The following is a 72,089-nucleotide window of genomic DNA, read 5'->3' on the forward strand; positions in this document are numbered from 1 at the left end:
AAAGATTTTACTTACGTATAAGTATATGTTATATTAATTAAATATTTGTTCCAAGTATTAGTTTTAAAACTTTTTACTTTGTTATTTTATAAAAATTATTCGTTATTAATTATTTTTTAAAGAATAAGGTTCAGATATTTTTCTAATATTTTAAAACTGATTTATATTATTTAAATCATCTTTACCTTAAACATTTTTGTAAATGTTTTCGAATCTTACAAAATGATTTTAAAAGTTAGAGCGGATCCGAAAACCTTTCCAAATTTAAATCTTTCCTTTAGATGGGGATTAAATAGTAGCTCAAAATATAGGGGATCCGGCTCAAGAAAATGGGATATCTTTATCTTTGTAACGAAGTTGCTCGGTGGATAAAAAGGGTCCCGATTACTTACCCAACATTCGGGAAGTAATACATGGAACAAGTTAATCCATTAACAAGCATCGCTTGGGAAATACCAATGAGTTACTCATTTCCAACTAGATACAACTTTTTGGTGAGGTTGTATCAACAAGTTTTTAATTGGGAAAAGGGGAGACGAGCTTTACATTTTAGGGTAATGGATTTCATCTGAATTAGGAGTAGCGTAAGTGGCCTAGTGGCGCGGCCAACCTTATTTTATTATTTGGCCTAATGTGCCCGGAAGTTCCGTTGAGATGGTTCATTCCTTAGGATTCCAAGGTCGGTAGATGATGAATTTCGGCAGATCTCCTCAACATGTAGGTAATTGGTGGGTTGTATGACGGCGACTGATCATCGCAGGTCGACTTCCTGGTGCGGCATACTCCAGAAATGAGTTCATCGTCCAGTTTTGATATTTTTGCAACACTATCCAGAGCACCCTGATAGAAAGGCTACGGTTGGGTGACCGATGATTGTTGGCAGGGTCAAGCATTCAAAACGGTGTTTTGGAAATGAAGTATCTTGTAACTTCATCTCTTATTAATGACATGAGAATTGAGTTTCCTTGAAAGGATAAAAGCCCTCAACAGTCTTTGAGAAAATGTTTTATACAATTTTTACCTTGTAACTTCATCTTTATGTTGAACTTTTGAAAACTGATTATCCTTTAAACAATAGTAATCTCAAGTAGTATTCTGAAAAGATATATAAGTATATTGAAGTATCTCGTAACTTCATCTTTCAAAACATATATCAAAGCGTTGTACATTATGCATGGCATAGGATTTCAATGATTTATGAAAAGTATATATATTGAATATTTTGCGTCTTTGTCGCGTTAAGATATCAAACTTGGTTCATATTGGCTTGATCAAGACTTTCATAAATACTATAAAAATGTACATATACTGTAGAACAATTATATGCTATTTTGGTGGGTTGTGTTGCTCAATCTTGCTTATTTTATCTATCACAACAACAGCTAGACGAGATGGACATGAGCAAGCTCCCAATTCGCGAACGGATAGGAAAAGTTCCGCAGTTTCCTGTAGGCTTTGATGCCGCTGTGGCTAAGGTAGGAACTACCAATAGGCTAGGCTTTCAAGTTTTGAAGTATCAGACTTATGTATATCCATGAATTTATAATGGTAAGGAACATGTAAATTTATTCAAAAATTCTTTTCAGGTGTAATAACTTATATTTGTGGATCGTTTGACTTGTACTATTTTGGGTTCATCTCTGAGACTATAATGTGTGGTGTGTGTGTGTGTGTGTTGTGGGGTCAGTATGCAGTGGTAGTTGTTGATTCAAAGATTAAGTGTTGATTAGTGGAAACGGAACGCGTGACAACCCGGATCCCCGACCCCGGATTTGAGGGTGTTACACATACACAATTACCTTCCCGTGCTGTATGAGCACACACCCTAATCTCTTATGTGAAGCATCACTATAAATCACAAACTCTCCCTTTCCATCGGGGAGCGCGAGCACCGGTGCTGACACCAGCCTCGTCTTTATTTCTTGAAAGCTCTCTTCACGTTTTTCCTTCCACATAAATTTTTCTGTCTTATGGGTGAATTTAGTCAATGGGCCGACTATCTTGGCAAAATCTTACACAAAACTTCGGTAATATCCTGCTAAACCCACAAAACTCCTAATCTCAGTTGGGGTAGCCGGTCTTTCCCAATTGGACACTATCTCTATTTTGGCGGGGTTGATCAACACTCCTTCGCTACTTACCACATGTCCTAGGAACTGAACTTATTTTAACCAAAATTCACACTTTGAAAACTTAGCATATATCTTCTTATTCCTCAATATTTCTAAAACTATCCTCAAATGTTCTATGTGTTCTTGCTCTGTCTTTGAGTAGATTAGAATATCATCTATGAAAATTATGACACATATTTCTAAGTATTTCTTGAACACTCTGTTCATTAAATCCATGAATGTCGTGGGTGCATTGGTTAACCCAAAAGACATGACTAAGAACTCGTAATGACCGTACCTAGTGCGAAAGGCAGTCTTTCGTATATCTTTGGTTTGATTTTCAGCTGATGATACCCGATTCTCAGATCTATTTTGGAAAAGTGCACGTCACCTTTAAGTTGGTCGAATAGGACATCAATCCCAGGGAGAGGATATATATTATTAATGGTCAACTTGTTTATTTTTTTGATAGTCTATGCATAACTTCATGCTTCCATCCTTTCATAAAAACATCTTCAAATTCGTTAACTACGGGTATGTCGTGTAAGTCAGGAACCTCCTTTTTGGTATCCATCACATAAGCCAAATAGACCCCATTTCCTTTCCTGAACAATCCCTTAGTCTGGACCATGGTTAGAAATTTCTAAGTCTGTCTCTGACCCTTAAAGATAATATATTTCCCATCAAGCACTCTTATTCTTATTTTCTTCTTTTCACAATCTATCCGAGCTCCATTACTGGACAACCAATCCATACCTAGAATTACGTTAAATTCTTCTAGGTTAAGTAGAATTAAGTCTACCTTAAAATTTCTCCCTCCCAGACCTAGCTCATAAATTGGATGTACTTGATTAACATATCACACCTGGTTATGTACATCTTGGAGCAAGGTGTACTGTCTGGTTTCACTTAAAGCATCTTAAGGGAGCTCTTGCCTGGTTACACACTCCGAGATGTCTCTTCCCACATGTCTTGTAGTCGGGTATATGGGTGTGAGGCTGACTGTGAAATGTTTCCCTTGACTGCCCGTCGCCCAGGCTGACACTCTCATTTGTGGTCTTCCTAAATTCAGAGCCCCTTGCAGGTTAGGATGACACTCCCCTGACGAACCTGCTTGGAAGACTCATATTTCCAGATCCTCCTCCCTAACTTCCCAACTTTCCTTTCCGATTCTCCTTTTCCTTCAGACTCTGCTCACTGCCTGCTTCTATGATCGAAGCCTTCTGTACTAATACGGCATAATCTGTCAGTTCCAACATTGCCACTCAATTTTGAATCCATTATTTTAGGCCAAGATGAAATCTTCTTGCCTTCTTTTCTTCAGTATTGATAAACTCAGGCACAAATCGGGACAACTCAGTGAATTTGGCTTCATATCCCGCCACTGTCATCTTATCCTGTTTCAGCTCCAGGAATTTTATCTCCATTTGGGTTTTCATGAATCGGGGAAAATACTTATCCTGAAATAGTTGGGTGAATCTGTCCTAAGGGATAATCGCGTCATTATCAAGGTTACTCTTGGCTTCCCACCAGTAGTTGGCTTCTCATTTCAGCATATAAGAAGCGAAGACCATCTTTTGTCGTTCCTTGACACTAAGTATCTCAAATGAATTTTCTGTCTCTTTTAACCAGGCATGGGCTTCAACGGGGTCAGCCGATCCTTGAAACTCCGGGGGCTTAAGGGACTTAAACGCCTTGAAGGCATTAGCATCATTTTGTGGAGCAGCTTGTGGTTATGGTGGAAGAGGGCGTCGGTTCGAATTTTCTCTTAGAAGGTTCATAAACTAGTTCATAGAGGTTCCCTCTTGGTTTGTGTCCATGGCATCTTCTTCTATATACTCGTCCTCATCAAACTCATTATAATCCATGTCTTCATCACTCCCTTCATGTACAACATGGTCTGGGTCATTTTGTCTTTGGTTAACGGACTCTACTGGTTGAGCCTTAGCTCTTCTTCTACGAGATGGCATTGTTCTGGTAACGAAAGTTGTATCAATATAATTGTATATATATAACCTGATTAATTCATTTTGTATATACGCATGCATTCGAACATGTGATATGCTTTTATCGAAAGGGTGTAGTAAAAGAATCTAGAAAGATATATAGCAACTATTAGTTATGATATCGCAAAAGCCTCCCAGACAGGGTCTTGGGAGTTAAGTTATGATATTTGTACACAAATTTGAATAAAATACATAAATTCTAAAAATATACATACACCGATCAATATGTGGGGCTAAGAATGCTAACCACTACTAGCTACCAAAATGGTGACAATTCAACCAACCCTCACAAAGTCTATCAACAACAGCTGTCTCCTTTAGTCCTCGTCTTGATGAGTGAGATCCCTAATCCTACTCATGGCTCCAGCTAGTATCATCTCTGCATCACCCACTGGGTTATGTCCTCCGAGGGTAGCGGTCGTCATCTGCACTTGTGCGCCGACCCGATCGCATCTACCTCCCTTCGAGCTAGGACCGGGGTAGCAGTCTAGAAATCTCCTAGATATCCAATTCGGGTAGCTCTCTCGGCACTCAGTGCCTGTCGCAACTCAGTAATGCAGGTAGTCACCGTAGTCAACTTAATATTTAGTTGGGAAACTATCCACTCATGGACCGCCACATGTATGGTAGCTGGGGGTAGAATAGGTGAGTCAGGGTCACTAGAGGGTATGCCATCAGCATCATATGTCTCCTCATCCATCCCGAGGTCATCATCCTCATCATCGAATGGTAGGGGGCTCAACATTGCTGGGTGAGGTGTAGGAGGGAAAATCATCGGTATGGGATACATCTCAATGTGTCTCCAGCCCATGCCATCATCCTGAGGCTCATCAGGGTCATCTGCTAAGGGTGGAGGGGGTCAGCCTCGTCCTCTGGGGGATCCTCAATAGGGTCATCCTCCGAGTTGTTTATAGGGGAATCCTCTGGCTTAGGGGTAGGATCTCGCTCAATCGGCATAAGGTCATATGCAGGGTCGGCCTCTTCTACGGGCTCTACTGGTCCTGACATAATATGCAAGGTGTTTCTAACTTAGAATCGGGGTTCCCTCAAGGATGAAACTGATAAGACCACACCTAGTAGTCTGACAATGAACTCAATATGAGTTCTAATTAATCTTATTATCCTTATGTCTTTGTATTTTACTTCTTATCATTTCCAATAGTTGATAACATGAGGCTCTGATACCATTTATATGATGCCCCCAAATTCGGGTTCAGGGATTTAGGTAGTCACGTTGCCTTGAATCCTGTTTCAACTCTTATCTTGCATAACAGTATAATTAACTCACGCATTTATGACCCCACACTTACTATTATACATAAACACAGGTTATTCTCTTGGAAAAGAAATCAATACATTAATAGAGTTGTAAATCCAAAGATTGATAGTTATTACAATCCCAAAAGTAATTAAGTTATACCATGGTGTAACCTCTATTTAAGATTAGAACATCGACTAAATAGACATTATGAATACCATACATAAGTCATACCTATATATGACCTGGATCATAAACAACTGAAAACTGAACGAGCTTGTACGTTCTACCTAGGGTAACGCCGCAAACAATCTATGGAAGACGTGTCCGTTTCCCACATTTTTCCTTGCCTTTAGCTTGTGGATAGGCATCTTGGTTAACTTTTATGTTATGACATTTTTAAAGAAAACAAGTGCGAGCTATTTTTCCCAGCCAGAATAATCAACAGTATGAAAAGACTGTTAAAGAATTTATGTTATCTTGTATAATGATATATATTCAAAAGTGGTTTTCTTAGTGAGACACACCTCTTTTCAAAACAACATCGTTTATTGACTCAATTATTCTGTGAATACCTTTTTGGTAAACCCAGCACCTAGGGTTGGGTTATAATATTGCATATCAATTCCAAATGGAAAAAATTTAGGACATCCACCGGAGCCCCCGTTATACGATCATTAGTCGTATAACAGAAATATATATAGTCTGCTACTAGTAGAGGGACGACTTCCTTACTCCCGGTTGTCACCCTGGCCGCATTCGCGCTTTATATACTTCCTATTTCTCCAGGGTATAATTTGCATACTTCGCATGTACATCGGTATACATGATACCTTCTCATGTGAAAATAGTTAGTAGTCTCCCCGATGTGCGAAATACTAGGGTATACCCCTCCTTGTCCTTTAAGAATCCTATCATATATCTGGAACGTATATTTTTTCCCCAAGCATAATGCTTGTTGATAGGTACATACCAATATAAATACATACTTCTGAGAATTTTAAAGGAAGTATTATAATAATGTGAGTTGACCGTTATCAACGGATAAATAATTAAAGAAGAGTTACTTTTGACATTATCATCGAATTATTCAAAATAAGTTGAAATTTTAACCTTTGGAATAATTGAAGGTACTTGGGAAATTTTTCGAAAGTCGGAAATATTTTTTAAGTAGGGTTTATGAGTTTTCAAATCATATAAAATCACTAATCAATATTTAATAATTAAAAAATTATTTTTAAATAGTTCACCCTTGAATAATCCTCTATTAAATGAATATTTAAATAATATTCATTATCTGATTTAAAATAAAGTAAAATTAATTATCTATAATATATATTTAATAAATATTAACTAATAATCCTGGGATAATTATCCCGTTTTAAAATGAATATTTGGAATATTATAAATCGACTAAGTAATATTTAATAATACGTAAATACTATTTTCGAAAATCGTTTGATAAAAGATTTGTAGTATTTGATAAACTACCGAGGGACATCATGTCTTTTAGAATATTCTCTTTATCATTAAAAATAGATAAATAATATGTACAACTATCTTCAGAATAATTATGGGTTTTTAATAATTATAGTGACCGACTCCCGGTCAAAAATATGTATATCACGCTACTTGCAAGTATTAACATTTATAAATCCAATGCTTTATAATATCACAATCAATTATCAATCTCGACTTATAGTAATCGTAATGTAAATTCATGGTAATAATAGTATCATGCATATATACAGTAATTTATTTACATAACAGGACAGTAATCATGTATAGGGTTCGTAAATTTGCTTGGTAGTCTCGAGGTGGAGGGTGCACGAGAGTTGGTCCGAAAATCTATAAACAAGAACATTACGTTCCTTTAGACTCTAATCGCACTGACCGTTACTTAGTCAAATACGTAAAATTAATAATCATCCATGCAACTCATCTTACTCTCATCATTTTATTAGAGCGTTAATAGTTATCAACCTTGATTTAAACCTTAATCCTTTTCTTCCACTTTACTAACTCAATTTACAAGTCGGCTCCTCTCGCGACTTCTAAGGAATTTAACTTGTGCGAACTCGGCTCCAGTATTTTTGTAAAATCGAAAAAATTAACATTTTGACTTGAAATTTTTATTACAGTCCATTAACTCAATAAACCAGCCTCTAAATTTTCACAAGTTTTAAGTGATTTGAAGTCGACCATTCACACTCTCAAAGTTGGAAATCTGTAACAGTTTTTTATCACGTAAATCATGTTTACTAAGACGGACCTAACTTTTAAACCTTAAGTCTGAATCGAGCGACTCAGCGCCTAAACGAACCTCATGACAAGATCCATCACTTAAAAGTCTTATCTTTCAAGAATATATAGTTTAAATACTCGGTACTTCTATAGAAAGCTAAGTCATCTTAAATCGGACATTATAACTGCATATAGTCTACGATCCATGGTTTCGATTAACACCAAATCATCACTAATCACCAAATCTCTAATAATCAACCATCAAAAACTTAATTATCTCAAGAACTCAAGGTTTTGGTTCGTCAACATCATCTTTATCAATTTAATATATTCACAATAATCAAACAAACAACATAATCACTACAACTTAACCTACATCCAAGATCTATAATTTTCTTGAAAAGTTCTTACTAAAATAAAGTTGTAAGAAAGCTTTTCTACCTTTTTTGGGCTCTTGGAAGATTCTTCTTAAATGTTTGATGCTTGATAACTCCTTAGATAAGCTTAGAGATCCTTAATCAACCAAGAAATCACAAAAACAACTTATTTGTACTATTTGGTCACTATTCATCATCATCTTCAACAGTTTATCTACCTATGATAAACTCAATAAAATGGGTTGAAAGATTTAGTTTACCTTAATATAGTAATATTGAAGATTGGGAATTAATTTGGTGACTTCTCTATGATCAAAACTTAAGTTCTTGGATTCTTTTTCTTCTTTTCTTGATTGGGGCCGAATGGAAGAAGAAAAGAGGGGGGGGGGGGGTGTTCTTGGATTCTTCTTGCTCTTTTGCTTGCTGTTTGGTAGAGTGTGATGTTGTATTTTTATTGTATAACTCAACAAGCCAAGGTTTTCCAAGCCTAGTGATAAGTAGATTTTATATCTACTTGAAACGCTTCATTACAAGCTTAAGTTGGTGTTTTGGACTCAAGTTGTTGGTATTTTTGATATGTTTTTGTGTTATTGCATTTCAGGCATCAGTTAAATGAAGAAATGAGCTTTTCGAGGAAATATGCTGAAAATAGGTCAGAATTAAAATCCTAGGTCATTTTCAAGTTGTAGAGAATCTCGTTAGCTTCACGTGGGCAGTTGAATCGCCTAATTCTGACGAGCAGAACTCAAGATACGGTCAAAAGAAGAATCAGCAGAAAAATCTAGAAGTTAGGCGCGGCCGCCCCCAAAACCAGCGCGGCCGCCCCACCTTTCTGCCAAAAAAAGAGCGCGCCCGCGCTGATTTGAGCGCGGTCGCCCCGCTCTTTTTGCCCCAGAATCCTGATTTTAGTAGAATTTGATGATTTTGAGGGTCCATTTCCACTAAGGGCTTATATATAGTGATAAAAAGACGTTTTTGACAATAAGGAGACCATGGAGAGCGATAAGAAGACCTAGAGAGCACGAGATAGCTACGGAGAAGTAGACTTTTGTTTTCTTTAGTATAGTTGATACTTGGATGCTTATTTTCGATTTGTCTTTGAACCCTAGTACTCTTATATTGTTTATTATCATGCTTTTATTGGAACCCACGGTGACGATGAGTTCGATTATGAACTAATCGTTACCATGGGGTTCTAACGGATTTACTTATGGAATTCTATAGTTAATTTGTTTCAATATCTTGGTGTGTGGTGATTGATTAATATCCTAATATTGGTTGTGCTCATTCGTCTTATGTGCATAGCTAAATATAAGATAGCGTGTTAATCTCTATTGAAGTGAAAGTGAATATAGAGATTTAGAACTTGTCATGCTAGCATAGGTTCATATATTTATTATGCATGATCCGTAGGTAATTTTAACCATCTTACTTGCCCTATGTAATCACGATAGATAACTTGCGCATTAAAGTTTTATGTTGTCAAATTATATATACATATAGGGTCTCAACATAATTGGTGTCTATTCAGCTTCCATCTCTTTTGTGAATATCTGGTAGTAGGGTATTCGTACAACGAAAGTTGACGTTTACTAGTTTCGTGTTATCTGATTAGTTGTCATCACCATTGCATGCTAAGGTTAAGAACAATGACTTTGAATGAAGTTAGAATCCCATGTTAGTCTCATATAGCTTTTTTTGCTAAACTTTGTATATTAGAGAAAAAATAGGAAACAAAAAAGGGGAAGTTCTCTAGCTCTATAACAAGCCATAGATGGGACTATCTATGATCAATCTAAAGAAGATTGAAAATAGAAAGCAAAAGGAGGCGCCGCCCTCAAACAAGCCAACTGCTTATCGTATCTAAACAGTCATGTTTTACAAGCCACTAGAGTTAGTAATGCGAGCTTTAATATCTACAACAATGGCTGAGATAATCTTTGAACGGCCAAAAATTCCTTTGTTATGAGCTCTCGCATTCCGTTCTTGCCAAATGTGGTAAGCAAAGATTTGAGCTGTCAGCAAGGCTAAGTCTCGATAACTTGGATGATAAATGGTACCCCAGTGACTTAAGAAATCAAGCCAGGTTTCGCCTCAGATACAAGTGTGGATGATGACAGATAAAGCTTGAAGAACATAGTTACTGTAAGGGCACTGGAGAAAGAGATGATCCAAATGCTCGACCCCTCCAACACACAAGAAGCAATCAGTAGTGTTGGATAAACCAAACGCGGCAAGGCGGGTTAGAGTAGGAAGCCTGTTAAGGCAAACCAACCATTCATGGTGAGCATACCTAGTGACATGAAGCTTATGCCAGACCCACTTAAACCAGGTAATTCTTGGAAGTCTGAACCTGATGGAATCCCAGATGTGATGGGCCTTTATCTTGGTAACCATGAAGTCATTCCAGTAAATGGTGTTTGAGGTGTTTAAGTCAAAAAAGGGGTGATCGAAATTGTTTAACCAATAAGCAAAGGTAACACTAAGGTGATGAGTTCTCGTACTTGGTTGAGGTAGGAGCCAGTTACCATTAAGGATGATGGTAGAGACTTTAGCCGAAGAAGGGATACCTAATTGCATGATGATGGGATTTGTGTTGGTAGATGCAAGACATGAGTTGTGCCACCAAGGGTCATACCACGGGGAGAATGCCATACCATTTCCAACTTTAAATTTGAGAAACTACAAAGCTAGGGGTCTAAGTTCCATAATTCGTCTCCATATCCACAAACAATCAGTAGGGATATCCATAGTCTAGAAGTGACATCTTTTAAGAACTGTAGTGTTGATCCAGTTGCACCACAGAGAGGAATGACCTGAGATTATATGACACAAGTGTAGGAGAAGTTGAGATTTATTCCAGTCTCTCGGGTTTTTTATGGCCAGGCCACCCTCGTTACGGGGTAGACATAGGTTAGTCCAAGCCACTTTAGCACCCTCTTTCTTTGTAATGTCTCCTTTCCACAAGAACCTCGTGAATATAGTTTGAATATGCTTATGAACCAAAGATGGCAATAAGAAATGGTTAGTCCAATACGCTAGCATCGAGAAAGGGATTGATCTAATCAACTAAACCCGTCCAGCAAGCGATAAGAATCTAGAGGTCCATAAAAAGATTCTAGCAGTCAATCTTTAAATGAGCGACATACAATTGTTGATGCTAAGCTTCTTGGAAATAAGAGGTACACCAAGGAACTTAACAAGAAGATTACCTCTAGTGTAAGCGTTATTCCTGTCAAATCAATTCATAACATCCTCATGACAATTATAGAAAAAAACCATGCTTTTAGTCACACTAGGCTTCCAACCACTCATACCACCAAATTTGTTGATACATTGCGTGATGTGAGTTAAAGAATCAACATCTCCCTTAGAGAACAGTAACACATCATCCACAAAAATGAAATGAGTGATCTTGAGTTCTTTGCATTTCCAATGAAAGGAGAAGGACGGAGGCATTTGCGCTAGCATATAAGACATCATATTCATGCCAATGGTGAATAAATAGGGGGACATTGGATCTCCTTGTCAAAGACCTTTCTTCCCAGGAAAGTAACCATGAATTACCCGATTTAATTTGATGGAGTACATAGGAGTAGAAATGCACTGGAAGATCCAGTTGAGGAAAATGGCAGGAAATCTCATTCGACTTAAAGCTTGCATGAGAAAGCTCCAGTCAACCGAGTCAAAAGCCTTATAAAGGTATAATTTGAGAGCGCACTTCGGAGTGCCAGAAGCTTTGCCATAACCCCTGAATAGCTCTTGGGCAATTAACACATTATCTGAGATGCTACGACCTTTAATAAAAGCTGACTGAGATTTGTCAATAATGGAAGGCATGATCACCTTAAGACGATTAGAAATAAGAGCAATACTAGTTGTGGAACAAAGAGATACGGGCCTAAAATCTCACATGTTGGACGAAGTTAGCACTTTGGGAATAAGAGCAATACTAGTTGAATTAGTACCTTTGTTCATGATTGAGGTGCGAAAGAAGTGTAAAATCGCAGGACAAAAATCCTTCCCTACGATGTCCCAAACTTCTAAGAAGAAATTAACCGGAAACCCGTCTGGACCCGGGGCCTTATTAAGCTTCATAGATTTCACCGTTGCGTGAACAAGATCAGGGGTGACAGGTTGTTCCAACAAAGAAGCTTGTGTATCTGAATTAGTTGGATAGGGATTTATTGGATAAATATGAATAATTGTTGTTCCACTAAACTATCCAATAGTTATATAGTTGATATAATTGACAAATATTGTCTACCTTATTGAATCATGTTTTAGGAGTGAAGCCAAAGCTGAACTAAAATGTTGTGAAATTTGGATCTTGGCTCACTGGAAAGTATATAGAAGATATTCTTTCTGAATTAATAGTTAGGGTTATTAATTTGATAAAAATAGTGGGAGATATATATTTTAAATATATATGAATAATCACTTGAACATAATTTAATAATCATCTATAGACTGATTTATCTAATGTATTTTTAAACATTGTAGATATCAAATGACAATCAATTCAAACAACTTCTCTGTGCGATCAGTCCTTGAGAAGGACAAGTTGACATCAACAAACTTCCTTTACTGGCAGAGGAACTTGAGGATTGTCCTCAAACAAGAGCGAAAGCTCTATGTAATAGATATCCCTCGCCATGTACCTCTCCCTGAAGGAGCATCTCGTTCTCAACATAATGTTTATCAGAAACATATCAATGATGACACGGATGTTCAATGTCTCATGTTAGCGACCATGAGTGCTGAACTTCAGAAACAACATGAGAATATGGATTCTTATGATATAATTAAGCACTTTAAACTTATGTTTGAAGGACATGGTCGTTAAGAGAGGTGTGATACTTTCAAATCATTGCATGCATGTAAGCAGGGAGAACGTGATCTGGTTGGACTGCATGTTCTAAGGATGATAGGGTATATTGAGTACCTTGCCAAGTTAGGTGCCCCGATTGCTGTGGAGCACCAGATTGATCTAATTTTGCAATCTTTAAACATTATCTATTCTCAATTTGTGATGAATTACAATATGTCAAAGATGCAAGGAGCGTTAAAATTATGAGTACCAATGGAGTTAGAGAAGAAATCTAAAGCAACTGTAGTTACTTGTTGCTGGCCAAACACTGTAGTTCCTTCACTGTTTTCAATAGCTAGAATTTTATTCCTGTTCCAGTTGGATTTGACTTGGTTAAAGAAGATGGAATTGTTTTCATCACCCTCTTGAAGCCATCTAACCCTGGATTTCTGTAAGAGAAGAGATTCTTCAATGATAAGAAGAGCTTCCAACTTATTGATTGCAGCTCTTTCCTCAATAATCACTGAATTATCAATGGGACCCAATGTCATTTTATCCTGGATTTGCTTCAGATCAGCAAGAGCTCTGCTAACATTACTATGAACATTACCTTGATTTTTATTGAGAGCAATCAATCCCTTCTTAACCCGCTTGAGTTTATCATTCAGAATATGCATAGGATCACCACTAAGGGAACATGACCAAGCTTCAACAACCGTATCTCTAAACCCTTCAATTTTACTTAGAAAGTTGAAGTACTGGAAATGTTTAGCATTAATTTCCACATTCAAAGGAACTGTTAAAAGTAAGGGACAATGGTCTATAATACCTCTATTTTTAACCTCGACAAAGCCTTCCGGAAATGAATGTAACCAGTGTTGATTGCTAAGCATACGATCAAGACGTTTCTGAATGAGATAATTTGGCCTGTTATTCCACCAAGTAAACAAAGAACCCAAGGTTCGAATATGGTCTAAACCAGAATTACTAACATAATCCTTAAAAGCAGTCATGTCTGGAGACCAGTGTTCTCTGCCTCCTAGCACTTCATCAGTGTGAAGAATGCAATTGAAATCACCTGTTACAACCCATGGCATGGTGATGAGGGAGCTAAGCTGAACTAAGTCTGCCCAAAGAGTCTCTCTCTGGTAAGGTTTATTGTACGCATAAACAAAAGTCACAGCAAAGTGAATCTGTTTCTCCAAGAATATAACAAAGCATATCATGTGTTATGCTAACTTGTCATGGATATTGACAATCCAAACTTAGGGATCCCAACCCACCCAAATCTTGCCATTGTCATGATGTTCATAATTAAAGGCCCAAAGCCAATTATTATTAGTATATTTAGAGATATCCACAACATTGTTGAATTTAACTTTAGTCTCAATACAACTCATAAAAGTAATTTAGTTAGTCAGAATGAAGTTCATGAGTTCTCGTTGATGAGTACTCTTATTTAATCCCCTCACATTCCAGGAGGAAAAATTTATTGGAGACGTCGCAGTGGGGCTGGTTTTCCTGCCAGCCTCAGGCTTTTCTTGTATTTCACTTGAATGTAGCCATCTTCATTAATGTTAGGAGCCATGGGTAGCTCCGATGTATCATTATTATCCTCATTAACAATTAATCGATCAAAATTTTCAGTCAAATTCTGTCCAGGTGGCAAGATAGCCAGAGTTGTAGGTGAAGAATTATTTTTCCTTTTTCTGTTGACAGTTGGTAAGTCAGGCATTTCAGTCTATTCCTCTGAGTTCAAGGTTTCAAAGGTATTGTGCATTGAGATTGGTTCCATATCCGTATTTTTGTCCCTGTGAGTGTCAAAGCTAACCAAGTCGACCTTCTCAATTCCTGCATTATCTGTATTGTCCTCAATAGTGTTAACCTGGTGGTCGTCCTCATCCTAAACCACATCACAACCAAAGAATTCTCCAATGACTTTATGAGAGTGATCATCCGGTTCACAATCATCCAAATTCTGATTATTCTCGTCCTCAGTAACAGTGGTGTTATTAGTCTTGTTTTGTTGGTTCTTCTTTGCATAAGCTTCTTGTCTATTTTTCGTTGCTTCCGAATTGTTGACACATCTTGCCAAAGAATGACCAAATGCCTTGCAGAGGCTACAAGAGAATGGTAGAGGGGAGTAAATAATCTTCACTTTCATTTTTTATACTTCCCCAATACCGTTAATAACTGGCACCCACACATGTGTTGGCCTAGGAGCAGAGTATGCTAATTCCACCTACACTCGCGTAAATTTCAAGGGTTCAAAATGGTTGGTGATTTCATCGAATCTAATTGGAGTGCCAACAAGTTTAGCAATTCTGGTCAACCCTTCACGGGTCCAGTGTGAGTGAGGAACATCAATAAGTTTAATCTAACAAGGTACTCTATGAATGACATTGCGTTTAAAGGTCGAACCTTCCATCCATGTCATCAAATAAAGAGTCCGACCCCCCATTTGGACCGAGTTCAAAGTCAAAGCAACGTCTTTTACTCTAACATAATTGAAATTAAAGGTGTAATAACCTTTAGAACTGTAGTACACTTTAGATAACCCAGAATTCTTCCACAACCTAAAGGCTTATTCTCTAACAAACTTAAAAGCAAAATTGGCACCAATGAAGGGTCCAGTAAAACTAGTCTCCCACTTTTTTTACCATTGATAAGAATTTCTCTAGGTATTTCAAGAGTAGCAGAGCCATCTTCGTTATAAGTAAAGGAGACGTTGTCGTTGTTGCTATCTGTTTGTGGTTCAGGCTCATTGCTTGGTATCCCTTTACTAACAAGAGAGCTCCAAGAAACATGTTTAGTAGGTGGAAGACTAGGCTCCCCAGTAACAAAGTTAGCAAGAGTTAAGACACCATTATGCATAAGAACTTTATCATGAAGAGATTCAAGGGTGCTCTTACCATTAGATGTTTGGTTGGCCACTCTATGCGAGCTGACCTCTGGTGGAGATGGTTCTTTATGGCTTCCCTGAGAGCTAGCAGAGATCAACATTTTAGGTCCTTCATCGTTCCTCGCAGAACCATCATTAGCAATGAGAAGATTTTGTTCTTGGATTCTAAGAAGCTGTCTTGGAGAAAGGGGCTGGGGTCTACAAAATCTGCCGTGTTGTTGGATTCTTCATCTAAAACTTGTTGATCAAAGTTATCAAGAACTGGAATGATGGCGTTATGGTGGTTATGCCCAATCATAATGGAAAATTCCTCTGAATTCATGGATCCTGAGTGTTCTGAGTTCCGAGAACCCATTAAAACTGGAAGAATGAACAAGACACGACCTACTAGATCTGGAAGAGGAAATCAAGGCGAATGTAGGGAGCTAGAACGTGAGAAAATCAGATCAAAGAGGAGGGATTTGCAACAAAAAGATTAGGGACAAGAAATGGGCAGGAAAAGTCTCTAGTGATAAAGGGGAGGTTCTTTCTCTAGACACATTTTGATATAATCTCTCATATAGTTAATTCAATCAATTTTAATCTCCTAGTTATTTGCATGTTAGTTTAATCTTAGTTATAAACATCTCAAACGTGTTATTGTCTTAGCATTGAGCGACAACCATACCATTATTGCATAGGTGCATAATCTTAAGTTAACTAAAAGGAGTCTCTATGGGTACGAATCTCATTTATATCTTATACTACTTCCGAGCGCGTATACTTGCGTGTCATTTTAGCGCGTGTTTTCGCCCTAACAAGGTTTTGGCGCCGCTACCGAGGACTCCGTGTTAATTTTTAGTTTATGTGCTTGACATTATTGGTCATTAAGGTTCACCGACTCGGATATTTTACTTACTAGTTACTTAGTCGTGTGTTTCAGGTACTCTAGTTTTTATTGCAATGGGAGAACCAACAGCAAATCCGAAAGTGTTGATGGATTTTTCTCAACCAAAGATCAATGACATTCAATATAGCATTGTCTGGCCAGCTATTACAGCTAATACCTTTGAGATCAAGCCTGGCATAATTCAGATGGTCCAGAACTCAGTTCAGTTTGGGGGTTCTTTAACGGAAGATCCCAATATGCACATTAGGGATTTCATCGAGATCTACGACACCTTCAAGTTCAATAATGTTTCCGAAGATGCCGTGAAACTGAGACTTTTCCCATTCTCTCTGAGGGATAAATCTAAGAGCTGGTTACACTCTCTAACAGCTGGTTCTATCACTACTTGGGAGGATCTTGCTCAGAAGTTTCTTACTAAATTCTTCCCTATGGCGAAGATAACTGCACTCAGGAATGCTCTTACTCAATTTGCGCAGCAATCGGGAGAAACTCTATGTGAAGCTTGGGAGCGCTACAAGGAGATTCTTAGGATGTGTCCTCATCATGGAATGCCTAATTGGATGATCATCAATTGCTTTTATAATGGTTTGGGAGCACAGTCTAGACCCATGCTCGATGCAGCATCAAGTGGAGCATTATGGGCAAAGAGCTAAGAGGAAGCTTATGCTCTAATTGAGATGATTCCTATGAATGAATATCAGTATCCAACCCAGAGATTACCACAGGGCAAGGTAGCAGGAGTTCTTGAAGTGGATACAGCTACAGCTATAGCTGCTCAGCTAAAGGTGTTGTCTATGAAGATCGATTTTCTGGCTAATTATGGAGTTCATCAGAGGATAAGTGTTTGTGAGCTTTGTGCAGGTGCATATGCAACGGAGCAATGCGCTATATATAGTGAATCAACTCAGTTTGTGAGAAACTTTTAGAGATCGCAGTAACCAATGTTAGACACTTATCATCCTGACAACTGGATTCATCCTAACTTCGGCTGGAGCAACAATCAGAATGCGATGCAACAGCTATTCCAGCAGTTTGGAAACAAGCAATTCAATCCTCCCGGTTTTCAGCAACAATTTGCACCAAGACAACAACTCTAACTTCAACAACAAACTCATGGAGGTGCAGGTCTATCTTCGAATGAAAAATCTGAATTGGAGGAGTTGCAGCTTATGTGCAAAAACTAGGCTCTTATATACCAAAGCCATGTTGTTTTTATCAAGACTCTAGAGAACCAAATAGGGCAAATTGCTAACACCTTATTAAATCGACCATCAGGAATGCTTCCTAGTGATACAGAAGCCAATCCAGGAAAGAGGGAAGTTAATGAACAGGTGAACGCCATCACCTTGAGGTCCAGAAAGGTCGCAAGCCCCCAATTTCAGCAAGACGAAGAGTCTAAAATATTTGTCTAGAATGCAGGTGCATCTGCACCTTTGCCAAATCCAGAAAATGATATTGTAGTTGAAAAAGTGGTGCAAAAGGATGCTGAGGTGGAACTGAAAAAGAAAGCTATTGAAAGCAATCCTCTTGAGGGTAATACAGGGGATAAACAGGTTTACCCACCTCCGTCATTTCCTAAAAGGCTGCAAAAGCATAAGTTCGACAAGCAATTTGCCATGTTTTTGGAAGTTTTCAAGAAACTGCATATCAACATACCTTTTACGGAAGCTCTAGAACAGATGCTGAGCTATGCTAAGTTGATGAGGGGTATTCTATCTCAGAAGCTAAAACTTGAGGAGTTGGAAACCGTTGCTCTAACAGAAGAGTGCAGTGATGTGCTACAACAGAAACTACCTCCTAAGCTTAAAGATCCAGGAAGCTTCACGATACCTTGCACCATTGGCAATCTATCGTTCGACAAGTTTTTGTGTGACTTGGGAGCTAGAATCAATTTGATGCCCTTGTCAGTTTTTAAAAAACTTGGACTACCTGATCCAAAACCCGTGAACATGTCTTTGTAGTTGGATGATCGTTTCATCACTTATTCGTGAGGAGTAGTGGAGGATATCTTGGTTAAGGTAGATAAACTCATCTTTCCTGCTGATTTTATAATTATGGACTTTGAGGAAGATAAGAAGATTCCCATCATCTTGGGAAGACCATTCTTGGCTACAGGCCGAACTATGATCAATGTGCAAAAAGGAGAGCTTACGATGAAGGTTCAAGATCAAAAGGTCACTTTTAATGTGTTCAAGGCAATAAAGTTAACCATAGATAAAGAGAAGTGCTTCAAAGTAGAGCGGGTCGACTCTGACATGAATTCAGAGCTTGAGCAATTGCCAAAGTTAGATAATTTAGAGAGATCCTTAATAGGGGAATCAGTTATTGAAGATAAAGAAGGAGCAGAGCAACTGCAGGTTTTGAATGCACCTTTGTGGAAGAGGAAGTTGGATATGCCATTTGATTCTCTGGGGTTAGCAGAGCTGAAAATTTTTCAGGAGCGTCTCAAGCCGTCTATTGAAGAAGCTCCCACACTTGAGCTCAACCCACTGCTAGATCACTTGAGTTATGTATTCTTAGGTGCACCCCTTGATAAAGGGTTGAAATATATCTATGAAAATCTCAAGGGTGATCGGCTGGTTCCTCCCGTGCTTACAGATGGTCCCTCTCATGCACCCCAGACAGTTGATAGGTTTGGTTTTGGTGATGCGCAGTATTGAAGGTTGATTCAGTGTATTGAGACCATGTATGACATCCACCAACGTTTTGCTGAAGATTTGACACACGCTTGTGGTACTATTTTCCGAGACACTGGTGTCGAGGTTGATTGGCCACCTGATCCTCCACCCGAAGAGGGTGATCCTCCCGCTAACTAGGAATGCCTGAAATCCTTATTATTACCTTCAATGAGGACATTGAAAATTTAAAGTTTGGGGGTGATAAAGTAAGGATTAGTTTGTGTGCATATAGATTCATATAGAATCATATTGCATGTTTAGTTGTATTCATTCATATTTTTGCATGATTGTTCATATAGGACATGTTTGTTTGTGTTTTTATGTGAGTTCATATATTTGCATTTGCATGCATATAACATGATCCCTTAGGTTGAGCTATTTCTGATTGATAAGTTGATGTTGATTTGAGTGTGGTGATGATGAATAAAGGGTTGTTTAAGTCTAATGAATTGATTTGCATGCCAGGAATTTTTTTCACAAAGTCTTATAGGATTGCTTTTGAGCTAGATCATGATCATATTTGTTATTTGTTGAGATTTAATCACTTTGTTATATTTAGAATTTTTGGTATTCTCTTAATGGCAAAAGAACATTAAATTTTAAATTGGAGAAAAACTTGGATTTCATTGCTAGTTGTGAATAAGGCTAGGCGTCAAATGGCTAATAGACAGCTCATATTTTTATGAGTAGTCTAGGGTTGAATGAGATGGAGCGAAACACACTCATTCAGAAATCAAAGAAAGAAAAAAGAAAAAAAGGAAAAAAGAAAGAAAGATAAAAGTATGTGTTATGCATAATTGATCAAGTGTGAGCTCTTTAATACTTGATTTATTAAGTTCTAGGGGACTTTGTGCCTATTGACCTAAGGCTTTGATAGTCTAGGATCCGCTAACCTAACGCTCGTTACATGTGTATAATTGTATCAGTCTTTTGGGACCTCATTCATTACACGATCAAATAAGCATCTTTGTTATGTGTTCAATAATAACATGAATCCTTGTATAACTCTAGTAAAATGAAGGTGTTATGAGTCATTATGCGTTTAATGTCTATTCTAGTTATAAACTTGTGATTGTTTTGATGATAAATAAGTTATGATTATTGATCTAATATCGAGAGTATATCTGTTAAGCATCCACACACGCACGTTCTGGTTTGTGAGTTGGTTTGTGGGATTCATTCGAACTTTGATTTAAGTCATTGCATTCTTAGAGGCATTAGCTTGTTGGTTGGTTATGGTTATTCTAAGGGGATCGATGGCATTATCATTTAGTTGCATTCACGTAGTTGCATTCATGCATTAGGTTTGTTTTATAGATTTGAGTCTGTTTATGCTTGAGGACAAGCATCGATTCAAGTTTAGGGGTGTGATAAGTGGATTTTATATCTACATGGAATGCTTCATTACAAGCCTAAGTTGGTGTTTTGGACTCAAGGTTTTGGTATTTTTGATATATTTTTGTGTTATTGCATTCCAGGCATCAGTTAAATAAAGAAAGGAGCTTTTCAAGCAAATATGCTGAAAAGAGGTCAGAATTGGAAGCCTAGGACACTCTCAAGTTGTAGAGAATCTCGTTAGCTTCGCGTGGGCAGTTGAATCACCTAATTTTGACAAGCAGAACTCAAGATACGACCAAAAGAAGAATCGACAGAAAAATCCAGAAGTCAGGCGCGACCGCCCCCAAAACCAGCGCGGCCGCCCCGCCTTTCTGCCAAAAAAACACCGCGCCCGCGCTGATTTGAGCGCGCCCGTCCCGCCCTTTTTGCCCCAGAATCCTGATTTTAGTAAAATTTGATGATTTTGAGGGTTCAGGTCCACTAGGGGCTTATATATAGTGATAAAAAGACATTTTTAACAACAAGGAGACCAAGGAGAGCAATAAGAAGACCTAGAGAGCATGAGACGACTACAGAGAAGAAGACTTTTGTTTTCTTTAATATAATTGATACTTGGATGCTTGTTTTCGATTTGTCTTTGAACCCTAGTACTCGTATATTGTTATTATCATGCTTTCATTAGAACCCATGGTGACGATAAGTTCGATTATGAACTAATCGTTATCATGGGGTTCTAACGGATTTACTTATGAATTTCTATAGTTAATTTGTTTCAATATCTTGGTGTGTGGTGATTGATTGATATCCTAGTATTGGTTGTGCTTATTCGTCTTATGTGTGTAGCTAACATATATGATAGCGTGTTAATCTCAATTGAAGCGAAAGTGAATATAGAGATTTAGAACTTGCCATGCTGGCATAGGTTCATGTATTTATTAGGCATGATTTGTAAGTAATTTTAACCATCTTACTTGCCCTATGTAATCACAATAGGTAACTTGCGCATTAAACCTTTATGTTGTCAAATTCTATAGACATATAGGGTCTCAACATAATTGGTGTCTATTTAGCTTCTATCACTTTTGTGGATGTCTGGTAGTAAGGCATTCGTACAACAAAAGTTGGCGTTTACTAGTTTCGTGTTATCTGATTAGTTATCATCACCATTGCATACTAAGGTTAAGAACAATGACTTTGAATGAAGTATATAATGAAGTTAGAATCCCATGTTAGTCTCATATAGTTAATTCAATCAATTTTAATCTCTTAATTATTTGCATGTTAGTTTAATCTTAGTTATAAACATCTCAAACTTGTTATTGTCTTAGCATTGAGCGATAGTCATACCATTGTTGCATATGTGCATAATCTTAAGTTAACTAAAAAGAGTCTTTGTGGGTACGAATCTGATTTATATCTTATACTACTTGCGAACGCGTATACTTGCGTGTAATTTCAGCGCGTATATTCGCCCTAACACCTAGTAGCTAGTTTAGTATACATACATCATCATCTTGTACTTACTTACTTAATTAAAGGAACCAAGCTCCCTAACAAGGCTACTATTTGAACCACCAATTTGTTACTCTTATACCAATTTGATTTGCATAATTTTGCATGAAAATTGCATGGGTTTGTTTCGTTTAATTTATTCACTTACGTACTTACTTAGTAGTTTCTTCGTAATCGTGGTAAATCCTCATAAGTGATTCGCGGGTTAATTCTTTCTTATAAATCCTTATATTTTATAATACTTGTACTTGGATTTTATTCATAGTATTTTAAATCCTTGGTCGTAGTGCAATTCTCGTATTTCTAGATAGTTCGTAAAATAAGGTCGTTTGAAATATTAGTTTTCTTCGAGAACTAATGACTTTTACACACACTCATTTGGTACGTATAATCATAATAACAACTCGGAAACTAAATTTAAATACCCTTATATAGTGTGGTAGTAAAAGTTTTTCCTTGATCATCGGGATTACTATTCATTCAACATTTTACAAAGTCCCAAAAATTCAGATTATTACAGTTCTTATAGATATGCTTATCATGATTATGAGATGTACTATGTGAGTGTGTGGAATCAAGATAAGTGTTCACAAAAGAAACTGCACATGGCATGTAAACAGGCTTTATGCACTTAGGAGAATGAGGCATGTTAGGCATGTTATGCACATAAGCATTCTTAGCATTGTCTAATTTAGCCTTTTCACAAGCATGAGTAAGGTGACCAGCAAAACCACAATTATTGCATAACTTCCTAGGGCCATTAGGTCCTGTCATGCCATTGGTATTCCTGATTCTCTTACTCTTGGAAGTAAAACCTAGTTCTATATTAGATTGATCAGTGTCACCGATAATAGACATATGTTTCTTTGCCTTTTGTCTCCTTGCACTCTTAAGATCCACAACAAGCATCTCATGATGAATATAGAAATTATATTCATCAAAGGGCTTAACAATAGCTTTCTTAAATAGAGGCTTCTTGGCTCCTTTAAGAACATGAGGTGTACTAGGGAGATTGATTTTCTCCTCATGGTCATCCTCAACTACTTGATCAGTTATGAGCTTCTTAGCAAGATTAGCAGCATCGGTAAAAGCATGTAATTTATTATCTAAATCTATAATCTTGCTCTGAAGCTCTTCCCCTGTCTGAAGGTGCTTTTTAATCTTAAGCTCTAAATATTGATTTCTCTGCTTAATATTTTCTAAGGTAACATTGTCAAGAACTAACTTATCATTTTCAATTTGGAGTTTCTTTAGTTTTTCTTTTAATTCACTTATAGTCTCCTTGGTGCACCTTGGTGTAGTACAACAATTTATGTAGACTTATGTAACATCCGGGATATCGAGTGTAATTATTTTTATCAATAAATAATTTTTATATAATTATTATGTGATTTTCGGTGAATTATCTGATGATTTGTGTGAATATGTGAATGTTTATATGTGATACAGTGTAAGTTTATTCATTTTATTATGACCAGAATAAAATATAGATTATTACGGTATTTTTCTGGTAATTTTTGGGCTGTTAAATGATTTTATATTGATTTATGAATTTATTAATTATTTTCCGAATAATTACAAAATTATTTTATAAAGCCGCGAATCGTCCAACTTCAACGGTTTTTATGTTTTTACAACCCGAAACTCTTCCGAAAACTCCTTTCTAACCTAATCTGATAATTCTGGACATTTTCCGTGTTTTGACTTTTTCAATCCGGATTACGGTTTGACCCGTGTGCGTCCCGGCGCAAAATTTTCGATACGATAATCATTTCGGTGAATCAACAAAACCCGTATTCTCAAAGGACGGGATAATATTATGTTACTTTCGTATAAAGTATTTTATAAGAAGCACGGTTTGGATAATTATCCAGTACGGGTATCAAATCGGATCATTTTTGCAGTTACTTAGCGGCTAAGTAACTAATTTAACGATCCAAAATGATCCAGAACGAACCAATATTCCGTAAATATAAATAGCATATTTCTTATTTCATTTTAATCGTTTATTCATTTACAACTAGTAAAAAATACAGTAAATACAGAGAAAAACCCTAGAAACCGATACGTTCCTGAGAATCAAACGCACAAACGAAGGCGTTACCGAACTCCGATTCAAGCGTGCGATATATCGACACGAAGCTCTCGAAATATAGAATCATAATCAATCATCAGTTTTTACCCAGAAATCAATATATTTTTCTGATTTAATTATTTTAATTCGAATTAATTATAGATTAAATTATGAATTTTTGTTCTTGATGTTTTTTGATATGATTTGATGACATAATCGTGTAGATCTTTTCTTCCTGGTCAATTTGATATATTATATGTCAAAAATAGAATTCAATAACATGTAGAAAATGATGTTTGATTCTCGGATTCATAAATTAGGGTTTATGTTCTCGAATAATTTCAATTGGGAATTAGGCGTTTCTTCATTAAGGGTTATTAGTCGATTCTGAGGAGTGGGTTATGTTTCTTATTTGTTCTATAATCGATTTGTCAGGACGGGTTATACCTTGTTATACCTACATGGTATTTTGAATCACCCTATGCTTCAAGATAAATGTTGTTTATGATTCAGCTTATTGATTACATTGGTTATCATTTTGAATTGTTTTAGAATTGGATGGTTTAATAAATGTGGACCAGATTTGTGGTCGGACCAGATTCGTGGTCATAGTAGGCCAATGCGTGCCTTGGATCCAGTATATAAAGCAAAGCTGGGAGCCTTGCTCGGGGTTAGTGCGTGACTGATCAGCAGCCTAACCTTGGTTTTTAAAATGAAAAGTGAATATCCAATTCTAATCATTGTTTATTCAGAAACTTGATTCTTGCGAATCATTTTAATTAGTGATTGTTTAACCTCAATTGCTGCTATTATTACTTGCTGAGCTAGTAAGCTCACTCTTGCAAAAATTTTATGTTTTCAACAGTTGGAAAGGAAATTGTTGGTAACGAGGATTCCCTGTCCAGTGTGCGAGCTAGGATTTCCAGTTAAGATGGGTCGTGCTAGCAGGAGCTTTATATTATAGATGAGTCGTGTAAGATTGTAAGTACGATGCCCATAGCCATTGTAAGTTGAATTAGATGGGATTTGGTACGATGTAATAAAAGTTAAGATTATGGCTTATTTTCATACTTTAACCTGTTGCGATCCGTGGTTGTGTACAGAAGGGTCAATGCATATAATACTTTATATACAGGTTTAAATATTGTGGTGTGTGATGTGAGCCCCAAACTTCTGACCCGGGTTTGGAGGGCGTCACAGGTTGGTATCAGAGCTACATATTATAAGTCACTGAAACAAGCCTAGATTGTCGGGAAATGGATAGAGTGTTAGGATTAGGATTAGGAAATAGAAAGATAGAACATTGAGAGGTTGAGTGCGATCGAATGGTAGGTTTTAGTGGGATTCGTGATGAAATTCTACAACCTTATCTAGCGACGCGATTTTCAGAGGGCGGCGATGGAAGATTCTTTTATCCCTGGATCGTCTGATCATTCGGAGCCTTCATTCGGAAGACTATCATCTGATTCACGCCTTGCTCGTCCACCGGTATTCGCCATGTCACCTCTTGTTACGACGGTTGCACATTTTCACATTATTATCTCTTCCCCTGATGTGAGGCTATCTATTCGAGAATTTCCCCCCACACGCTGATTCTAGTTCTACCGGATATTCAGTTGTGTGCGCATCTTTCTGTCTACTCTACATTCTGTTCTATAACATCCGTTTAAAACCCGTCTTATAAAGTAACATCATCTACGAGGATGGATTTGAGAGCTACTGCATATGGTGAGTATACGAGGTATTAAGAAGAGAGAGAAGAAACCTAGAGAGAAGATTCGTGTATGCCGGAAAATGGCTGCTACCAGGTTATATGGGGCTACTAATGATTATGCTACCCACGATTATCTTGTGAAGTGAGCTAGATGGATCTTTAAAGAAATTTGAGAAGATTGGAAATCGAGAATTTTCTGGGAATTAGATGATGATGTAATAACCAAACACGATACGTATAGAAGTAATGTGATATAAACCGACCTTATGTTATAAAATAGATCTGATGATTACGGGATAAATTTGTTATACTTAGTAATCGTAAGAAGTAATGATGGAAATATTACCAGTATGAAAGATTTGAGGAAAAGCTATGAATAAGATAATATGAAACAGTAACTGGAATTATTGTTGACCAATGAAGGTAAAATGGACCCAACAAGGGATAAAGGATATACATAAATGAATGAGCTTTTATCAGATTGTGTTTCTAATTTGATACCTTGTAGTGATTGAAAAGAACGACAACCAACTCATATAGTAATGACGACCAGGTGTATGATTTTCAAAATTTTAAACTAGTTTTTAAAAGAGATTTTCTTCACTTAAAAAAAACTTGGTTGTCCAATTACTACTTGATTTTCTTGTTTGTTGTAAGATTCAGATTATCCAGACGAATACTTGTTCTAGGGATTGGTATGATCCGTTTAGAAGGCCAAGTGGACCAGCTATTACTGAGAAACTGTTCATCCAATTCTTGAGACGATTAGAGCACGAGGAATATGTCTATTAATGAGAAGCTGAGTACGAGCAAAGAAGATTAAGGAAATTTCTATACCTTCTAAAGGGAGAACGTTGTTAGCAAAAGAGGTGACAAGTTGAACAATTAGCAGCATAAGCGAAATTTGAAGTTATGAGTATAAACCTCGTACGACTGCAAATAAAATCGTATACGAACGTGGAAGCATGATGCTAAAGATACAAAACCTAATAAATGGCAAATTATTTTAACAATCGATTCAAGAAAGCATTTTTGAGAACTTTTTCAAGTTGATATACGACTCAGCATGGGATCTATTGATCGGAAAGGCGTTGGAGATGTAAGCAGATGTAATGTGGATGACGACCAATGATATCAATCTTTCTTATCAGGTGATTATTGAATCCCTTTCAAATCATTCCTTCTTCAAAATATTGTTTCCTAATTGGGACAAACAGTGTTATGGTGTGACGATTAGTCGTAACGACAAAGAGTCTGGTGGGACGCCACCTAATCATGTGCTGTGTGCCATATGGTATGAAAGACTGGCCATCTTGAGTAGTAATATGGTTGTCTCATTCTTATTCAAATCATTATTCATTCATTCTTCTTAAATCCTGATTTGTTGATTCATGAATTTCTCCGATTGTTTCCTTGTACTCTTATTCCTTATAAAAAGTTTCTAATCGGAATCATATTCACAAATTCCTTCTTGTGTAAGGTCTATCCTTTGAATGTTTTAAAAAGGAAGTAAAATGAACCCGTGTAGCAGATGGAATTACGTAAAAAGTGTGGACAATTGCAAGCCAAAGAATGGTGGACATTTACTTGCAGAAAGGAATCATTATGCCGATAACGGGATTGTTGCGAGGATATTATATCAAAGGCGGAAATCTGTATACATGATACGTTGCAAGTATGAAATTTTGGCGTGAATTGGAGTAATTAACAAACCGTATGAGGTAAATTAATTAGAGAAACAAGAAAGTAAAGCTGCATGTATCAGATGAGGCAAATGATCGATTGGATAATGAAGGTGAATGAAGAAATTCTTAATAATAACCAGATAATCGATTAAAACGTTGTAAAAATGAAGCATACCTCAATCATGTGGGAGATATTTATCATGAAGATTCAAGATCGAATAAATGCTAGATACGAATAAACTTTAAGTGTGTTCATCAAGGGATGGTTGGGCTTTCCCGCCCAAGAAAGTGCGTTGTGGTAAAATTTACGCTTGTAGCAGGGTCGGCAAAGAAGGTTCAATATAGAAAGACATAAGGGGAGATGAAGGTATGGTGGTTTGACAGCAATAATTTTTAAGATGTGAAGCTTTAAAACCAAATGAACTCATTCGCAAGATTTTAAGAATGTTGGTTGAGACCGGGTGTTGGTCATCAGAGGTTGAACAAGTTAACTAATAAGAACAAGTGTATATTGCCAAGGATGGACGAATTGTTAAGTAGAGAGCTTTACTTAAAACATGAACTAGAAGAATTCTAGAATAATTTATAATTATACTCAGTATTGATATTCTGTTATAATCAGAAGATATGAGAAAGGACATGGTATTATCAGAATCATTCACTATAATTCTAGGTTGAACTAAAATATGGATTGTACTGATTAACATTACATGAGATGGTGAAATGGTGAGTTTATAAAGTGGCAGTGGATTGGTACACATGGGGATTGATTGTTGGTTGTTTGATTGATTGTTGGTGTCGGCTTGAGTCCGACTGGTAGTCAATAATATAGAGGAGATGCTGCCCAAATTTTCAGAGGTTACCCTGCTTTTAAAGATAGAATGTAAACTTTCGTATGCTATTGATATTCCTTTGATACTCCAAATAATTGTGATCTCGGTTCTCGAAAGAGGTTGTTACATCCAATTCGACTATATATAATTGGTCTTTGATTTCATTTAGCTAGTCATCACTTGGTACAATTGATCAATTAAGTGAGTTAATTGGTTAATTTTACCAATTAATGGGCAATTATATGGAGATCGATTCCAATTAGATTAAGTCAAGTTTTGATGTGACTTTCAAATCCGAAATCAAAATAATGAGGAATAAGGGAAAAGTAAGGATACTAGTAGAATTCAGAAATTGCTGCAAATGTGTGAATTTTTACTTGGATGAGTATGCCCTTCATAATGGACAAGAGAAATAAAAAGTCATTTGTATGGACAAGTGAGAAGAATATTTTCAAGAGCTAACGATTTAAGAAGAAACAACGAGAAGAAAGAAAGAAGGGAGATGGAATAAAGCAGAGATTAATAACTATACCAATATGGATTTCATTAGACAGTCAAAGAGGTATTATCATCTGCAAGAAAGTTTTATCAAATGACATCTTGTTTCTAAATGGTTGTGATAATCATACAATAAATGATTTGCCAAGTATTTTTGTTTTGGATAAAGTGTGAGATACAGTTTTAATTCAGTTTCCGATCGATTTTGGTACTTAGGATGTTGTTAAATATCGAAAATGGTATTAATACAGATGATTGACGTTCACTTCAGAATGGGATGTTGTGAGCATCAGAATTCATACTAATATCTAATTTGATATGACAACAAAATGAGTATTAACGTTAAGAGTTCGGTTTTGACTAAGCTATAAGAATAAAGAACGGAGATAGAAAAGGAAGAGGAACCAAAAAGGGGGATAAAGAAACTTCATAAGATGCCATGAAAAGTAAACATAGTAACAGATGCATTAATTAGAGAGGAAAGACCGAACGTGTTGACTATGTCATAATAATCATACAAAGAATTTCAAAAGTTAAAATTTGATGCCAGAGTTTGCAAACCTAACAATGCAAAGATGTATAGTATGACTTTTCAGCCAGGATTGCCAGAGAAGGTAAAGAAATGTCAAGGGAAAATAATAGATTAAGATATTAACTGTTAAAAGAAAAATATATATATATACTCAAAAAGATGATCAAGGCATTCCCAGATTTTATTTCAGAATTTGGGATTCCACTAGTGACAGAATTGAAGGATGGAACTTTACAAGAAGCTTACAACTCAAGACATTCGGTCCATCCATGAAGTTCCAATATGTATAGAGATTTAGAGGAAAATTATTGGTGGCCAGATATGAAGAAAGAAATGGTGGGATAGATTAGTAAATGTTACATGTATCAAGGAGTTAAGGTGGGACATCAAAGACTAGATGGATATATTTCGCCAAGAAACGTTATGGTGATGCCACCTGAGAACCAAAGGTGAGGAAAACGTTAATTGTATTATTATTGATAGATTATTTAAACCTGATCATTGTCATTTAGTAATAAACAGTTTATCCCATAAATGGGTTAGTTGCTGCTTGAAGAAATGGTGGTACGTCATCAAATCCAGGAACTAGTTGTAGATAATCAATATTATGTGATTTGAAATTTGACAGAAGTATTCAGAATACGATAAATTATGTCGAACTAGAATGGTATGTACTACTTCTAGATGAACGGATATTAAGCGGAACTAAAAAGATAGGAATTTGGTTGAACCACAATAACTCAAGAGATTCAAGCTACTCCGAACGTATGATACGAGACATAAATGTCAAATAAGTCTCTCTGATAGTGTGGCATAAAAAAAGAATAAATGTTATATGTGATTAGACGTCGAGGAACGCATTGCAGTCAGTCTCGTATGAGAACTTCTTAGAACCAAAATAAATGATAATATAGGTTAAAAGTATGCCGGTGATGCCTCCAAGTTGGTGTACTTTCTTCAAAATGGTAAGAGATCTTCGCTCGATAAACATACTCGATTGTGCTTCAAGGAATATAAAATATGATGATAAGTCTGTGCGTCAGTCATATTCAGTCGAGATTTTCTCGTTAATTCTTAACTCTGGAGTAATCTCGAGAACGTTAGAAATCGAATACGCCATAGTTTCAGTATATCATTCGCAGATGGACGAGAAGATTAAAAGAACGACTAAAGTGCCTCGAATGTGATTCAAAGTGATTATGAACTAAGTTAATTGAATAGAGAAATATGTGGGAATGAGGTTCAATAACCATTAGCTATTGCAAACGTTCATGAGCACGAATTACTAGAATTACAAAGAAAAGCTAATTAGTAAGCATTATACTGGTCCCTTTTGAGACAATAAAATAGTCAGGATAATTGTAAGTAAGTAGGCTTCACCGCCACACATTTAGCAGGCTCATAGGGTATTTATATGTGTATACTCAGGAAGAGTAATTTAGCTCCATTATATATAAAATGAAGACTTGAGTTGAGTTATATAAGCAACAGATAGAATATGAGGTCAGCAAGAGATTGTTAAGTAATGATTGATGCTGCGAGTAAAAGTTTATGAAAGTTGTAAGGTTGAGAGATCAACCCGAGAAAATGAGAGTGAGATACTTGAAGGTATCACTATCTGATCTTTAGAATGATTCTGAGGACATAATCCTTTTAAGGGGGGAAGGATGTAACATCCGGGATATCGCGTGTAATTATTTTTATCAATAAATAATTTTTATATAATTATTATTTGATTTTCGGTGAATTATCTGATGATTGGTGTAAATATGTGAATGTTTATATGTGATACAGTATAAGTTTGTTAATTTTATTATGACCAGAATAAAATATAGATAATTACAGTATTTTTCTGGTAATTTTTGGGCTGTTAAATGATTTTATATTGATTTATGAATTTATTAATTATTTTCTGAATAATTACAAAATTATTTTATAAATCCGGGAATCGTCCGAATTCAACTGTTTTTACATTTTTACAACCCGAAACTCTTCCGAAAACTCCTTCCTAACCTAATCTGGTAATTCCGGATATTTTCCGTGTTTTGACTTTTTCAATCCGGATTACGGTTTGACCCGTGTGCGTCCCGACGCAAAATTTTCGATACGATAATCATTTCGGTGAATCAACAAAATCCGTATTCTCAAAGGACGGTATAATATTATGTTATTTTCGTATAAAGTATTTTATAAGAAGCCCGGTTTGGATAATTATCCAGTACGGGTATCCAATCGGATCGTTTTTGCAGTTACTTAGCGGCTAAGTAACTAATTTAACGATCCAAAACGAACCAATATTCCGTAAATATAAATAGAATATTTCTTATTTCATTTTAATCGTTTATTCATTTACAACCAGTAAAAAATACAGTAAATACAGAGAAAAACCCTAGAAACCGATACGTTCCTGAGAATCAAACGCACAAACGAAGGCGTTACCGAACTCCGATTCAAGCGTGCAATATATCAAAACGAGGCTATCGAAATATAGAATCATAATCAATCATCAGTTTTTACCCAAAAATCAAGGTATTTTTTTGATTTAATTATTTTAATTCGAATTAATTATAGATTAAATTATGAATTTTTGTTCTTGATGTTTTTGATATGATTTTATGACATAATCGTGTAGATCTTTTCTTCCTGGTCAATTTGGTATATTATATGTCAAAAATAGAATTCAATAACATGTAGAAAATGATGTTTGATTCTCGGATTCATAAATTAGGGTTTATGTTCTTGAATAATTTCAATTGGGAATTAGGCGTTTCTTCATTAAGGGTTATTAGTCGATTCTGAGGAGTGGGTTATGTTTCTTATTTGTTCTACAATCGATTTTTGTATTCGTTGATAACAAACGATTCCTAGAAGAGGTGAATCAGGCTTCGTCGGAGTTCTTGAAGTCGACGGCGGCGGTGAATTTTTTGAACGGTTTTCCGGCCGTTCTGTTAATCCTGGATAGAAACCAAGTACGGGAATAAGTTTATGGCACTCAGGATAATTGATCTGCAGTTTTTGGTACAGTTCTGGGCACGAATGTTCGGCCGACGATGTCGCCGCCGGTGAAGTCGTCGGAGAAGACGACGGTGGGGGCATATTACAGTTAGACCCCCTTTTGTTTTCCAAAATTTCAGATTTCGTACCCAATTTTGCAACTTTTACACTTTTATTTTACGACCAAAACGTTTTAAAATCTTACACTTTACCCCCCCAGAATTTATATTTTCAAAAATTATTTTTATTTATTTAATTTAATTCCAAAATTCTGTATTTGACTTCTGAAAATTATTTTAATTACAAAATAAATCTTAATTATTTAATTAATTAATTTTAGTTAATAATTAATTATTTAATTAGTCAATTAATTCAAATATTAATTGATTAATTAATTTAATTATTAATTAATTAATTTTAATTAAATATTTATTTGGATTTAATTATTTAAAATTGATTTAAATATTTCGAAAATAGTTTCGAGCTTCAAAATATTATTTTAAATTATTTTTAAGGCTCGATAATTATTATAAAATTATTTTAAAGTCAGATTCGGGTGTTCAAACCCTATTATTTAATTATAAATTGATTCGGAGTCCCGTGTTAATTCCGAAAAATGTTCAAAAATTCGTAGTAAATACTTGGAAAATTATTTTAACCCCGAATATTCTTTGAAAAATTATTTTGATCAAATACCTTACGTGTTATGTGCTACGTGTTCACTGATTGATGCGTTATATGCCTATGTGGTTATGGTTTGACTGTTTTATTCATAACTTTCAATCCGTACGTCGGATTTGGGTAAAACGAAGGGTAGATAAAAGCTTACGACGTCAATGTGACAATTAGAATTATATGAGTATGAATAATTGATAGATATTTGTGATGCCTAGCAGAGTCAGCAAGGCATAGAAAAGGAAACCAGTGATCCATAAATAGAATCGAAACGTTGAAGGAGAAGGCAAGTGATTGATAAATAGAAGAAAGGCATAGAAAGAGAAAGAAAGTGGTTGATGAGTAAAACTATGAGATGAGTACAAGTAATGTGGAAATCTTCGGTGATAAAGCAAGTACTTCTGAACCTTTTTCAAGATATATTACAAATATTTTCAAATTATTTCATAATATGCCGCTATTATTCAAAATAACTCATGTTTTATACTACAAGCACTTTAAACTATTTAACCTTGAACCCTGATTCTTATTGATCTTGAGCCATAAGCCTTATTTTTCATAAACCATTGATTGTTGAATTCCCAGATACGAGCCATACACATACGATACTACTCTACAAATATATATCTACCACATACTGATTCTGATATTGAATTTCTTAACATACCAACCCTTATTTCTTGTTTAACCGAAGACCAATTCTTGGAACCCTTGAACCCTTGGTCTTCTAATTTATGATTCTTTCCTTGATTGAAAGCCAATCTTTTTGAATTCCTTGTTATACCTACATGGTATTGTGAATCACCCTATGCTTCAAGATAAATATTGTTTATGATTCAACTTATTGATTATATTGGTTATCATTTTGAATTATTTTAGAATTGGATGGTTTTATAAATGTGGACCAGATTCGTGGTCGGACCAGATTCGTGGTCATAGTAGGCCAATGTGTGCCTTGGATCCAGTATATAGAGCAAAGCTGGGAGCCTTGCTCGGGGTTAGTGCGTGACTGATCAGCAGCCTAACCTTAGTTTTTAAAATGAAAAGTGAATATCCAATTCTAATCATTGTTTATTTAGAAACTTGATTTTTGTGAATCATTTCAATTAGTGATTGTTTAACCTCAATTGCTGCTATTATTAGTTGCTGAGCTAGTAAGCTCACTCTTGCAAAACTTTTATGTTTTCAACAGTTGGAAAGGAAATTGTTGGTAATGAGGATTCCCTGTCCAGTGTGCGAGCTAGGATTTCCAGTTAAGATGGGTCGTGCTAGCAGGAGCTTTATATTATAGATGAGTCGTGTAAGATTGTAAGTACGATGTCCTTAGCCATTATAAGTTGAATTAGATGGGATTTGGTACGATGTAATAAAAGTTAAGATTATGGCTTGTTTTCATACTTTAACCTGTTGCGATCCGTGGTTGTGTACAGAAGGGTCAATGCATATAATATTTTATATACAGGTTTAAATATTATGGTGTGTGATGTGAGCCCCAAACTTCTGACCCGGGTTTGGAGGGCGTCACAACTTCTTTTAAGGAAGTATATTACTCGACACATTCCTTAGTCTTGCATTATACCTTAAGTATATCGTAAGAAACTTCATTAGAGTACACTATGACGGTTTGTTTAAATGCAACACAATGTTCATTATCACATAAATTATTAACAGGTAAAGCACAAATAGTTGGAAATGATACCTATGCGGAAGATTTTGCCATTAATGTATAATTTCAAAATTTCTCTTCTTCATCATTTGTGTCATCCCAACTTTTTCCTTCGGCTATGTAAGATTTTACTAGATACTTCTTTGAGCCGCCAGAATCCCTATTCTGATAAACCTTTCCTTTGTCCTTAGCTAGTTGGGACTTTCTGCATTAAGTGGCAAGGTGCCCAACCTCATCACAATTGTAGCATCCGAACTTGCTTTTGTCAACCATCCTTGTCTTGTAGCCAGATCTTGAAGATGAATTTGACCTTTGTCCATGATTGCTGCTTCCAGAACCTCTAAAGCCTTACTTCCATCTGAACCTGATGTTATTGTACATCCCTGCAAGGTTGGCCATAGTGGGATCTTCCATAATCTGCAGCTCCTCAGTGGTATAGTTGGATTATCAAATAGGTTTCCATCATTTATCTCAACTTCAAAGAGCATTTCAACATTAGACTTTGGCTTTGCAGCAGTTATGTCTAGCTCTTTGTAGTGACTTGCAACAAGCGCAATGGTCTTGAGCAATTCAGAATTCTTGCTATCAACTATACCGGCACCATATATGATTTTCCTTTGTTTTTGGTCCATCTCATGTGTTTTCATCATACCATACAACTTCTCAAGTGTCATGGTCTCGAAGTCAGCACGCTCATGAACAAATTAAGCTTTATTCTCTAAATGGTGAGGCAAGGTCAACATGAAATTCCTATTGACTTCTGTCTGAGAATATTTCCATGTATACCCAACTTATTCAATAATTTTTTTAGCCTTTCAAAAACTTGAGTTATACTTTCTCCTGGTAAAGATTTAAAAGCCTCATATTGTGAAGTCAAAATATCCGGTCGATTTTGCCTAACATCTTCAGTTTCTTCCGTCAGCAGTTCTATGGTCTCCCACATGTGCTTAGTATTCTCACAAACTATAATTTGGTGACTCATATCATCATCCATAGAATCCACCAAAATAAGTTGTAGGCCTTCAACCAATCCAATTAACTCTTTATTCTTTGCAGTACATTCAACTTCAGGACATAGAACTTGAGTTCCAGCAACAGTTGGATGTTCTTTCATAGGCACATGTCTTCTGTTCTTTAAAGCATTCATATGTTCTAGATTTGAAGCTCGAATATAAAAAAAGCATCTTTTTCTTTCATTGATTATACTGTGATTTATCAAACTGAGGGACCTTAATACTCTTAACTTTCTGAGAACTCAAATTTTCAGATCTGAAAAAAGTTTGCAATAAACCGTCTCAAAATACAATTATCCAGTCAGTCAACAACACCAAAATCCAATCAAGTCAAACTGACAAACTCAAAACCAGATCGATACCAATGAAAGCAATCTCAGTCTCTGTACAACCAAAATCAATAACAAAACATGCTAATCTAACAGATCAAATCTTTATATCAATCAACGAGCTCTGATACCAATTGTCAAGTCTACTAGGTATATACATAGGGAGGTGAATGTATATTCTTCCAATTTTAATCAATTAAGTGCAGTGGAAAATAAATCAAATGAACAAACACACCTAACTCGAGGTAAATATGCTTTTATTCAAACTATAAATACCCGAAGGTTTGCTTATAAAACAGAATACAAAATATATTCTATTCTTCAAACCACTCTAAAAATATAAAGATTTATCAAATGATAAGTAATATAAACTATAAAGCTATATCTAGTCAGTTATATCAATGTTGGGTTTCGAGGCATAAAACGCAGCAGAAACTAAGTTTAAAACTGTAAAAACCAGAAAAAATGAAACCCATTGCAGATCCATGGAAAAAGACAATATTTAATTTGTGATTTAGATGTTTACCTTAAGAAGCTTTATAATTTCTGTTGTCTAATGGAGGTCCAAGCTTTCAACAATCACCACGTATCCCGTCGCGAAACGATCTACACCTTGAAGGTATCCACATGAATGATCGAAGTGAGGATGAGAGTGTACTAGCACTCGCAAAACCAGAAGCCGCCCTCTCTCTCTCTCTCTCTCTCTCTCTCTCTCTCTCTCTCTCTCTCTCTCTCTCTCTCTCTCTCTTCTCTCAAGCTGCTAGAGTTTGTATTTTTTATCTTATAAAAACGTCAAACCCTAGTTAAGGCTTAAAAAGATATTATATAGGTAAGAGAAAAAGACTTCTAACCCTAAACTAATTTAAATTTTTAATAAATCCGAAAATCCTAGTTATTATTAATAAAGTCTTACTTAATCACCCAATAACTTAATTTTGGATTTAATAGTAAATTCGAATTTCATATTTATCTAATTATTTACGTCTTACTTAATTAATAACAAATTATTCGAATTACTTACATTTAATTTAAATCTAAATTTAAATTAAATAATCCTCCAATCATTCTTTTTGTGACCCTTTAGGTTATTATTATGTTGGCAAAAAATTTAAATCTAATTTAAAATCGTAAACAATGAGCGACATCTAGTAATACATCATTGCTACCCAAGTAATAATAATTAAATCGGTGATCGATTAAACCTTTTGTGAATAATGTACAATATAATATAATCCTTTTAACCAAATATTATATGTTAGGTCACACACACTGTAAAAGGGGGTTGAATACAGTGTATAGTACAATCAAATCGAATTTAAAGAACACAAGTAACAAAAAACAAACTTTATTAAACTCTGTTACAATGTAGAACTGTCCTCTCTCAGTGATGAACAAATATCACGAGAGCTGCTAGGGTAACAATTAATAATATTCTCGATAATGATAACACTTATAGTGTAAACCCTATGTCTGTGTTTATATATTACACAGTTACAAGATAATCGCTAATTGATATGAAATATAATTCTGCTTCCTAAAATATATCAATCAGTTATCTTTTCTTCCAAGTATTCCATTCTTCATAGAATTCCTTCTTCATGCATATCTCTTCTTACGTTTGTCTTGATCTTCTTTCCTTTCAATTAGCCGCCTTCCTTATCTGAAAGTTTCCTTTAAGTCCTGATATTATCTCCTGATAAATATCTCCTGAACCTTAAGTACTGATAACTTAAGTTCTGACTTCAGTATAAGTGCTGATTTAAGTTAAGTACTGATTTGTCCTGTTTAAGCAAGATCTGAAAACTAAACATAAATCATATTAGACATGACATTATCAAATATATCTAACAATCTCCCCCAACTTGTAAATTAGCATAATATACGGGTTTAACAGATATTTGATGATATCAAAAACATTAAGTACAAATGCATGAGAATTTGACTAGATAACTACAACTTACAGTCCTTAAAGCTTTACCATCTTTAACTTCTGATAACAACTTCAGTCTGTATACATATCAGAATTTGAACAATTTTATATCTTGACTTGGCTTCACTTTCTGATCTCGTCGATGTCAGGAGTTGTTCTGAGATAGTTCTTTAACAAACATCTCTCAGCATATCTGAGTTCATCAATCATTCTCCTTTTAGCATCTTTAAGCTCTGCAGTATCTTCACCAGTTTGGAAGATAGCATATCTGAGATCATTAATTTTTTCTTTTCTCAACTCCTGATCTAGTCTTATGACATAGGCTTTGTCAGACTCTAGATTAAATTCAAGTCCCTTAATACCAAGATATGTTCTGATCTTTGCAGTATTAGGCTTCATATCAACAATATCACCCTTGTGATCTCTGTACTTGGGACAGTATGTGCTGTCAGACTTTACAGAATAAAGCCTTTTCTGTCTCTGAATTTGAGTCTTCAAATAATTTGCAACACTTTCTGTTAATCAGTCCTTCACTTGAAGTAAGAATATAACATGTTCTAGTTCCTCAAAATACTTCAGTGGTATAGCATTTTCCCTTATATGGTTAACCCTTCCATCTGTCATGAAATATAACAAGATGTGTTCTTTCAAGAAGGTATGGTAGACCATCTGTACAGATTCTAGTTGATTCAATCTTTCAGGAGTTGCTCCAATACCTGGTTCACTTAAGGAAGTTGGATCATTGGTTGTGTTCTGCACTCTTCTTTCATTAACACTACCCAATCCAGATTTATCTCTTGCTTCCTTTCCAGTAACCACTCTTGCTTTAAAACCACTTGCTGCAGTCTTCAAAGGTTGAGTCTGTTTGGCTTTAGTGAATCCTGGGAGGAGTAACTTTGAGGATTTAACATGAGCAATGTCAGAGGTTTCCTTTGACTTATCTTCTGATATCAAGCCAACTTGAGCTATGTCAGAGGTTGCTTGCTTCATTGTTATATCAGAACTAACTATATCTTGACTCTGAACAACTTGAGCCATGTCAGAGGTTGTATTAGAAATCTTCCATGAAGTCAGAGTAAGATTAACATCTTCATCCGAATTTTCTTCATCCATAGGAGGCATATAAACATTTACAGGTTCACCAAATTTTTCTTTGCCCTTGGACCTTAGATCTATCTACAATTATGATTTGGCTTTAGTTGCCACATGATTTGTCCTTTCTTTTATCACAATGCCTTTAGCCGTAGGAAGTTTCTTTTTAACAGTAGAAGCTTCAGATTTGGAGTTGACCTTTTCTAACTTAAGTCTAGCTTCTTCTTCCATTAGACTCTCAAAGTCCATTCCTGGATTTTCTTTCAGAAATAACTGTCTTGAAATTTCTTCATCAAGTTCCAAAAGTTCATCAGAACTTATCCTTTTACCAGTATCAGAAGTTATTCTTCTCCCAGTATCAGAACTTGTTCTATGACTTGTAGTTCCAACTCTACTTGATGAGAGACCTCCACCTTGACCATGACCTCCACCTATTCCAGAGTTTCCCGGGTCATTACCATCATCCTTTTTCTTCAGTGTCAGTTTGCATTTAGACTTAATTACTTTCTCCCCCTTTTTGGCATCAGCAGGTAAAAGAAGAGAGAGAAGCAATTCCACTGATGATTGAATCTCATTGAGTTGAGATTGCTGAGAAGCTTGATTTTTCAAAATTTCATCAATCTGAGACTGCTGCTTCTCTTGGGTTTTCTCAATGTTGGTAATTTTGTCAAAGGAAGGTTTGAAAAACCTTTTCTTGTCCAACTTGACAACTATATCTTGCTGCATTAAGGTTTCTTGAATCTTGTCCACCTTGGCCTGAGTTATAGACTGTTGACCTTAAAGGTACCTTGTACTAAGTGTAGTAACTCTTAGTTGTGTCTTGAAATCATCATTGACTAACATCTCATCAGCTTTGGCCAAGTGATCAGCAAGAATCTTTTCAGTAGGAATAAATAACTGTGTTCCACTCCTTAGTGCACTCCTGTCCTCTAGGAGTTTCACTCCATGGTACTGGTGCTTCCCCTGTAACAAACTTTTTGACTATCTCAGCTTTTGAAGAAGCTTGTAGAGGTGCATTTCCAGAAGGACCAGCTGCATCAACATCTAAATTTGTAGCAGCATTACCAGTATCATCAATATTTGCAGCATCAGAACTTACAGAGTCAACCTCTTCAGCATCTTCTGATAAAAAGAATAGTATGAGAAGCTATGGAGGCTTCAACATCATCCTCTAAGGGCTGATCTCCAACTAAGTTCTGATCAACATCCATATTCTAATGCTCACCTAAAATCTGATCTTCAATATCTAGATGTAGAGAAGGTGTTGTAGGCAATTCTGGATTAAAATCAGCATCAGGAATTGGTGTTGTTGATGGAGTGACTTGAGTTGATGGAGCTTCTAGATACAAAACCTGAGGCACTTCTAAGTTATGTAAGTCAATTTCATCACTTGGCCCCTGGGTATCAGCATGTACTGGAGATACTAGAGGTGTAGGAACATGAGTAGTTTCTGTCTCATGTAGTGGAGAGTGGTGAGTGACATGAGGGTCTGGATCAGCACTAGGAGAATTATGATCTTCAATGGAGTCTTGTGAGATCAGAGATTCCTAATCCCCTTCCTTAGTTGCTGCTACCATTCCTTTACCATAATCTTCAAGCCTTTTTGCCAATATTTTAAATCTTTTAGCTTTTAAGGTGACTTTAGGAGTTGTGGCATCAGAATTACGCTTTCTAAGCCTTGTTAGGGGCCTAGAACTCCCAATATCAACATCATCCTGAGAAGAGACCTTCTCAGCTTCTAGAACAACAGGTTCTGATACAGGAACCTGTTCCTCAGCATCTGATTCATCTCGCCGAATGAATCTCCTTCTCTTCTGTTGTGTCTGAGGTACTTTCTTAGTCCTCTTAGGTTTGGAAGATGAAGGCTGCACTGTAGGATCTGAAGGTTGAGGTTGAGAAGTTTGTGGTGGTGGAGTAGAAGTGGTAGGTTCTGATGGATGAGGTGGAGAAGTTTGAGGTGGTTGAGTAGAGGTGGTAGGTGATGATGGATGAGGTTCAGATGGTTGAACATCAGGATATAGTGCAGTGTACTTAACAGGATCATAGGTTATTAAGGCTTGTTTGACAGATAAAGGAATTAAGATTGGTCTTAACACAGCCTTCTTATTATTAGTAGATAATAAGTCAGTAAAAGCTCTTTTAGCTATTCTGAATGATGAAATTAATTCACCATAATTTTGGGGCTTATTATCACAACAGAAACTATAGATAAGCTGACAGGATCTAGCAAAATAAATAGTAGATCTATCTTCATGCATTCTGTCCCCAATAAAACCTAAAACATCACTTGCATAGTCAAAATCAGTTTGATTTATGAGAGCATACCCGATTTGTTGGCTGAATATGGGAATTGCATCAAAATTGGAACATTTATTTACAAAAGCTTTAGTTATGCAGTCAAAGAAGAAACTCTATTCCCTCCTTATGAAAGATCTCTTCAACTGGCCCAGCTTTGCCAATGTCCTTTCATATCCCAGACTGGCCATCATGTTTTGAAGAACTGGCTCGTCAACAGTAGAATAAACACAGTTCTTAGGTAGCTGTAGTGCTTGTCGAACCGTAGATAATGTCATAACATACTCATCCTCCCCTGATGAAAAAATAATACTTGGGGACCCTTGAGCACCACCATCATCATATACACCGCTTCTCCAGAACTCCAGGACTTGAGTACTAGAGACTGCTTCAGGTTCGGTCAGAGCATACCCAATATCAGAACTAGCAAGAAAGTCCTGAATGAAGTGAAGTTCAGATGGGGCTTCTGACTTGTTAAGAATAGCGGAGAAGTTATTAGGAACAAACGTAGCTCCATAAAAAATTATGTCCTTGGGTGCCATGAGAAATACGTGAGAGATAAAATTACCTGTAAGGTGTTTGATAAAACGTCTGTATGAAAAATCGTCAGTAGATGAGAGAGAATAAAAGTAAAAAGAGAGAGATAAAATATGAAAGTAAATAAAAGATTTTACAATCCTTTCTCTCTTTTACTTATACATGGTAAGAAAATACCCGTTGAGACACCTGTCAGACATGCAGCAGTAAAAGATAATTAATGGGCACGGGTATGCAGTAATCATTACTTATCGCATGCAGTTTTTCAAGGAAAAACCGTTCCACTTACCAAGTAATCCCATTAATCAAGGTAGTTCAGTTTTATTTTAAAATTTTAAAACTGTTCCCACTTAATTTTTTTTTGTTTTTTTTATTATTACTACCTTACCTATATTCTGTAAAATTATAACCAATGAGAGAATGACCATTAATAAACCAAGGAAACAAATATTGCCACGTCAGAATCAGAACTTGATTTATATCAGAGCTAAAAAGGTCATCAGAATATGGTTAGTATCAGGATTTAAAATGTTATCAGAATATCAAACTACCCAGAGACAAAATCTTGCATAAATATGAAATTTCATTAATATATTGAGCAAATACATTTCATGAAATTTAAATTACAAGCTTAAAAGTACAAGATTGTCGTAAGCTACAAATCCTAACATCAATAGCTTTAGTCCTAGGCTAAGAAACCAGACAAAGCTGACGATGAAGAGAAACAGATAGCAAAAATTATTTCTTCTTCCTACTCTCAATAAAAAGAACAGCGAGATGAATGATTCGCTCCTGCTGTCGGAGAGCTTCTCTCCGTTCCTCTTCCAGACGCTCAAGATGGCGATGGTAGTCCATGTAGAAGAACAAGAGGTCTGTGAGGACCTCTTGGGGAACAGAGTCCCAGACATCATCAGGAATGGCAGTGAGATGCCATTCGTGCTGCCATTCAGGACACCTCAAATTGATAGTGAAAGAGTCATAGTTCATAACTAAGTTAAAGTGAACCATGGTTGTGATGAGTGAAAAAGAAATGAGTTTGAGAGTTTGAGAAAATGAGAGATGTGTTGGCTGGAATGAGATGTTGGTTTATATAGCCAATAGAATACCAAGAGATGCAAGGAAAATTGAATGATTATAGGTAGAAATAATTCTACCTCATCTCCCTAGACTGATGAGAATAATAACAGCCATTGGAAGTTTAAAACAGGATTTAATGCGCACACGAAACAAGTAAAAATTACTGTGCATAGACGTGTACCACTAACCCAAATTATGTTGACTGTTAATATCTCACCCAAACATATTCTGATTTTAAATAAGACTGTTTCAGATTTTAATCACAAATAAGTCAAGTAAAGAATCAGAGTCTAATATCAGAACTTAGACTTATATCAGAACTTAACAGTCATCAGAACATGATTTCTTAACTCAAAAAGTGAATGCCTGTTTCTGTAATTCTTCACACAAATTCTGATTTCGTTTCTTCAGAACTTAATCATCAGAACTTCCATCAGAACTTGTCCTCAGAATTTATGCAACTGACACTTAAACGTTCATCTAAAACAACATTTATCACCACAGTAATTTTCATCATTCATATGGAGTGTATGTGTGTGCAGTAAGCTAAATATCAGATAAAGATTAAAGTCTGATTCACTCAGTACATCTTAGAAATAAGGCATAACTAAGAACTTTGCTCAAAATCTATCATGATTCTGAAGTCTACTTTAAAATGAGTTCATGCATGAGTCCACCTCAACAGTTTTGTGTTCATTTTATGCATCTTTTGAAATTCCATTTTACAGTGGCTTCTCAGTGTAAGTGAGTCACGACTGCTTATCAGAATTTATGCTATTATCAGATTATTTCTCTAGTAATCATAGAGTGTGAAAAGTCACCAAGAAAAATATTTATTTTGCTTTTCTGATGCATATTACTTAATACCAGCAATGTACTTGGGTCTTCCTTTTCACAGTTTTTACTCTAGATCTCAAAGGAGTACCTAATTTTTATTTCTTTTTCTTTTGATAAGTGAGGCTTATCAGCACTTAGTATATTCACCAGATTTGCTAACATCAGAACTTAACAGATAAGAAGCATTATTCTAGTTTTTTTTGACTTAGTAATAAGATAAACAAAGTAAACTTAACTAAGCTTAATATCAGAATTTGCTTGTGTCAACAGATTTCCACATAAATAATTACTTCAAACATGGGATTTGTTGGTATATTAAAGACTACTAGGTCAGCATCTAGCATAGTTATCCTCATTGGATTGAATAATCACAGAAACATTCATATCACTATCAGAGTTTAGAAATGCACATCAGACAACAATCAATACTTAAGCAATTTTCAATTAAGCACATAATACACAAAGATAGTAATATCTGTAAATACTGATCATAAAATCTGATGCATCAGAACAAAAACTAAGCAGATTTAGAGAAAGAACCTGAAACCATGCCAAGTTCATTTACCAATCTTGTAAAATTAGCTTCACATAGTGGTTTTGTGAAGATATCTGCTAGTTGTTGATCTGTGGGAACAAAGTGCAATTCCACTGTACCTTCATCCACATGTTCCCTTATGAAATGGTACCTAATGCTGATGTGCTTTGTCATTGAGTGTTGAACTGGATTACCTGTCATAACAATAGCACTTTGATTATCACAGTAAATAGGGATTTTAAAATATGTTAGCCCATAATCCAGTAACTGATTCTTCATCCAAAGAATCTGTGCACAACAGCTTCCTGCAACAATGTACTCTGCTTCTGCAGTTGATGTGGTCATTGACTTTTGTTTCTTGCTAAACCAAGAAACCAATCCGCCTCCAAGAAATTGGCAGCTTCCACTTGTGCTTTTCCTGTCAATTTTGTATCCTGCAAAATCTGCATCTGAGTAACCTATTAGTTTAAAGTTTGATTCTCTAGGATACCACAATCCCAGATCAGCTGTTCCCTTAAGATACTTAAAAATTCTTTTCACAGCTGTTAAGTGAGGTTCTCTTAGATCTGCTTGAAATCTTGCACAAAGACAGGTATCATACATGATATCAGGTCTACTAGCAGTTAGATAGAGTAGAGAGCCAATCATACCTCTGTAATCAGTAATATCTACTGATTTACCAGTATCCTTATCCAATTTTGTTGCAGTGGCCATGGGAGTGGATGCACTTGAACAATCTTGCATTCCAAATTTCTTCAGCAAATTTCTGGTGTACTTAGTTTGACAAATAAAAGTGCCTTCTTCATTCTTCTTGACTTGAAGGCCCAGAAAATAGCTAAGTTCCCCCATCATACTCATTTGATATCTTGACTGCATCAGTTTGGCAAACTTCTTGCAAAGTCTGTCATTTGTAGAACCAAAAATGATATCATCAACATATATCTGCACCAAAAGTAAGTCCTTTCCATGGTTGAGGTAGAACAGTGTTTTGTCAATAGTTCCTCTGTTAAATCCACTTTCCAGAAGAAACTGAGCTAAAGTCTCATACCATGCTCTTGGAGCTTGCTTAAGGCCATAAAGTGCTTTATCAAGCCTGTAGACATGATTTGGAAGTTTGGAATCTATAAAGCCTGGAGGTTGTTCAACATATACTTCCTCTTCCAACTCTCCATTGAGAAAAACACTTTTCACATCCATTTGAAAGACAGTAAACTTTTTGTGAGCAGCATAAGCCAAAAATATTCTTATGGCTTCCAATCTAGCAACTGGTGCAAATGTTTCATCATAATCAATTCCCTCATGTTAAAAATATCCTTTTGCAATCTGCCTTGCTTTATTCCTTATAATTATGCCATCACTATCTGTTTTGTTTCTGAACACCCACTTTGTACCAACAACAGATCTGTTCTTTGGTCTTGGCACTAGGGTCCAGACTTTGTTTCTTTCAAATTAATTTAACTCTTCCTGCATTGCTTGCACCCAATCAACATCTTGAAGAGCTTCTTCCACTTTCTTTGGTTTAGTCTGAGAGAGAAAAGAATTATAGAGACATTCACTTGAAGTAGCTGTTCTAGTTCTGACACCTGTATCAGGATTTCCAATAATTAAGTCAGGTGTATGTGATTTGCTCCACTTCCTTGTAGATGGAAGATTTTCTCTAGAACTGGATGCTCCCCCATGATCCATGCTGTCTTCATCAACATTTTATGATGTTCCCCCTGAAATTATGCTCTCTGAGTTGGATCCTTCAGAATTTAAGTTATCAGAACTATTAGATCTTGGCTTATTAGAACTTGATAAATCAGAACTTGAAGAGCCAGTTGTATGTTCTGATGCTTCTTGAGATGTGGTTGTATCTTTGGTATGCTCCCCCTGTACAGGTGCATCTTCCTTTGGCGTAGTCACCACAGTTTCAATAAGATCAGAGTTTAATCCATCAGAGTTTGCGGTATCAGGATTTAGACTGTCAGGATTTTCAGTATCAGAATTTAAGTCTTCATTTTCAAATCTCAGCTAATCATGATCATTGAAATCTTCAAGTCCAGTAATCTTCTTATCATCAAAGGAGACATTGATAGATTCCATGACAATCCTTGTTCTTAAATTGTAGACTCTGAAGGCTTTTGTGGAAAGTGAATATCCAACAAAAATTCCTCCATCAGCTTTTAAATCAAATTTGGATAGCTGTTCAGGGTGAGTCTTAAGAACAAAACACTTGCATCCAAATACATGAAAATACTTCAGATTTGGCTTCTTTTTCTTCACCATCTCATATGGTGTCTTTCCATGCTTGTTAATGAGTGTTGCATTCTGAGTAAAACAAGTAGTCTGCATAGCTTCAACCCAAAAATAGGTTGGTAGTTTTGCTTCATCAAGCATTGTTCGTGCAGCTTCAATAAGAGTTCTATTCTTTCTTTCAACAACTCCATTTTGCTGTGGAGTTCCAGGAGCAGAAAATTCCTGCTTGATTCCATGGTCTTTGCAGAACTCTTCCATGATCAAATTCTTGAACTCAGTGCCATTATCACTTCTTATGATCTTGACAGAATCTTTGACCAATTTATCCAATTGCTTGACATGATCAACCAAGATAGATGCAGTTTCACTTTTTGTGTGCAAGAAATACACCCATGTGTATCTGGTAAACTCATCCACTATGACCATAACATATTTCTTCTTTGCAATAGACATGATATTCACTGGACCAAATAGATCTACATGTAGTAGGTGATAAGGCTCAAGAATTGATGATTCAGTCTTGCTCTTGAATGAAGATTTTCTTTGTTTAGCCTTCTAACATGAATCATAAAGGCCATCAGGAGCAAATACTGATTTTGGCAGTCCTCTCACAAGATCTTTCTTCACTAGTTCATTTATATTGTTGAAATTTAAATGAGAGAGTTTCTTGTGCCAATTCCAGCTTTCTTCAATTGATGTTCTACTCAACAGACAGATTGAAGAACCATCAGTACTTGTTGAAAGCTTGGCTTCATAAATGTTACCATGCCTGTATCCTTTCAGAACAATTTTGCCTATAGATTTGCTTACAACTTCACAGTGTTCTTCAAAGAAATCCACATGATAACCTCTGTCACAGATTTGACTAACACTCAGCAGATTGTGTTTAAGTCCTGAGACCAGAGCTACTTTTTTAATGATGACATTCCCAAGATTGATATTGCCATATCCCAGTGTTTTTCCAATGTTGCCATCTCCATAAGAAACACTTGGGCAAGCTTTCTCCACAAAGTCTGATAGCAGGGCTTTATTTCTAGTCATATGTCCTGAACATCCACTGTCCAGAACTAGGATGTTTTTCCTATTGCCCTGTAATCACAAAGACCACTAATGATTAGTTTTAAGGGCCCTGACTTGCTTGGATCCTTTGGCCTTATTAAGTTTACTAACATTTGCAGCGGATTTAGCATCAGAGTTTATGTTAACTTTTCATATCAACATTTACACTATCAGACTTTGTATCAGAACTTACACTAGAAGGAACAATGCTAACTTTCTTTAAAGAAGGTTTTATTTGGTAATAATCATAGTACAAACTATGATATTCCTTACAAGTATAAATGGAATGCCATAAACTACCACAATGAAAACAAGGATTTTGTGGCCTATATCTAACAGACTGACTCTTAACTCCTGACTTTGAAGGTAAGGAGTTTATGTTCTTATTCTTCCTGCAAAAAGAAGCCAGATGGTTAGAACTTCCACAGTTATGACATGTTTTTCTAGGAGCATCAGGAACATGCTTATAATCATTGCTTTTATTCACACCTTCCTTTCCATTCCTATTTTTCCTAGGTGACTTTACTTTGTTTACATTCTTAACATCTTTCAGCTTATGCTTAAGGTGCTTCTTTGTCATTACGCCTACGTTAACTTCAGTTGTCTTTTCCTGTTTTAGTTTGTCAGAAGTTAATTCCTCTTTAACTTCTGATTTCTCAGTATCAGTCTTTACAGCTACAAACTTAACAGGTTTTAACTTTGGCTTTTGTTTAACAACTATAGGTTTAATTTCTACAGTTCCTTTATCATTCTTATCATCTCCATAACCTAAGCCCTCTTTCCAGTTTCCACTACTTAACAAATTCTGAGTTGTTCTGCCAGAGTTAGTCCAAGTCCTAATAATCTCTCTTTCCTTTTCTAACTATGTTTTTAGAGATTCATTCATTTTAAGAACTTCGTCCCTAACATAGAAGGCATCATCTCTATCTTTCTGAGTTTGATGTTACATGACTAACTCTTTTTCTAAATAATCGTTCCTCTTTTTACAAGCAAGATTTTCAGAAGTTAATCTTTCACATGTTAAAGTTTGATCTCTATAACTAATGAACACGGTTTTAAGATATCTTCTCAACTCATTAATGTCATCAGTATGAAAGGCATAAGTAGTTTGAGGTACCTTTAACTCAGCAGCTTCAGAACTGCTATCAGCATTTGCCATCAAGGCATAGTTCACCTCACTTTCAGAATCTGAAGTGTCTGTCCAGCTTTTCTTCTTTGTGACAACAACATTGCCTTTGTCACTCTTCACTTTCTTGCAATCAGGAGATATGTGGCCTTTCTCACCACAGTTGTAGCATTTGACATTTGTGTAATCTCCTCTGTCAGACTTCCCTCCTTTGCCTTCAGATTTTCTGAAACTCTTCTTATCAGAACTTGCACCTTTCCTGGAAAACTTCTTTCCCTTCCTGAACTTTCTGTATGCAATCTTTGTGATTCCTTTCAACATAAGAGCACACAGCTTCATCATCTCTTCATCAGCATCCATCTCAGGCAAACTTTCAGTTTCTGAGTCATCATTACTATCAGAACTTGATGACTCAGTATCAGACTTTGTGATGAGCGCTTTTCCCCTGCCTTTCCTTGAGGTAGCTGCCTTGGGGGATTCTTCTTCAGCCTTAAGAGCAACTGTCCTTGACTTTCCTCCTTTCCTCTTGCTTCTTTGTTCCATCTCAAGTTCATGAGTCTTGAGCATCCCATAAATTTCATCAAGAGTTATTTCTTCAAGATTATAGCTATCTCTTATAATTATGGCCTTTAAATCCCAACTTTCAGGAAGAGCTAACAAGAATTTAAGATTTGAATCTTCAAGATCATACTCCTTATCAACTAGTGACAAATCATTCAAGAGTTTGACAAATCTGTCATATTAATCAGTCAATGACTCATTAGGCTTTGAGTCAAAGTGTTCATACTCTTGAGTGAGTATAGTCTTCCTATTCTTCTTAATTGAATCAGTTCCCTGGCATCTTGTCTCCAAGGCATCCCATATCTCCTTTGCAGTCTTGCAGTTAATTACCCTGTTTGACATTACATTATCAATGGCACTATGCAACAAGTGTCGTACCTTAGCATCCTTAGCAATTGATGTGATATCTTCAGCAGTGTAATCACTCATCTCCTTTGGTACAGACTTTACTGCTTCACCTGCAACTACAACAGTGAGTTTTGTTGGCTTGTGAGGTCCTTCATTGACTCTATCAAGATATTCTGGATCTGTAGCTTCCATAAACATAGTCATCCTCACCTTCCATATGGGATATTCAGATAGTTTCAGTATGGGAACTCTGATAGCCTCATATCGACTATGGATTTGAGTCTTTGGAGGTTCTTCAGTTTTGGCGGGCTTGGTTGGAGTTTCCGCTTCAGATATGATTGTTTTTGGATCTTAAACTGTTTGTGTGTTAACAAATAGGCTCTGATACCACTTGTTAGGTCACACACACTGTAGAAGGGGGTTGAATACAGTGTATAGCACAATCAAATCGAATTTAAAGAACACAAGTAACAGTAAACAAACTTTATTAAACTCTGTTACAATGTAGAACTGTCCTCTCTCAGTGATGAACAAATATCACGAGAGCTTCTAGGGTAACAATTAATAATATTCTCGATAATGATAACACTTATAGTGTAAACCCTATGTCTGTGTTTATATATTACACAGTTGCAAGATAATCGCTAATTGATATGGAATATAATTCTGCTTTCTAAAATATATCAATCAGATATCTTTTCTTTCAAGTATTCCATTCTTCATAGAATTCCTTCTTCATGCATATCTCTTTTTATGTTTGTCTTGATCTTCTTTCCTTTCAATCAGCCGCCTTCCTTATCTGAAAGTTTCCTTTAAGTCCTGATCTGATAAATATCTCCTGAACCTTAAGTACTGATAACTTAAGTTCTGACTTCAGTATAAGTGCTGATTTCAGTTAAATACTGATTTGTCCTGTTTAAGTAAGATCTGGAAACTAAACACAAATCATATTAGACATGACATTATCAAATATATCTAACATTATAGATTAAACTCAAGGCATGTTATGTGTCATCCTCTTTATGGTTTAATCCAAGTTTCCTTGATCAATGAGTAGACTATCATTTCAAATCAACATTTGAGTGCGGCGCCACACATTTCATAGTCTAGCTCACACAAGAGGCCAATAATATCTCTCCAAAATTGAGAGGGTTAAATCCTTTCTAGATCATTCATATTTCTCACATGATTCCTAATATACCCAAAGTCCACTTTTATCATTACCCGGTCAAAGGCAACTTTTGATGTAATGAAAGTATATTAATCATCGTATAGAAATATAATGATTTTAAGTCAAAGGACCATTATATCATTATCACTGTGAGAGTTACTTATCACACAACAGACATGTAGAATCTCGCATTGGGTCTATCTAGCACCATGTATATTTACATCTGCATGTGTTTTTGACTTTAGTATCTTTATACCCATGATCAATGACATGTGATCATCAGTCAACAAACACACTAGTCTTAATGCATTATTATTTCCCCTTAATAATAAAACTCGACTGGGGATATTTGGGAATATCGATACTATTAAAATAATCTCATTTCTAAGCCATGTACTTAAATATATGGAATTCATATCATATTTGAAGGATATTTATTAATATAATATTTATATTGCAGTAAATTAAGACTTAATAAAATATTAAAAGAATAATCGATAGAACATAAACATTAATAATCCAAATGTTATAAATAAAATATAACAGTGTTGTATCTAGGGAACAAACACTAACAATCAATATATAAGACTTTAATTGATGGGTGTAAATTTGGGAAACACATCTCTCTATCAAATCAATAAATTTGAACCCAGAAGCTATTGAGAAAATAGTTTCACAAAGTTTCTCTACGGTAGAGAATGCATGATTCTTTACATAATTGATTTGATGTATGTATATAGGATGTAGCCTGGAGAGAGAGAGAGAGAGAGAGAGAGTCAATTACGCGTGGATCAATATTTGCCAAGTATTTAAATTCTACAACTTGCATATATTGTCCACTTATGCCTACAGTTATTTTTTAAAGTGTAATGGCCCCTAGAGCATGAGAATAGCAATTAGAATCTTTAAGAAACATGCAAGTTGCGCCTCCTAAGAGCCAAAGAGCAAGTAATGGCGCCTAGAGGGTAGCAAGGCATAATTTCCCTTAGTTTCTGTAGCTAATGGCACCTACAAGGAGAGTAGAGGGTGGTACTGGCACCTTGAAGGGATAAGAAGGCTCTTGTACTTAGTTTTTCTTTCAAATGGTGCCTACAAGCAACAAGAGAATTGGTAATAGCGCCAAGAGGGGATAAAAGGACTCTTGTACTTAGTTTTTCTTGAAATTGGCGCCTACAAGGGACAAGAGGAGTGGTACAAGAATAACAAGAGCTTCCTTACTTAGTTTTTTAAGCAAATGGCGCTTCCTAGGAACAAGAATAAGAGTACTGGAGCCTAGAGTATACCAAGGTGCACTTTTTACTTAGTTTTTGATCTAATTTCTTCCGTGTTGCTCCTACTAGGTCAAAACCACTTCTTTCTTAGTTTTTAAACCATATTATAAGGTAGTGGTCCTAATAGGTAAGGGAGTGTCCTTGGTGACTCCTACTACAAGGTAGTGATCTCTTTTACTTAGTTTCTGTAGAGCACTTTAACCCTTTAACTGTCTGTCTTCACGTCATCTCTATGAGTCTTCGATAAACCATAAAACCTTCAATCTAGATTCGAATCCTCACTTAACAGTTCGTATAATGATAATACTTAGTTTCCCTTCACAGATCATTAATGCCTAGTACAATGGTTTGGTTCATAGGTGACTAGTTCCTCTCTCAGACCTTCATACTATAATCTTTCCATAACATTGTTAAGTTTTCTATAACACACAATCAACTTCACATAGAATAATTTAGGTCTTCACAATAATCATAATAATTGTTCGAATGACTTCAGCCTTATTCCTCTATTGCCCGAATATATTAATACTTCATACGGACTTCTGTGAATGTCTTCTTCACTGCGCCTACCAAGATCATTATATATATATCCAATAATTAATCTATACTGATTCTAGTGGAACATAAATTCTTTGCAACTCATTTGTTCTATGTTGAGTTATCCAAACCAGCATTATTGAGTTATACATACAACTTCAATCTTGCTCAATGATAAACAACATCATCTCTTTCTTTTTAAGTTTCTAGCATGAAAGTTAAGGCATCTTCTAAGTGATCATATTATTTCTTTAAGTCGGAATTTTCTATTCTGATCCTAGCATTTTGAAGAGTTTGATCTCTAGAGCTAACATGCAAATTTTTCAGGGAATAACCTTAATTCATGGATATCATCAGTTTTAAAATCTAGAGTTGTTTGAGGTACCTTAGATTCAGTAGCCTCATATTCAGTATCAGCATTTTATATATGAGCATAGTTTACACCCTCATCAAATTCTGAAGCATCATCCCAGTTTTTCTTCTTTGTGATCAAGGCCTGCCTCTTTCAGCTTTTGGCTTCCTGCAGTCAGCTAAAAAATGTCCAACCCCATCACAGTTGTAAGACTTGATCTTAGACTTGTCAAGTTTTCCTGACTTGGACTTCTTCTCATCATACTTTTTGTATTTCTTCTTATCGGAGTTTGAAGAACTAGAACCTCTCCTGGAAAATCTTTTACCTTTCTTGAAGTCCTTGTAAGCCATCTTCTTGAAGCTTTTAACCATCAAGGAAGCCATCTGCAAGATCTTCTTATCATCACAGTAATCACTATCAGAGTCTGTAGAGATATCAGTATTTGAGTCATCATCAGTGTTTAATGATTTAGTATCAGACTTTACAACCATAGCCTTTCCTTTTGAATGGATCTTTCTCACAACTCTCTTTATCTTGACTTCTCTTCATCCTTTAGTGCAACTTGTCCAGGTCTTGACCCTTTCCTCTTGCTCCTTTGCTCCATCTCTGGTTCATGAGTCTTTAGAATTCTATTGATCATATTTAGAGATGTATCTTCAAGGTCATAGTTGTCTCCTATGGATGTGACCTTCAAGTCCCACTTTTCAGGAAGTGGAAGAAGAAACTTCAGGTTTGAATCTTCTGGATCATACTTCTTATCCACAAGTGTCAGATCGTTCAACAGTTTTTGAAACCTATCATAATTATTAGCCAATAACTCAACAACTTTTGGGTCAAAGTGCTCACACTCCTGTGTAGAATGGTCTTCCTATTCTTCTTGATAACAGTAGTGCCTTGACACTTGAGTTCTAAAGTGTCCCATATCTCTTTGGCAGTTTTACATCTGATTACTAATTGGACATAACACTATTCAGACTACTGTGCAAGAGATGTCTAACCTTAGCATCTTTCATGATGGATGTCAGATCTTCAGCTGTATATTCCTTCTTTTCTTTATCAATCATCTTTTCAACCTCACTAGCAACAGAAACAACCAGTTTTTTAGGCTTGTATGGACCATTATAAATCTTGTTGAGATATTCAGGATCTGTAGCTTCCAGACACATGGCCATCTTCACTTTTAGATAAGATATGCATTAATTTTAAGAATTAGAACTCTAATGGTTTCAAATCTGCACATGTTGTTATTGATTTGACTTGTGACTGGTGGTGGTCATTTTGGTTTAGTTTCTTTGTTTGAAATGTTTGATTATTTTATGGATCTTGAAACTGTTTGTGTATCAACAGCTGGATCTGGTACCAATTATTAGGCCTTTAAGTATAATATAGAGGGGGTGAATACAACATTTAACAATCAAATAAAAATTAAGAACTCAAATGCAAGAGCAGTTTACATATTGATGATAAAAAACTGTTACAAAAACTCTCTCAAATTATGAATAGATATCCTTGAGAGCTGCTAGGTTACATGAATGATATATCAATAATCGACACATATAGTGTTAACCTAATATGTTCTTATATACTATATAGTTACACAATCGATCTAAGATATATGATATAAGGAAATACAATACATATCATATAATTGATTGCTATTGTTATGGAATAAAAACCAGGGTTTCGTTAGTATTTAATGTTAGGTTTTGTGAGCTTCGAGCTTTAATGGTTATTTTCACGGTGGGGACTAGCTATCCTCGCAAGATGCCTACATATCTCTGTATTCTAGAGAATCAAGCCAAAAATGTAGTTCTTGATGATGCCCTCGGGCCTACAGCGGCTGGGGCACACCAAGGACGTAGTGGCTTGTGTGTCCTTATTCAAGGATTAAGCCAAAATGTAGTTCTAGATTGAGGAGTAGAGCCTTTTATATAGAGGTGAGTCTAGGGTTAGACTCATGTTGGGTGACTTGGTGGACAAGTCTCAAACTTAGATTGTAATTAGGACTCCTGTAAGGCAAATGATTCTAGATCCTTTCTTGTAGGAGTTAGTATCCGTGTTGGACGTCAGGTCTCTGGTCTTTCAGCCGTATTGGGCCTAGTCCGTGGACAACTTATGTTCGTGGACCTTGAAAACTTTTGCTCCTGGGTCTTGACGACCTCGGCTCGTGGGCCTTGATGACTTGGGCCGTCTTTAGCCTGCAACAGGTCTTGATCAACCTAGTTTGTATTGGGCTTTGGACAAGTTTTTCAAGCGTAATTAATGCGACATTTAATGTGTCTTTAGAACATATTTTCTATCCATATCATTTTCCCCCCAAGTTCCGGGAAAATTATTCAAGCTTTCGTGGAAGTTATAATGGTCTATTCGCGACTGGGGTACTTTTGACCCTTCTCGGGTATCGGCCCTTCATGGGTATTGGCCCTTCATGACTATCAGCCCTTTATGGGTATCATCATTTTATCATAAAGTATGGAGCGACCTACCCGTTTACATTGACTTATGCATTTTTAGTGCGAGTATACACACTTAAGGCCTTAGAACAGGCTAATTGGATAGTGTTTGACACTAAACAGTCCTAATCAGGACTAAAAAGCGAGTTTTGATAAGCTTTTAACCTTAGTCAAGGTCAATTATAGGGTGAAAGAAGCTTACATGCCCTAATAAGGGTAATCAGCCCTAATCGGGGCTAATTTCCATGTACAAGCTATTAATTAGGCTTAAAATAGCTAGTTTTAAGCTAGGGTACGCTAATTGGCCTTAATCAATGCTAATATGCCCTAATCGGGGCTAATCTGCCCTAATCGGGGCTAATCGGCCCTAAATGGAGCTAATTTCTATGTACAAACTGTTAATTAGGCTTAAATAGCCTAATTTCAAGCTAGAGTACACTAACTGGCCTTAATTGAGGCTAATCTGCCCTAATCGGGGCTAATCGGCCTTAAATGAGGCTAATTTCCATGTATAATTTGTTAATTAGGCTTTAAATAGCCTAATTTTAAGCTAGAGTACACTAATTGGCCTTAATCAAGGCTAATCTGCCATAACCGTTGCTAATCGATATTAATCTGGATGAATTAGTACGCGTAAATCACAAATTACCCCTAATCCATGCTAATCACACAAATAAATAAGTTCAATGACCCTAAATGGGGCTAATTATATCACACAAATCACTAATAACCCTTAATTCAGGCTAATTACATGTATTATACGCTAATCGGCCCAAATCCGGGCTAATCCTCACTAATCGGGGCTAAGTTAAAACTCTTGAAAATTTTAAAAAATTTCGATTTTTCTTCAGAATTTTCACAAAATTTTCACAGGATGGTCATGGGAAGTCCTCCAGGAAGCTTTTGACCAACCTCCGTGGATGTTCTAGTCGGCCAGAGGCCTCCGTGTAGAGGACTAGGCCCCAAGGGCTCTTGGTCGACCATCGTAGAGGTCCTGGTCGGCCAGGTCATGATCGTTCTCGAATTTTTTTAATGCATCTCACTCGGCCTCACCCTCCAATGTGGAGGAATCGGCTGAGATGTCTTGTAATACCCCAAAATTCTTGGACTTTTTGTAACCCTTATGAATAGTGATTTTGCTGATTATGCTGATTAAGAAAACTTTTCATGCCACACTATGTAGGAGTTCTTTTATTGATATTTTGAGATCTTATTAGTACTCCGTATGGTATATAAGTGTATGTAAAGATCGTCAGAATCCAAATTCGAACACTTTGATTTTTCCCGAAAATTCACCAGATACCGAAAGAATTGAGTATAAGGTAATATGATTAAAATGATTTTAATTCAAGGATTATAAGAGAGGATCATAAAAGGAATATAAAATATTGAGAAAGTTTTAGGGGAACCCAAGTAATAAGATCCCGAATATGATCCCTCAAACGACAAACGAGAACGAAAGTTAAGCGAACCGTATAACAGATAAGCGGTCATTAGCCAAGTAATTAAGGGTTAATCAAAGAGGTTAGTGGATGATGATGTCATCACACCACAAAGGGAAGACAAGTGTTAAAAAGATGACACAAGCATGATGACATAAGCATGACAAAGGGTTTTGCTTTGTTGGTTGATTATGGGCCATGTAAAAGTTACCATGGTAAAAGATCAAAATTTGCCAAGCCAAAAAGAAAATCAACCAAGCAAAATATCATAACATAAAAATTAAAAAGTTGACTTTGCTTTCAAGAAGAGAAGCTCTCGGCTTTTCTTGTTTTAAGAAAGAAGAAATCCAAAAATTCAAGATCCAAGCTTTGTTAAATTGCAAGGTAATTATCCAAGGTTCCTTATGATTAGTTATAGCTATCTTAGGAGTTTAAGCTCCCAACTCCTTCACAATCTTTTTTAATAAATCATTGAAGAAGAGAGTGAATAATGTTTTCAAGAATTTTAAATTGTTTGATCTTGTGTTTTTGGTTAGATTAAGCTTTGGTAAGGACTTTCAAGGGCTATTTCAAGCTTCTTAGTTACTACTACTCACCAAGGAAGGTAAACCTCATACTATAAACTTTACTTTGAATATTTAGGAGTGGTTTTGATTAATATAGTTCATGAGAAGCATGAATCTTGTATGTTTAAAGTTTGGTTGGGTTTGTAGTGATTTTGATGATTGAATCTTGGTTATTGGTTAATAAATCTTAAGTATAGTTAGTAGCTCTTGTTTGTGATTGAATGAGTTGAAAAAATCTTGAGGTTTGGGACTAATGTAGTAAGGTATAGATGAAGTTTGGTTGTATTGATGGTTATGCGTTAGTTTGTGGTGGATTGGAGTAGTTTAAACATTGGTAATCGTGTAAACATAGTTGTCGTAATGCCCATTTTTATTCAACTGCTTGTTCTTAGTGTTCAGGACAGAAATCTCAACAACCAATCTGTAACATTGCCATGTTTAGCTAGAGCGTTTCGTAAGCTTCATTTTGATATGTGGTTCACTTGGTTTCGATGTACGGTTTAGGAGAAATGACCGATTTAAGTAACAACGTTTCACGAACGAACTTTTACCCCTCGCTTTACTTTGAGACCTTGTTTAAGGCCATTAAAAGACTAATTGGATTACGAAACAATTATGTAAGACTTATTGGTTAGTTGGTAGAGTATTCGTGAAAGATTCTGTTAGGAATATGTGTATTAGTTTGATGATAAGTTCAACAAAACACTTAAGTAGAAATCTGGTGTTTGTAGCCTCAACGGATAAGACCATTCCGGCTATCCGTTGAAGGAGTAGCTTTACTTAGAAATAAGTTTAGTATTGTAGCACATTTCATTCTCTGTATTTAAGTTGTAATTCTTAGATGTTGTGGGAAATTATAAGTCATGTTACCTACTAGTGGATATGCAAATATGAGGGCTAATTGTAAATATTTCATGCCTTGTAATTTTGTATAAGTGAAGTAGTATCAACTGATATTAAAGGCCTTCAACGGATGAGAAACAAAGCTTCAACGGATAACATCCATCAACGGATGAGTGCTTCAACGGATAAAGCTTCAACTGCTAATGCATCAACGGATAAAGCTTCAACGGATAAAGCCATCAACGGATGAAAGCTTCAACGGATGCTAAGTTCAATAGCAGTTGATAGTGACAATTCATAAGCTGACAGAGGCACATGGGTTGACAGAGACAAACTAAAATGTGGCAGCCTCTAGGAGGAATCAAGAAAAAGCAGCATTTCCATTCTGGTGCAAACAAGGAAGTATTTAAAGATTCACAACTAAACCTAAATTGCATTGGATAGAGAAATAAAGAAGAAACATGTGAAGAATCTTTTAATTGTATTCTACAGTTTTGTCTTCACTTGTAAACTTGGTGTTATATAAACCAAGTAGCAGCTAGTAATTAGATGGTGAATTTTCCAGAGCTGTTTAGAAAAATTCAGAGAGAAAATCATCTAGTTTGTACTAGGACGCAGCTGTGATCAATTCTTTGATTCACAGATTTTTTGAAATAACACATCTCTGGTGGAACAACAAATCCACCAGAAAAGTTTTTAAGTTCTTTGTGTTCTTTACATTTGTGCTTGAATATATATCTGTCTGTATTAGCTTAAAGCAATTCACACACATTTGTTCATCAAAACACTTAGTCTTAGAAACTGCTCAAAACTTGAAAAAGTTTTGAGATTTACATTCAACCCCCCTTCTGTAAATCTCATTGTTAGTCCACTGAGAATAACAATTGGTATCAGAGCAAGCTCTTAACATACAAAGAGTTTAAAGATCTATTCTGCTAACATCATGAGTAAGAAGGATATTGGTGTAAAGATTCCAATCCTGGAAAGAGATAACTGTCATCACTGGAAAGTGAAGATGCATTTACATCTTCTCTCTCAAGATGAAAGCTACATCAACTGCATTGAAAATGGTCCTCACATTCCTCACAAAGTGGCCACAGCTGCTACTGTAACAGTTGCTGTTGGACAGTCTATTCCCAAGCCAAAAGTAGAATGGACTGTTGAAGATATTGAAGAGGTTCACAAGGACAAGAAAGCCATGAACATTCTGTTTAATGGCCTAGATCAAGATATGTTTGACAATGTCATTAACAGCCAACCTGCTAAGGAAATTTGGGATACTGTGCAACTTATCTGTGAAGGTACTGAGCAAGTTAGAGAAAACAAAATGCAGCTTCTCATTCAACAGTATGAATATTTTCATTTTGAAGAAGGAGAATCATTGAATGATACTTTCAACAGATTTCAGAAACTGTTGAATGGATTGAAGCTGTATGGCAGAGTGTACCAAGTCAAGGACTCCAATTTAAAATTTCTGAGGTCTCTACCAAATGAATGGAAGCCTATGACTGTTTCTCTAATAAATTCTCAAGATTATAAGGACTTCACACTTGAAAGATTATATGGAATTTTGAAGACCTATGAACTTGAAATGGAGCAAGATGAGCTGTTGGAAAAGGGAAAAAGGAAAGGTGGATCAGTTGCACTTGTAGCTGACAATGAGAAGATTGAAGCCAAAAATGAAGAAAAGACAATGCCAAGTCTCAAAATTGGCACAAGCAAATCAGAATCAAGAAAGGGAAAGGAACAAGTAGCTGAGGTTGAAGACAATTCCAGTCAAGATGACTCTGATGATGTTGATGAACATCTGGCTTTTCTGTCCAGGAGGTTTGCAAAGATGAAATTCAGGAAAAATGCAAAATTTACTAAGTCAAACAAGAACATGGTGGACAAATCTAAGTTTAAATGTTATAACTATGGCATAAATGGACAATTTGCAAATGAGTGCAGAAAGCCATCCTCTGATAAGAAGAAATTTGAGCAAGTTGATTACAAAAAGAAATATTTCGATTTGCTCAAACAAAAGGAAAGAGCTTTTCTGACTCAAGATGATTGGGCAGCAGATGGAGCCAATGAAGATGATGATATGGAATATGTCAACCTAGCCCTAATGGCTAATTCTGATGAAAATGAAACTAGTTCATCAAGTAACCAGGTAATTACTACTGACCTCTCTCAGCTTTCTAATATTGAATGCAATGAAGCCATAAATGATATGTCCAATGAATTATATCATTTGCGTGTTTCCCTTAAATCACTAGCTAAAGAAAATACTAGGATCAAAGAGAATAATGTGTTTTTAAGTGATAGGAATGCTGTGTTAGAAGATCAGGTAATTGAGCTTGAAAAGATTAAACTTAGATGCTTGACTGTTAAGAGTGAACTAGAAGAATCTATTAAGAAAGTAGAAATTCTTTCTAAACAATTAGAATGTGAGCAAGAGGTAATCAAGGCCTGGAAAACATCTAGGGATGTTAGTGCTCAAATTGTCAAGGTTCGGGGAATTGAATCACTCTGTGAGAATGCCTGGAAGAAAACCAAAAAGGAAGTTGAATTAATTGATGGATTGTCAACGGATGTGGAATCAACAGATGATGAAAGTTATCCGTTGAAGGAAGAAAAAGAACATCCGTTGAAGGCTCATCAATTAAAACATGCAAGTGATTTTAAAAAGAACAATTTGAAAAATCTCAATAAGAAGTTTGGTTCAACTTCCAAGAACTTTGTCAAGGAAGAAGCTAGCACATCCAAAGATGCCAGTAAGGTGAATATAGGACACATGACCTTAGATCAGTTGAAAAATAGGCTTAAGTTGGTTGAGGATAAAAAGGAAACTAAAAGAAAATATAATAGAAACGGGAAGGTAGGGATTAACAAATACAACAATTACACACCTGATAAGTATGCTCCTAGAAAAAGCTGTGTGCATTATAAAAGTGTTAATCATCTATCTGATAACTGCAAATCTGTTAAGAATGCTCCCATGCCTTTAACTCCCTCCATGCCTAACATGTCTATGTCACCTCTGCATGCTATGCCTGTTATGTCTCATCAGAATCCTCATGCACATTTTGCAAACATGCCATATGCTAATAATCCCTATTTTACTGCATTCAGTATGCCTCAAATGCCATATAATATGCCTATGTGGAATAATATGTTTGCACAATCTATGCCTTATCAAATTCAACCAAATGTGCTAAATGATTTTGTGACTAACCCTACACTTCAACCAACTGCATATGAGATCAAGGTTGACCCAAAGTTGCCTAAGTCAAAAGATGCAGGAGGAATGAAGTCTAGGAAAAAGACTAACAAGGCTGGACCCAAGGAAACTTGGGTACCAAAATCAACTTGATTGATTTTGTTGTGTGCAGGGAAAAAGATGGAATCTATGGTACTTGGACAGTGGTTGTTCAAGGCACATGACAGGAGATTTCACCCTGCTCACAGAGTTCAAGGAGAGAGCTGGCCCTAGCATAACCTTTGGAGATGACAACAAAGGGTTCACTATGGGATATGGCTTGATTTCAAAGGAAAATGTCATCATTGATGAAGTTGCATTAGTTGATGGTCTCAAACACAATCTATTGAGCATCAGTCAACTATGTGACAGAGGGAATACTGTTTCCTTCAATTCTGAAGCCTGTGTTGTCATAAATAAGAAGGACAACAAAGTGGTTCTAACTGGAGTTAGAAAAGGGAATGTGTACTTGGTTGACTTCAACTCTACAGATGCAGAATCAATTACTTGTCTTTTCAGCAAAGCAAGTCCAGTTGAAAGTTGGCTATGGCACAAGAAGCTGTCCCATTTGAATTTCAAGACAATGAATGATCTAGTCAAAAAGGACTTAGTTAGAGGAATGCCTCTAGTGGAATTCACAAGGGATGGACTGTGTGATGCTTGTCAGAAGGGAAAGCAAAAGAAAGTATCATTCAGTAAGAAGCTTGAATCAACAATTGATGAACCATTACAACTGCTACACATGGATCTTTTTGGACCAGTCAATGTATTGTCAATTTCAAGGAAAAGATATTGCCTAGTGATTGTAGATGATTTCTCAAATTTTTCATTGACTTATTTTCTTGGATCAAAGGATGAAGCTAGTGAAATCATTATCAATCATATCAAGCAAGTCAACAATCATCCAGATTTCAAAGTAACGAATATCAGGAGTGATAATGGAACTGAGTTCAAGAATTCAACCATGAAGTTGTTCTGTGAAGAAAATGGGATCATGCATGAGTTCTCAGCTCCAAGGACTCCACAACAGAATGGTGTGGTGGAAATGAAGAACAGGTCACTAATTGAAGCTGCAAGAACAATGCTTGAAGAATCAAAACTCCCAATATACTTTTGGGCTGAGGCTGTTAACTGTGCATGTTACACTCAGAATATTTCTCTAATCAATCAAGCAAAAGGCATGACTCCCTATCAATTGTTCAAGAGAAGAAAACCAACCTTAAACTTTCTTCATGTGTTTGGTTGCAAATGCTACATTCTAAGGAATCAACCAGATCACAAAGGAAAGTTTGATGCAAAAGCTGATGAAGGAATATTTGTTGGTTATTCTGCTGGAAAATCATATAGGGTCTACAATCTAAGAACCAACATTGTCATGGAATCTGTGCATGTTGTGTTTGATGATAAAAAGATTGATGGACTAACAGATGAGGGACATCATGAAGGACTCAAATTTGACAACATTGAGATATATTGTGATGATAGTGAAGATGAGAATGATGGAGAAGGCACCTCAAAAAGAATTCAAAATCTGTCATTGGACAATGCATAGAATGCTGCATCCGTTGAAAGTCATAATTCAGCTTCCGTTGATAGAAGCAATGCAGCATCCGTTGAAAGACAAAGTGCATCATCCGTTGAAGTTCATAATGAAGCATCCGTTGATCACAGTCTGTCAACGGATAATCATTTCACTTCATCAAGTAATAGAACTCCCAATTCCTTTCAAAGGATCAGCAACTCAGGGGGAGTTTCAACCAATCAACATTCTATCTCACATCATCACAATACCGAGGCAACCTCATCTAGAGCTAATCTACCATCTCAAAGGAAATGGACCAAGAATCACCCTTTTGAATTGATCATTGGTGATGCTACATCTAAAGTGCAAACTAGAAGGGCTACTCAAGATGAATGTCTATATAGTAGATTTCTATCACAGGAGGAACCTAAGAGAGTGGAAGAAGCCCTATTAGATCCAGATTGGATTTTAGCAATGCAAGAAGAGCTAAACCAATTTGAGAGGAACAAAGTATGGAAACTGGTACCCAAGCCAAAGAACAAGAGTTCTATTGACACAAAATGGGTGTTCAGAAACAAGATGGATGAAAATGGCATTGTCATAAGGAATAAAGCCAGATTAGTTGCTAAAGGTTATTCTCAACAAGAGGGAATAGATTTTGATGAAACATTTGCTCCAGTTGTCGGACTTGAAGCCATCAGAATCTTTCTAGCCTATGCAGCCCATGCCAATTTCAAAGTCTATCAAATGGATGTCAAGAGTGCATTTCTGAATGGAGAATTGGAGGAAGAAGTTTATGTAAGCCAGCCTCCAGGATTTGAAGATCCAAATTTTCCAGACTATGTGTATTATCTGTTGAAAGCACTCTATGGACTAAAGCAAGCCCCTAGAGCCTGGTATGAGACTTTGTCAAAATTTCTGCTAGATAATTACTTCACAAGAGGTACTGTTGACAAAACTCTTTTCTTTAGAAATGTTAATGGCTCTACAATACTTGTTCAAATTTATGTAGATGATATTATATTTTGTTCTACAGATGATAAGCTTTGTAAAAAGTTTGCTAAGTTAATGCAAAGTAAATATGAAATGAGCATGATGGGAGAGCTAACTTATTTTCTTGGTTTACAAGTTAAACAAGTTAGTGGTGGAATTTTCATTAGTCAAACTAAATATATTTATGATCTTTTAAAGAAGTTTGACTTAATGGATTGTTCATCTGCAAAAACTCCCATGGCCACTGCCACCAAGCTTGAATTAAACAAGGCTGAAAAGTCTGTGGACATTTCAAGTTATAGAGGCATGGTTGGCTCACTTTTATATTTAACTGCTAGTAGACCTGATATAATGTTTTCTACATGTCTCTGTGCTAGATTTCAAGCAGACCCTAAAGAATCTCACTTAGTGGCTATTAAAAGAATTTTCAGATATCTCAAAGGGACTCCAAATCTAGGAATTTGGTACCCTAGAGAGTCTGGTTTTGATATAATTGGCTACTCAGATGCAGATTATGCAGGTTGCAAAATAGACAGGAAAAGCACAACTGGCACCTGTCAATTTCTAGGGAATAAGCTTGTGTCATGGTTTAGCAAGAAGCAAAATTCTGTTTCTACATCAACAGCTGAAGCTGAGTACATTGCTGCTGGTAGTTGCTGTGCACAGATACTATGGATGAGGAATCAACTATATGACTATGGGCTAACTGTTGACAAAATTCCTATATTTTGTGACAATACAAGTGCCATTGCCATTACTGAAAATCCAGTGCAGCACTCAAGAACCAAACACATTAACATCAAGTACCACTTCATAAGGGAACATGTGATGAAAGGTACAGTGGAACTTCATTTTGTTCCAAGTGAAAAGCAGATTGCAGATATATTTACCAAGGCACTTGATGAATCAACATTCACAAGATTAGTAAGTGAGCTAGGTATGCTTAATTATTCATAAATTCATGTCCTCATTATAATCTGTATTGTAGCCTGAAATGAATTTATTGCAAGAACAAAGTTGGTTTTGCATATAGTTTATTTCATCAATGGATATTCCCTATCCATTGAAAGCCAAAATTGTTCTATCAACGGATGTTCATTATCCGTTGAAAGACAAATACATTTCTGGTAGTTTTATCCTTCAACGGATAAAACTGTGTTAATCCTCAACGGATAACCATTTACCTTATCCGTTGAAGAGTCACATCAGTCATTTTACGTAAGTCACAACCGTTGATTCTTTTACTTAACCGTCGATACATATATATACAGTTGTATGTATTTGTATTAAAGCCAGTTTTTAGAATTTCTACCGTTTATTTTATTCTCAAACGGCTGTAATTTACTTAAAAGAACTATTTAATCATTATATTTACGTTTTAATTCAAGAAAGTATAAAAGCCCCCTTGAATTCTTATTTTCACTTTACGCTTTCTTGCTATTTTTCAAAAGCTTTTATTCTCTTTCTCTCGAAAAACTCTCAGTCTTTCTCTGCAACCTCTACTCACAACAATGGCACCAGTAGTCAAGATTATGTCTCAGTCTGGATTAGTTTATGAAAAGAACAATTTCGTAGCCTTGGTGGAAAAGAATGAAGCCCACTCAGATTATCACAAGATGATGGACTTCATCAAAAACTGCAAACTAAGCTATGCAATGCTGGAAGCCCCAACTATCTAATGTGAGGTAATTGAGGAAATTTGGACAACAGCAGAGTTCAACTCCACAGACATGACCATTGCTTTCTCTCTCAAAGGTAAGGATTACTGTATTAACTGTGATGATATACAGTCTTGCTTTAAGCTACCTGAGAATAATGCCATGACACCACACACTGATAATGATGTATCTGCTATGTTAGATTCTATAAGCTATTCTTTTGATTCTGCTAGTTTAGGAAGCATTAGAAGAAAGGGCCTTAGGAAAGAATGGATTTTCTTGGAGATGCCTTGATCAAGGTTTTCTCTGGGAAGATTAGCAATTTTGATGCCATAACTTCATCTCTTGTTAATATGCTCTATATGCTAGTTTCTGATAGGTACTTTAATTTTAACAACTATGACATGCTAGAATTAGGTTCCAGATTAGGTAACAAAGCTAATAGACCTCATAACATCTACTATGCTAGATTCTTTATGTTATTGGCTAACCATGTTGCTGAAGGTTTGGTCATAACTAATGAGAGCAATAAACTCAAATACTGGGCACAAGAGAAAAGGGTCCTTGTAGACCTTTTGAGAATTAACCTCAACAGCCAGGTGCCATTGGTATATTTACCAATAATGAATGCACCTCAGGTAAGTGAGGTAAATACTTCTGCAACTCCTACTTCTTCCAACCCCATTATTTCTTTGTCTTCTAGTGTGGCAATGGAATCTGTGTCTTTGTCCCAACAGATTCCTACCAAAGCCATCAAAACTAAAATTCCAAAACACAAGTAAAAGAAAACCATCTTTGTTGTTTCTCAAAAGACAACAGTTATAACAATTACCATAAACCCTGAAGGGAGTGAACAGGGTGTGAGTGGTGAGGGGAGGGGTGAACATCAAGAAATCCCCCAGGATAAGGTGGGAGAGGTGAGTGGTACCCTAGCCAGCCAAGCCACAGTCTCTCAAAAGACCGTGGTGGTTCAAAAGGATTCAAACACATCCCTAGATGCATCCTCCCAAAAGGATGCAGCTATTGAAAATAGTCCCCAACCAGGGACACAGAACAAAAGAGGGAGGGACACTGAAGCCACACATTCACCTATCAAAGCCTTTTCAAGAAGAAAGAAGGCTAAACCCTAGTTTCAACACAGGGGGCACACACTGCACAAATACATCCACCTGTATCTTTGCCTTCTCAAATTCAGCTTGATGTGGCTCCAGTAAATGTGGAGTCACAGCCCCATTCTCTCATAATAGACACACATCATTCACCAAATTCTCCATCACCATCTCTGGATGTGGATATGATATTCACATCAATTCCTGATTCTCCCTCTTTAAAACTCAGGGAGGAGCCCCACTCAAATCCTGGTGATCATCATCTTTTAGATGATTTGTTGGTTCATCAGCCAATTCTTTCAGACTTGGTTGAAGAATCTGTGTCACCTCACTTAAAATCAATCCACACAGATTCAAAAATTATGTCACTTTCAATATCTACTTCTTTTCCTTCTTTAACGGATATTTCTCATCCGTTGACAAGTGGTTGTTCTTCGATGGATAAGCTTAACAGCAGTTATCCGTTGATACCATCAGTTCCTACTTCAACGGATACTCCCTATCCGCTGATAGTCTCTACACATATATCTGAATCAATTCCAAGTGTAGAAGACATGGTTACTGTACAATCACTTCTAGGATTGAGGGAAGGGAGTGATAATTTGAGTGAGAGGCTGGGTTGCTCCCAGGAAAAAGGAGAGGTTGAGAGTCAAAATATGCATGCTATTTCTTCCAGCATGGCAAAAGTGAGTGAGAGGAGTGCCACCTTAGTAGGTGAGGGTGAGGGTGTGAGGGTTTGTGTGAGCCAGAGGGAGCCCCTGATGCAAGAATATAGAGAAAATGAGAGAAAAGCAGGTACAGAAGCTATAAGGGTGGATCCAGCCATTGCTAGTGAGTCAATGATTGTGGATGATGCTGAAAAGGGAACATAATTTCAGCAACATTACAAAGCTGTAATTGATAACATTTCCTTGGATGCTGACACTTTTACTCATCCTGTTTCAGCCTATCAACTGTAGGCTGCTGTAATAACCCCAAAATTTTGAACTTTTTGTAACCCTTATGAATAGTGTTTTAGCTGAATGAGAAAACTTTTCATGCCACACTATGTAGGGGTTCTGTTATGGATATTCTGAGATTTTATTAGTACTCTATATGGTATATAAGTGTATGTAAAGATCGTCAGAATCCAATTCCGAACACTTTGATTTTTCCCGGAAATCCACTAGATACGGAAAGAATTAAGTATAAGGTAACATGATAAAAAGGATTTAAATTAAAGGATTATAAGAGAGGATCATAAAAGGATTATAATGTATTGAGAAAGGTTAAGGAAACCCAAGTAATAAGATCCCGGGTATGATCCCTCAAACGATAAACGAAAACGAAAGTTAAGCGAACCGTATAACAGATCAGCGGTCATTAGGCAAACAATTAGGAAGTTAATCAAAGAGATTAGAGGGGATGATGTCATCCAACCAATGAGAAGAGGACAAAGAGGGGAGGATGACATCACATGATGACATAAGCATGACATAGGGAGGAAGGAGATGTGGTTGGTTTATAACCACACAAAGTCAAGGTTGGAAAGGTAATTACCCAAAAACAAATCAAAAACAACCAACCAAAGAATCAAATCAAAGCAAAAACACAAAAAATTCTCTCTTTCTCCAAGCTTGCTCTCGGCTTTTCTTCTTTTTCAAAGAAGAAATTTCCAAAAATCAAGTTCCAAGCATTGTTAAATCACAAGGTAATTATCTAAGGTTCCTTGTACATAGATATGGATATGCTATAAGTTTAAGCTCCTAATTCCTTCACAATCTCTTCCAATAAATCAAGGAAGAAGATGGTGAATAGTAACCTTCAAGAAATAACTTTAGTTTTCTTGAATTTTTATGAAAGATTAAGGTTATACAAGCAAGGATCAAGGTTCTTTAGGCATTCAAAGCTCTTGTGTTGTGTTAAGAAGCTTCAAGGAAGGTATAATCTCTTAACCAAGCTTTGTTATTGAATGTTAAGAGCATAATATGAGTATTCTAGTTCATGAGAGGCTTGATGGGTGTGTATGTAGAGATTAGTTGGTTTTGGGATGTTTTTGGAGTTGTAAATCTTGGTTGTTGATTAATGAACTTAAGTGTAGTTTAAATTCATGATAAAGAATAGTATAAATTGTTAATGTTGAGTTGTTGGGGCTGTTATGATAAAGTATGGATGGAGTTTTGATTGGGTTGTGATTGTGGGTTGATTGTGAGATGATTTGGAGTGGTTTAAAATTGGGTAATCGCGTAAACATAGCCGTCGTAATGCCCGATTTACCGTAGACTGTTTTTGTTCTTAACATCAGAACCCTTGAACTCACTGCTAGGTTTTGACCATTGCCATTTTTAGATAGTTCATGTTACGAGCTTCGTTTTGATATGTGGTTCGTTTGATTCCGATGAACGGTTTAGGAGAAACGGCCGTTTTAAGTAACGATGTTTCGCGAACGAACCCTTACCCCTCGCCTTACTTTGAAACATAGGTTAAAGACCTTAAAAGACTAATTGAAGTATGAAACATTTATTTAAGATATAATAGGAAGTTGGTAAGACACCCGCGAAGGAATCGCCTTAAAACTCGTAATGGTTAAATTATTAAAAATGGTGGAGCCGAGAGTACTCGAGTGACTTAAGAAAATCAGTAAGCGCAAAGCGAGCGTTATAGTCTAAGTTGGTTAATGTATAGATTTACAAGTGACTTTGGTTTAATTCCAACTTACTTGTTGTTTATAGGTTACCAGACTCGTCCCGAGCCATTCGTAACCCCCAGTCGCTCAGGCAAGTTTTCTACCCGTTATAACTGTTGTAGTGATGTATATGTGTATATGCATGATCTTGCGATAAATGCATATTTGTTATTAGCAAATTCTTGCGATATATTGTAGCATGTGATATGGTACATATGCATGCATGTTTCGTATTCTTGCCATATATATCTGTTGGTTCAGTTGATAATACCTATGCTAGAGAATAGCGGTAATTTGCATATACCCTTAGTATAGGGACCCAAAGGTGAAAACATTTTCTAAAACCGGGAGTCGAGGATCCCGATTAGATTTTATATATATATATATATGATTATAGTTTTCACAACTATTAATCGAATAAGGGTTATTCGATAACTTTATATTATTTATTGAATATTATTTCGAATATTCATTCGAGGGCTTATGACTCCTTTTATTTTATTAATTGAATATTATTTGAATATTCATTTGAGGATGTATGACTCCTTTATTTTATTTAATGAATATTATTTATAATATTCATTCGAGGTATTATGACTCCGCTTATTACTGAAATATATTCTTTATTTTATTAAAGAATAAGGTGTCAATAATCAAACTTATTTTTGATTATTCAAATAAAGATAGTACTTTCATATAAGTATATCTTTGGTTATTTAATATCCATTTCAAGTATAAGTTTTAAAACTTCTACTTCGATTATTTTTATAAGGATTATCTTTATGAGAATATTATTTAAATAATAATATTCAGATATTTTCTAATATATCGGGACTGATTTATTTTAAAAAATCAGCAGTACTCCAAACATAAGGTCCAGCATAAGGTCCTATTGCGGCCAGGGTGATGACCAGTGGGGAATTCGTCCATATACTAGTAGAAAAGGTTACTTATTGGTATCTTTGCCTGATCAGCAAGATATCAGGTTTATGCCAAGGTTTTCTCCTTTCCAAATTCATTGGATATTGCAACTCTGTTTATAATTTTCATAACAGAGGTTTTCAAGGAGTGTATGAAATGTATATATATAGGTGTATATATATATCGGGATTTAATGAAGTATCTCGTAACTTCATTATTTATAATGATATTCAAAGATTGAATCTATTCAAATCTTGTCTTGTAGTCTCATCTATGTGATGAACTTTTGAACTGATTGTAACCTGAACGGTGGTAGTTCAAGTAATATTTGGAAAAGATATAAGTATATTGGGGTATCTTGTAACTTCATATTTTCAACTTATATCTAGTTAATGATTATCTTATGCATATCAAAGATTTTCAGAAAAACGTTGAGACAAGGGTAGATATATGAGATCACCTTGCAACGATATTTTTATACAGTTATAAACTGGAACTCTGTGTATATTATGCATGGAAGAGGACTTCCAAGATTTTGAAAAGTATATATGTATATATACTGAATATTTTGCGACTTCATCGCATTAAGATATCAAACTTGGTTCATTTCTTTTGACCAAGACTTTCATGAGTACTAGGAGAAGGCTCATATAGTGTTAATCATTATACATATTATTTTGGTGGGCTTGCTGCTCACCCTTGCTTTCTTCTTTCATCACACAACAATAGATAGAAAAGATGAACAGGACCAAGCTCCCGATTCGCAAGCGGTTAGAAAACGTTCCGCAGTCTTCTGGAAGCGTTGATGCCGCCGTAGCTGAGGTAGGAGCTACCAATAGGCTAGGTTTTCAACTATTGATGAACCAGACTTATGTATAATATGAATTGTAATAATGGCAAGGAATATGTAAATTTATTCAGAACCTTTTTAAGGTGTAACGGTTTATAATTGTGGAATATAAGGACTTGTGTTATTTTTGAGTGTTTATCTCTGAGACTATAACTTGTGGTGTGTGTGTTTATTGTGGGGTCACAGTACAGAGTAGTTGATTATTTATTAAGATTGGGTGTTATTAAGGGAAATGGAACTCGTGACAACCCGGATCCCCCACACCGGATTTGGGGGTGTTACAGCTGCTCAGGGCAATGTGGAGGCAGAGCAGACTTTGAACATAGTGCACACTTCAGAATCTCTTCAAATAGATAAAGATGCTGTTAATAGGATGCCTTCTCAAGCTGGTGAGCCATCTGAAGAATTTGAAGTAAATTCTCATGATGATGACTCTGTTTTTTTGGATGGAAGCATGAACTTAGGGGGAGATGAAGGCCCAAGTTATGTTCCAAATTTACCTGAATGGGCATGGACAAAGAAATCTACACCAGGACAGTTTGGTGTAGCTTTGGTCAAGCAGGTCATGGCTATTCAAAAGACCCTTCAGGAAACTTCAGATGCTGGTACCAAGGCTATTCTTCAAGCTCATCTAGACTCTCTGCATCTCCTGCAGTTGCAGCATATCAGACAGAATTTGAGTGTGGATGAACTCAAAAAGGATATTGCTGACTTGAAAT

At 36.0% G+C, this 72,089-nt stretch overlaps 1 non-coding gene across 1 annotated transcript; it reads right to left on the reverse strand.

The window, feature by feature from the left end:
• Window positions 1–17,040: 17,040 nt before the first annotated feature.
• Window positions 17,041–17,147, reverse strand: LOC141687597 (small nucleolar RNA R71). The gene has a single exon (XR_012561089.1). It is a non-coding gene; the product is annotated as a small nucleolar RNA R71 (small nucleolar RNA).
• Between the last annotated feature and the right edge of the window lie 54,942 nt (window positions 17,148–72,089).

Source organism: Apium graveolens, chromosome 9 (assembly GCF_009905375.1).
Source record: "Apium graveolens cultivar Ventura chromosome 9, ASM990537v1, whole genome shotgun sequence".
In the NCBI taxonomy this organism is placed as follows: domain Eukaryota; kingdom Viridiplantae; phylum Streptophyta; class Magnoliopsida; order Apiales; family Apiaceae; genus Apium; species Apium graveolens.